A 72,089-nucleotide genomic window follows, 5' to 3' on the forward strand; every position below is an offset into this window, starting at 1 on the left:
ACTTTACCTTTGGATGCTGGATATTTTTTTAATTTTTATAAATTATTCCTTTCACTGTTTGCAAACACTCTTAATTTCTTGGAAACAATTGCATTTTTTGAAGGCTTGCGGTAAAGTTTTTTAAGCTGAGATGAAACCAGCCTTTAGACCAGGTTTACTCTTCCCCACTAGCAAGGCAATATTATCTTTAGGACCCTATTGATCTCATGGGAATTATGAGTAATTTCGGGGGCAGTCCTAAGATGGCAGAGGAATAGGACAGGGAAACTTTCTCCCCAACAAATTCATCAAAAGAACATTTGAACACTGAGTAAATTCCACAAAACAACTTCTGAATGCTGGCAGAGTACATCAGGCACCCAGAAAAGCAGCCCGTTGTCTTCAAAAGGAGGTAGGAAAAAAATGTAACAGATAAAAAGAGAGGCAAAAGAGGTAGGGACGGAGATCCGTCCCGGGAAGGGAGTCTTTAAAAAGAGAGAAGTTTCCAAACACCAGGAAACACTCTCACTGGCGAGTCTGTGGTGAGCCTTGGAACCTCAGACGGCAACATAAGTGAGAGGAAAAATAAATAAATAATTTAAATCTACAGATTACATGCTGACCGGTAACTCTCAGGGGAGAAGCAGCACAGACACCTGCATCCGCCACTAGCAAGAGGTGGCTGGGCAAGGAAGTGCGGGCTGCATTGCTTAGAGTTAAGGCCGGGCCGGAATGCCCCGAGGGCAATCTGAGGGAACTAACTTGAGATAGCAAACCAGACCCTGGGATAACTACCCCGGCGAAAAGCCCTAAACTAAGACACTGCCAGGCCTGCTCACAGAACAAAGGATTGAGCAGAGCTAGCCGGCTGCGGGCCGGCCCATCCCCTGCCAGAGACAGGGGAGCAAGGGCAGCCAGAGCCAGAGGTGGGCAACTGTGGCCCCAGAGAGGTGTCATCTACCAAACTGCAAGCAGGCTTCATTGTCAACCAAGATTTCTTGGGATTCTGGATGGTCAACATCCACCTGAGAAGGTGCGCCGGTAGTACACCCAGAAAACCGAGCGGCAGGGACGGGAGAGGCAATAAGTCACAGCCACCGCACTCACCAAACACCTGGTCTCCTGAGCGGCTCGGACCTGGAAAGAGCACAAAACGCAGGCCCAGCCGAGTCTGCACCTTTGAGGAGTACCCAAGTACCTGAACCTAAGCAGCTTAGACCTGGGAAGTGCATGCAACCCAGGGCCCACCTCCAAAAGATCCCAGAAAAGTAACCTAGAGCCTGAGCAGTACAGACAGGGAAAGTATGCACGCCATGAGATGGGGCAAACCCAGTGTGGGCGAATAACTGCGAGCACACAGCCAGTGTTATCTGTTGGCAACAACCCTCCTTCCCCACAACACGACTGAACAAGTGAGCCTAAAAAATTGTCCACCACCACCCCTTTGGGTCAGGGCAGAAATTAGACACTGAAGAAACCAGCAAACAGAAGAAGCTAAAACAAAGGGAACCACCCTGGAAGTGACAGGTGCAATAGATTAAAACCCTGCAGTTAGCACCAACTACATATGAAGGGGCCTATAGATCTTTAGAAGTATAAGCTGGATGAAGGAACTATCTGAAAGTAAACTGACCCACACTGTCCACAACACCACAGAAAGTCCTAGATATATTTTTACTATTTTCATTATTTAAATTTAATTTTTTTTTTATTTTTAAGTCCTCTACTACAGCTTTAATTTTCATTTTTATAACCTACTATTAGTTTGAAAAAAAGACCCGATTTCTTAAAGCAAAATTCATATATATATATATATATATATATATATATATATATATATTTTATAATTTTTGTGACTTTTTTTCCCCTTTAATATTGTATTTTTGAGAATCCAACCTCTACTCTAGATTTTTAATCTTTGCTTTTTGGTATTTGTTAGCAATTTTATACCTTTAAAAACCCAATCTTCAGCAACCATTTTTACTTGGGAGCGAGATCACTGCCTGATTGTTTTCTCCCCCTTTGGATCTCTTTTTTCTCCACCAGGTCGCCTCTATCTCCTCCATCCCCCTTCTCTTATCTACCCAACTCTGTGAATCTCTTTGTGTGTTCCAGACTGTGGAGAACACTTAGGGAACTGATTACTGGCTGAAACTGTCTCTCTTCTTTTGATTCCCCCCTTTATACCCCTGGCCACCTCTGTCTCCTTCCTCCCTCTTCTCTTCTCTGTGTAATTCTGTGAACATCTCTGAGGGATCCAGACTGTGGAGAGCACATAAGGAAGTTATTCCTGGCTAGCTGGCTCTCTCCCCTTTTGATTCCCCCTCTTCTCCTCCTCCTAGTAACCTCTATCTCCATCCTCCCTCTTCTCTTCTCTGTGTAACTCTGTGAACAACTCTGAGGGATCCAGACTGTGGAGAGCACATAAGGAAGTGATTACTGGCTAGTTTGCTCTCGCCTCTTTTGATTCTCCCTCTTCTACTCCTGGTCACCTCTATCTCCCTCTTCCCTATTCTCTTCTCCATGTAACTCTGTGAACCTCTCTGCATGTCCCTCACTGTGGAGAAACTTTTCACCTTTAACCTAGATGTTTTATATTTGGTGCTGTATAGATGGAGAAGTCTTGAGGCTACTATAAGAGTAAGACTGAAAACCAGAAGCCAGAAGCTTAAGTCCAAATCCTGAGAACACCAGAGAACTCCTGACTCCAGCGAACATTAATCAATAGGAGCTCATCAAATGCCTCCATGTCTACACTGAAATCAAGAACCACCCAAGGGCCAACAAGTTCCAGAGCAAGACATACCATGCAAATTCTCCAGCAAAACAGGAACAAAGCCCTGAGCTTCAATCTACAGGCTGCCCAAAGTCACTCCAAACCCTTTGAAATCTCATAACTCATTACTGGACACTTCATTGCACTTCAGAGAGAAGAAATCCAGCTCCACCCCCTGGAACACCAACACAAGCTTCCCTAACCAAGAAACCTTGACATGCCACATGTAGAACCCCACCCACAGCGAGGAAACTCCACAATAAAGAGAATTCCACAAACTGCCAGAATATGGAAAGGTGACACCAAACACCGCAATATAAACAAGATGCAGAGGCAGAGAAATACCCAGCAGGTAAAGGAACAGAATAAATGTCCACCGAACCAAACAAATGGGGAAGAAATAGGGAATCTACCTGATAAAGAATTCTGAATAATGATAATGAAAATGATCCAAAATCTTGAATACAAAAAGGAATTACAGATAAATAGCCTGGAGACAAGGATTGAGAAGATGCAAGAAAGGTTTAACAAGGACCTAGAAGAAATAAAAAAGAGAAAATACATAATGAATAATGCAATAAATGAGATCAAAAACCCTCTGGAGGGAACCAAGAGTAGAATAACAGAGGCAGAATATGGGATAAGTGAGGTAGAAGTTAGAATGGTAAAAATCAATGTAACAGAGAGGAAAAAAGAAAAATGAATTGAAAGAAATGAGAACAATTTCAGAGACCTCTGGGACAATGTTAAAAGCCCCAACATTCGAATCATAGGAGTCCCAGAAGAAGAAGACAAAAAGAAAGACCATGAGAAAATACTTGAGATAATAGTTGAAAACTTCCCTAATGTGGGGAAGGAAATAATCATGCAAGTCCAAGAAACCCAGAGAGTCCCAAAAAGGATAAACCCAAGGTGAAATTAACCAAATTAACAAAGATCAAAAACAAAGAACAAATATTAAAAGCAGCAAGGGAAAAACAACAAATAGAACACAAGGGGATTCCCATAAGGATAACAGTTGATCTTTCAATAGAAACTCTTCAGGCCAGGAGGGAATTGCAGGGCATACTTAAAGTGATGAAATAAAAAAACAAACAGCCCAGATTACTGTACCCAGGAAGGATCTCGTTCAAATATGAAGGAGAAATCAAAAGCTTTACAGACAAGCAAAACTGAGAGAATTCAGCATCACCAAACCAGCTCTCCAACAAATGCTAAAGGATCTTCTCTAGACAGGAAACACAGAAACGGTGTATAAACTCTAACGCAAAACAATAAAGTAAATGGCAATGGGATCATACTTATCAATAATTACCTTAAATGTAAATGGGTTGAATGCCCCAAACAAAACACAAAGACTGGCTGAATGGATACAAAAACAAGACCCCTATATGTGTTGTCTACAAGAGACCCACCTTGAAACAAGGGACACATTAAGACTGAAAGTGAAGGTCCGCAAAAAGATATTCCATGCAAATAGAGACCTAAAGAAAGAAGGAGTAGCAATATTCATATCAGACAAAATAGACTTTTAAAAAAGGACTGTGAAAAGAGACAAATAAGGACACTACATAATGACCGAACTGTCAATCCAAGAAGAAGATGTAACTATTATAAATATAAATGCATGCAACCTAGGAACACCGCAATATGTAAGACAAATGCTAACAAGTATGAAAGGGGAAATTAATAATAACACAATAACAGTGGGAGACTTTAATACCCGACTCACATCTATGGCTAGATAAACTAAACAGAAAATTAACAAGGAAACACAAACTTAAATGATACAATAGACCTGTTAAACCTTATCAGCATCTATAGGACATTTTACCCCAAAACAATGAATTTCACCTTTTTCTCAAGTGCACACGGAAACTTCTCCAGGATAGATCACATCCTGGGCCATAAATCTAGCCTTGGAAAATTCAAAAAAAATGAAATCATTCCAAGCATCTTTTCTGACCACAATGCAGTAAGATTAAATCTCAATTACAGGAGAAAAACCATTAAAAATTCCAACATATGGAGGCTGAAAAACAAGCTGATGAATAACCAACAAATCACAGAAGAAATAAAAAAAGAAATCAAAATATGCATAGAAACGAAGGAAAATAAAAACAAAACAACCCAAACCTGTGGGACACTGTAAAAGCAGTGCTAACAGGAAGGTTCATAGCAATACAGGCTTACCTTAAGAAACAACAAAAAAGGCAAATAAATAACCTAACTCTACACCTAAAGCAGCTAGAAAAGGAAGAAATGAAGAACCCCTGTGTTACTAGAAGGAAAGAAATCTTCAAAATTAAGGCACAAATAAATGCAAAAGAAACAAAAGAGACCATAGCAAAAATCAGCAAAGCCAAAAGATGGTACTTTCTGAGGATAAATAAAATTGACAAACCATTAGCCAGACTCATCAAAAAACAAAGGGAGAAAAATCAAATCAATAAAATTAGAAATGAAAATGGAGAGATCACAACAGACAACACACAAATACAAAGGATCATAAGGACTACTATCAGCAATTATATGCCAATAAAATAGACAACTTGGAAGAAATGGACAAATTCTTAGAAAACTACAACTTTCCAAAACTGAACCAGGAAGAAATAGAAACCCTTAACAGATACATCACAAGCATGGAAATTGAAACTGTAATCAGAAATTTTCCAGCAAACAAAAGCTCAGGACCAGACGGCTTCATAGCTGAATTCTACCAAAAATTTAGAGAAGAGCTAACACCTATCCTACTCAAACTCTTGCAGAAAATTGCATAGGAAGGTAAAGCTACAAACTCATTCTATGAGGCCACCATCACCCTAATACCAACACCTGACAAATATGCCACAAAAAAAGAAAACTATAGACCAATATCACTGATGACATAGATGCAAAAATCCTTAACAAAATTCTAGCAATCAGAATCCAACAACACATTAAAAAGTTCATAAACCATGACCAAATGGGCTTTATCCCAAGGATGCAAGGATTCTTCAATATCCGCAAATCAATCAATGTAATACACCACATTAACAAATTGAAAAATAAAAGCCATATGATTATCTCAATAGATGCAGAGAAAGCCTTTGACAAAATTCAACATCCATTTATAATAAAAAATTTCCAGAATGCGGAAGTAGAAGGAACATACCTCAACATAATCAAAGCTATATATGACAAACCCACAGCAAACATTATCCTCAATGGTGAAAAATTGAAATCATTTCCCCTAAAGTCAGGAACAAGACAAAGGTGCCCACTCTCACCACTACTATTCAACATAGTTTCAGAAGTATTGACCACAGCAATCAGAATAGAAAAAGAAATAAAAGGAATCCAAATTGGAAAAGAAGAAGTAAAACTCTCACCATTTGCAGATGACATGATGCTCTACATAGAAAACCCTAAAGACTCCACCAGAACATTACTAGATCTAATCAATGAATATAGTAAAGTTACAGGATATAAAACCAACACACAGAAATCTCTTTCATTCCTATACACTAATAATGAGAAAATAGAGAAATTAAGGAAACAATTCCATTCACCATTGCAACAAAAATAATAAAATACTTAGGAATATATCTACCTAAAGAAACTAAAGACCTATACATAGAAAACTATAAAAAGAAATCAAAGACGACACTAATAGATGGAGAAGTACACCGTGTTCATGGATTGGAGGAATCAATATAGTGAAAATGAGTATATTACCCAAAACAATCTATAGATTCAGTGCAATCCCTATCAAGCTACCAATGGTATTTTTCACAGAGCTAGAACAAATCATTTCAGAATTTGTATGGAGATACAAAAAACCTCGAATAGCCAAAATAATCTTGAGAAAGAAGAATGGAACTGGAGGAATCAACCTGCCTGACTTCAGGCTCTACTGCAAAGCCACAGTCATCAAGACAGTATGGTACTGGCACAAAGACAGAAATATAGATCAATGGAACAAAGTGGAAAGCCCAGAGATAAATCCACACACCTATGGACACCTTATCTTTGACAAAGGAGGCAAGAATATACAATGGAGAAAAGACAATCTCTTTAACAAGTGGTGCTGGGAAAACTGGTCAACCACTTGTAAAACAATGAAACTAGAACACTATGTAACACCATACACAAAAATAAACTCAAAATGGAATAAAGATCTAAATGTACAACCAGAAACTATAAAGCTCCTAGAGGAGAACATAGGCAAAACACTCTCCGACATAAACCACAGCAGGATCCTCTATGACCCACCTCCCAGAATATTGGAAATAAAAGCAAAAAGAAAACAAATGCGACCTAATTAAAATTAAAAGCTTCTACACAAAAAGGAAACTATAAGCAAGGTGAAAAGACAGCCTTCAGATTAAGAGAAAATAATAGCAAATGAAACAACTGACAAACAACTAATCTCAAAAATATTCAAGCTACTCCTGCAGCTTGATTCCAGAAAAATAAATGACCCAATCAAAAAATGGGCCAAAGAACTAAACAGACATTTCTCCAAAGACATACAGATAGCTAACAAACACATGAAAAGATGCTCAACATCACTCATTATCAGAGAAATACAAATCAAAACCACAATGAGGTACCATTTCACGCCAGACAGAATGGCTGCTATCCAAAAGTCTACAAACAGTAAATGCTGCAGAGGGTGTGGAGAAAAGGGAACCCTCTTACACTGTTGATGGAAATGCAAACTAGTACAGCCTCTCTGGCAAACAGTGTGGAGATTCCTTAAAAACTGGAAATTGAACTGCCATACGACCCAGCAATCCTACTGCTGGGCATACACACCAAGGAAACCAGAATTTAAAGAGACACGTGTACCGCAATGTTCATCGCAGCACTATTTATAATAGCCAGGACATGGAAACAACGCAGATGTCCATCAGCAGACGAATGGATAAGAAAGCTGTGGTACATATACACAATGGAGTATTACTCACCCATTAAAAAGAATACATTTGAATCAGAACTAATGAGGTGGTTGAAACTGGAGCCTATTATACAGAGTGAAGTAAGCCAGAAAGAAAAAGACCAATACAGTATACTAACAGCAAGAACAGATAAGAAAGCCATCCTCAGTGATCAATGCAAAGAAATAGAGAAAACAACAGAATGGGAAAGACTAGAGATCTCTTCAAGAAAACTAGAGATACCAAGGGAAGATTTCATGCAAAAATGGGCTCAAGAAAGGACAGAAGTGGCATGGACCTAACAGAAGCAGAAGATATTAAGAAGAGATGGCAAGAATACACAGAAGAACTGTACAAAAAAGATCTTCACAACCAAGATAATCACGATGGTATGATCACTGACCTAGAGCCAGACATCCTGGAATGTGAAGTCAAGTGGGCCTTAGAAAGCATCACTATGAACAAAGCTAGTGGAGGTGATGGAATTCCAGTGGAGCTATTTCAAATCCTGAAAGATGATGCTGTGAAAGTGCTGCACTCAATATGCCAGAAAATTTGGAAAACTCAGCAGTGGCCACAGGACTGGAAAATGTCAGTTTTCATTCCAATCCCAAAGAAAGGCAATGCCAAAGAATGTTCAAACTACCACACAATTGAACTCATCTCACATGCTAGCAAAGTAATGCTCAAAATTCTCCAAGCCAGTCTTCAGCAATATGTGAACCATAAACTTCCAGATGTTCAAGCTGGTTTTAGAAAAGGCAGAGGAACCAGAGATCAAATTGCCAACATCCACTGGATCATCGAAAAAGCAAGAGAGTTCCAGAAAAAACATCTATTTCTGCTTTATCAACTATGCCAAAGCCTTTGACTGTGTGGATCACAATAAACTGTGGAAAATTCTTCAAGAGATGGGAATACCAGACCACCTTATCTGCCTCTTGAGAAATCTGTATGCAGGTCAGGAAGCAACAGTTAGAACTGGACATGGAACAACAGACTGGTTCCAAATAGGAAAAGGAGTACATCAAGGCTGTATATTGTCACCCTGCTTGTTTAACTTCTATGCAGAGTACATCATGAGAAACGCTGGGCTGGAAGAAGCACAAGCTGGAATCAAGATTGCCGGGAGAAATATCAATAACTTCAGATATGTAGATGACACCACCCTTATGGCAGAAAGTGAAGAGGAACAAAAAAGCCTCTTGATGAAAGTGAAAGAGGAGAGTGAAAAAGTTGACTTAAAGCTCAACATTCAGAAAACAAAGATCATGGCATCTGGTCTCATCACTTCATGGGAAATAGATGGGGAAACAATGGAAACAGTGTCAGACTTTATTTTGGGGGGCTCCAAAATCACTGCAGATGGTGACTGCAGCCATGAAAATTAAAAGATGCTTAACTCCTTGGAAGGAAAGTTATGACCAACCTAGATAGCATATCAAAAAGCAGAGATATTGCTTTTCCAACAAAGATCTGATTAGTCAAGGCTATGGTTTTTCCAGTGGTCATGCATGGATGTGAGAGTTGGACTGTGTAGAAAGCTGAGCACTGAAGACTGATGCTTTTGAACTGTGGTGTTGGAAAAGACTCTTGAGAGTCCCTTGGACTTCAACAAGATCCAGCCAGTCCATTCTAAAGGAGATCAGCCCTGGATGTTCTTTGAAAGGAATGATGCTGAGGCTGAAACTCGAGTACTTTGGCCACCTCATGCGAAGATTTGACTCATTGGAAAGGACTCTGATGCAGGGAGGGATTGGGGGCAGGAGGAAAAGGGGACGACAGAGGATGAGATGGCTGGATTGCATCACTGACAAGATGGATGTGAGTTTGAGTGAACTCCAGGAGTTGGTGATGGACAGGGAGGCCTGGTGTGCTGCAATTCATGGGGTCGCAAAGAATCAGACATGACTGAGCGACTGAACTGAACTGAATGCATATATATGGAATTTAGAAAGATGGTAATAACCCTGTATGTGAGACAGCAAAAGAGACACGGACGTATACAACAGTCTTTGGACTCTGTGGGAGAGGGCGAGGGCGGGATGATTTGGAAGGATGGCATTGAAACATGTATATTATATGTGAAACAAATCACCAGTTCAGGTTCGATGCATGATACAGGATGCTCGAGGCTGGTGCACTGGGATGACCCAGAGGGATGGTATAGGGATGAAGGTGGGAGGGGGGTACAGGATGAGGAACACGTGTATATGCGTGGTGGATCATGTCAATGTATGTCAAAACCAATGCAATATTGTAAAGTTATTAGCCTCCAATTAAAAAATAAATTTATATTTTTAAAATGAGTAATTTCCATGCTGGTGGGTGGGGACACAATTAGACTTGGTGCAATTTGAGATGCAAGGATTGTTCCCTATAATTCAGACCGTACTATCAACTCTGCTGAAACCTGGAAGGGTATCACCTGTACCTTCCCACAGTTCTCTGTATGTAGCTTTCTCCTGTGAACTCTAACTATATAGAGTCATAAATCTGTCTTCTTGGGGAGACTCTTTGCCTCTGCCTAGGTACATCTTCCATGTATGTGTTGGAAACTATTTCTAGAGTTGGGGCAATTGTAGAACTCTGCTTGCTTGCTCACTGCCTCAGGAATCCATTCTCTGCTGCCAGAAGTTTGATGTAAAACAATGCTCTTTCATTTGTCTTTTCTACTTTGGAGTTATTTGAGACAGGAGGATAAATGTGTCCTTTACTCCTTTATGTCGACTAAAATGGAGGTCCCCCTGCAATCAGAACTCACTGAATACCTTGTGAATACTAGGCAGTGACTCCTTTGCATGGGTGCAAACTTGATTGTGCATCGAACCTGGACTGGCAACTCGTTTCTTACATGATATTTTACATGTTTCAATGCCATTCTCCAAAATCTTCCCACCCTCTCCCTCCCACAGAGTCCATAAGACTGTTCTATACATCAGTGTCTCTTTTGCTGTCTCGTACACAGGGTTATTGGTACCATCTTTCTAAATTCTATATATATGCGTTAATATACTGTATTGGTGTTTTTCCTTCTGGCTTACTTCACTCTTTATAATAGGCTCCAGTTTCATCCACCTCATTAGAACTGATTCAAATGTATTCTTTTTAATGGCTGAGTAATACTCCATTGTGTATATGTACCATAGCTTTCTCATCCATTCATCTGCTGATGGACATCTAGGTTGCTTCCATGTCCTGGCTATTATGAACAGTGCTGTGATGAACATTGGGGTACATGTGTCTCTTTCCTTTCTGGTTTCCTCAGTGTGTATGCCCAGCAGTGGGATTGCTGGATCATAAGGCAGTTCTATTTCCAGTTTTTTAAGGAATCTCCACACTGTTCTCCATAGTGGCTGTACTAGTTTGCATTCCCACCAACAGTGTAAGAGGGTTCCCTTTTCTCCACACCCTCTCCAGCAAATATCCAACATATGGAGGCTGAACAACACGCTGCTGAATAACCAACAAATCACAGAAGAAATCAAAAGAGAAATCAAAATTTGCATAGAAACGAATGAAAATGAAAACACAACAACCCAAAACCTGTGAGACACGATAAAAGCAGTCCTAAGGGGAAAGTTCATAGCAATACAGGCACACCTCAAGAAACAAGAAAAAAGTCAAATAAATAACCTAACTCTACACCTAAAGCAACTAGAAAAGGAAGAAATGAAGAACCCCAGGGTTAGTAGAAGGAAAGAAATCTTAAAAATTAGAGCAGAAAGAATTGATGCTTTTAAACTGTAGTGTTGGACAAGACTCTTGAGAGTCCCTTGGACTGCAAGGAGATTCAACCAGTCCATGCTAAAGGAAATAAGTCCTGAATATTCATTGGAAGGACTGATGCTGAAGCTGAACCTCCAATACTTTGGCCACCTGATGGGAAGAACTGACTCATTAGAAAAGACCCTGATGCAGGGAAAGATTAAAGGCAGAAGGCAAAGGGGAAGACAGAAGATGAAATTGTTGGGTGGCATCACCGACCTGTTGAACCTGAGTTTGAGCAATTTCCGGGAGTTGGTGATGGACAGGGGAACCTGCCATGCTGTACCCCATGATATAGCAAAAAGTTGGACATGACTGAGAGACTGAACTGAACTGATGTACAGAGGACATCAGGGAGCAGGCAGAAGTCTTTGGGGTCCAGTCAAGCCTGTGGCCCTGGTGGCAGTGGTGAAAGGTTTAGGTGGAAGGAGAGGCTTCCCAACCTCTGGTGTAGGCCATTGAATCCAAGGCAAGGAGCACAAGATTTTGAATGTGTTACCAAATATTATTTTCTAAAAAAACAAAAAACTGTTTTCTGCAGGAGTGAGAACTTTGACTGAGTCTGTTCTCTAGATTTTTCTGAAGCATGTGGAAGGGATCTGGATTGGACTGAGTCTGCAAAAATTAGGTGACCAACTGCTGGAGGGTCAGGCTTATGGTAGACATTCTTCACTAGATGGAAAACAAATTCAGAGAAAAACATGTTCCTTCTACAGTGTACATGTCAATGTATCACATTGTTTCAGCAGATCACTTCAATGTTTTGGGGCAAGCAAGAAATGCACGATGGGTGGTTTGCTTTTGTCAATTCCTGTGGGTAGTTAGATGACTAAATGCTTGGTTACTTATTTGCATGGTTGGAATTATGCTTGGGAAAAAAGAACTAGATGAGGTCCACACATATTTCGACATTAAACAGCAAGCATAGGAAGGTTACTAAGGCAACTGTAGGTAATTTAACCATGAGGGGCCAAATGGGGAAAGATTCACCTAACAGGCTGAGATTGGACTGTACAGGTTGCCATAGTTGTTGCTATGAAAAGTAGCCATAACAGCTACTTGTTGCTACACTGGAGATGTGGGGCACTGAGAAGACAGCAAGAGCCTTTATGACTTTCTTTGCAGTGTGATTTCAGGGGAGTAGTTGAGAAGGAAAGGCTGACTGGTAAGGCTGAGGAAGGGAGTAATCTGAGCCAGTAATCATTAGCTCTTGTGTAAGCCCAGAAAACAGAAGCATCGGCTCAGTCAGAGTTCTGGGTCAGAGTTCAGAAACAGATGTTATTTGGCTCGAATGAATATTTAGCCTTGGGGATGGCAGCCATAACCCCTAAACAGATTTCCTTCTCCCAGGTGGCAGAATAATTCATATTTGTTCCTGACTTAGGAACCCAGAAAGCCCTCTCAGGGCCACTTGTTCTTAGCAGGCACACATGCAATCTAGAAGGTGGAATTATCATCATGGTGCCCATTTTCCAGACGAGAAAACTGAGGTTAAGAGACTTGATCAAGCACACACAGCTAAGTAAGTGAAAAGCCAAGCACAGACCCAGGGTAACAGTCCTCAAATTCTGTGTTTTCGCTCCGCACCCACTGGGAGTGGTGGGTCGTGATTTGGAAGCAATGCTTAGGCAAAACCAAACAATATTCACGTTTAAATTGAAGAAAGTCAGGAAAACCACTAGAACATTCAGCTATGACCTAAATCAAATCCCTTGTGATTATATAGTGGAGATGAAAATTAGATTCAAGGGATTAGGTCTGTTAGCCTAAAGAACTATGGATGGAGGCTTGTAACATTGTATGGGAGGTGGTCATCAAAACCATCCTCAAGAAAAACAAATGTGAGAAGGCAAAGTGGTTGCCTGAGGAGGCCTTAAAAACAGCTGAGAAAATAAGAGAAGTGAAAGGCAAAGGAGAAAGGGAAAGATATACCCAATGGAATGCAGACTTCCAGAGAATAGCAAGGCGACATAAGAAAATCTTCATAAGTGAATAGTGCAAGAATTAGAGGAAAGCAATAGAATTGTAAAGAGTATAGATCTCTTCAAGAAAAGTGGAGATACCAGAGGAACACTTTATGCCAAGATGGGCACAATAAAGGACAGAAAAGTCAAAGACCTAACAGAAGCAGACGAGATTAAGAAGAGGTGGCAAGAATGCACAGAAGAACTATACAAAAATGGTCATAATGACCGGATAGGGATGATGGTGGGGTCACTCACATAAAGCCGGATTTACTGGAGTATGAAGCCAAGTGGGCTTTAGGAAGCATCACTATAAGAAAAGCTAGGGAAGGTGATGAAATTCCAGCTGAGCTGTTTAAAATTCCTAAAGAATGAGGCTGTAAAAGTGATGCATTCAATATGTCAGCAAATTTGGAAAACTCATCAATGGCCACAGTGCTGGAAAATGTCAGTTTTCATTCCAATCCAAAAGAAAGGCAATTCCATAGAATGTTCAACCCATCATGCCATTGTGCTCATCTCACTTGGTAGCAAGGTAATGCTCAATATCTTTCAAGCTAAGTTTCAACAGTACATGAACTAAGAACTTTCAGCTATACAAACTACTTTGAGGAAACAGAGATCAAATTGCCAACATACATTGCATCATAGAGAAAGCAAGGGAACCCCAGAAAAACATTTCCATCTGCTTCACTGACTGTGCCAAAGCCTTCCACTGTGTGGACCACAACAAGCTGTGGAAAATTCTTAAGGAAATGGGAATACCAGATCACCTTACCTTTCTCCTAACACGTCTATATGTAGGTCAAACAGCAGCAGTTAGAATCAGACATGGAACAACTGAAAGATTTAAAATTGGGAAAAGAGAATGACAAGGTATACATTGTCACTCTGGTTATTTAACTTATATGTAGGATACATCATCCAATATGCTGGTCTGGATAAATCCCAAGCTGCAATCAAGATTGCTGGGAGAAGTATCAACATCCACAAATATGAAGATGACACCACCATAATAGCAGAAAACAAAGAAGAACTAAAGAGCCTCTGGATGAGGTGAGGAGATGAAAAAACTAGCTTAAACTCAACATTCAAAAAACTATTCACAAAAAGATACTCAACAAGAAGATACTCATGGCATCCAGTCCCACCACTTCAAGTCATATAGATGAGGGAAACATGGAAATAGTGGCTGATTTTATTTTCTTGGGCCTCAAAATCACTATGGACCTTGACTGCAGCCACAAAATTAAAAGACACTTGCTCCTTAGAAGGAAGAAAGGCTATGGAAAACCTGCACAGTGTATTAAAAAGCAGAGACTCACTTTGCTACAGAGGTCTGTAGTGTCACAGCTATGGTTTTTCCAGTCATCAGGTACAGATGTGATATCTGAACCATAATAAACAGTGAATGCCAAAGAATTGAGCTTTTGAACTGTGGTGCTTGAGAAGATTCTTGAGAGTTCCTTATACAACAAGGAGATTAAACCAGTCAATCTGAAAGGAAATCAACCTCTGACCCCTGCTGTCTCAGCTGAGCCATCGAAAGAGGGCCTCCAGGTGGAAAGAACAGATGCTTCCACTGAAAAAGTACCTAACCATGGCAGCTCCAAGCAGACAGTTTGTAGCCCCACCCATGGAGAAGCTCAGAAAGCCTGAAGGCTCTGTGTACCCTCAGTCTCCCGATACATGCATTGCATTCTCCCCAGCAGCATTGGAGGCCAAGGAAGGGGCATTCTAGGCCCTGGAGGAGGGGGATGGCTTAAGGATCCACTGGGTCCATCACTTACCAAGTAGGACCGGAAAGGACAAAGCAGGCATATGTGGCAGAGACCTGGTGACTGGATGTGGGACAAAAGGGAACCAGCTCTCCATGAAGTACCTCACCTAAACTCTCCCGGAGGAGAAGCCCAGTGATAAGATCATCTGAGATGGGATGAAGAGAGTCTATTTCATTACCCCTTATTATTCCTCTGAATGAGGAGGTGGTGGAGTTGGTGGGTCATCACAAACTCTTCCATGGCCTAGACTATCTCCCAGTCTCTTTCTTTGGGGCTGCCTCTCCCCAGCTTCAGTCATGTAGTTCTGGAGGAAATTTACAATCATGTGTGCTGTTGGGTCAAGGCCACAAGACCATGTAAAGCCAATCATAGTGTCCCATGGCCCTGCCAGGATGGCTGATCTAGGACTATACTTGTGATCTGAGTTGTGTCATTCAGAGAACACCCTTAAACTCTGATGTCTTCAGTCTTTTCCTTCCTTATTGGACATGCCTTCAGGATATTTAACCCTAGGGCAGGTAGCTTGGACTCCCTCACTAGGTGTAGAAGCCTTAAGGAAGAAAGTTGTCAGGCTAAGACCATCAAAGAAGAGGGAATGAAAGAGTGAGGGTGTGAAATAGAGAATGATGACTTCTGATTTCTTGTGTCCAGTCACTGAGATCTTTGTATTTGCTCTGAGTCTTGTGTCCTGGATTCCCAGAATCACGTCAATGAGTCTCCCCTTTCCTTGAAGCCAGGTGGAGGTGGGCTCCTCTCAACTGTGATTCAGACTTTGTTCTAGATCCTTCCTGAACATTGTACACCTCCCAGACACAAACAGAGGCACCTGTTTGTTTCAGCACCATTATGAATGAAACCCTTTATTCTTTAATGAGAATAGGGTGTGCAGACCACCAAATACAATTCACAGTACAGGCAGGAGTACCCTAAGTGTGATTTAGTGTTTGCTCGGAGCAGCCTTACTGATTCCTGGAGCACTCCAAGCATTTATACTGCCTCTGCCAGGCCAATCCTGTCATTTCCTCGATCCAAGACTGAGAAATACAGCCTCAGGAAGACATCACCCAGCATCCAGGTCTCTCTAGATGTCCTCACTGTGTTTGTTCTCTTTAAAGGTGGTATAGCAGTGGCCTCTAGAATCCTGGGGGAGTCAGAGACACACACCAGTCAGCATGAGCCCTTATATGTGACTCCCACAAACATCCAGACCCAGCACAATTCTTGGTTTTATTTCCCTCTTTTGGTAAGTATCAAGGGGTTTTCTCATTAGCAGGGGATATGAGAGTTCATCCACAACCAAAAAGGGCCAAGACATGAGGTTGCCATGAGGAAGGGTGTGGGGGAGGGGAGGACAGGGAGTTGGGGATACAGAGGAATGATAAACAACAAAGTCCTACTGCAGAGCATAAGGAAATACATTAAATATCAAGTCATAAACCACATGAAAAAGAATAAGAAAAAGAATATATATTTCTGTATGTGTATAACTGAGTCACATTGCTGTGCAGCAGAACTTAATGCAATACTGAAGATTTGCCACACTTCAATAAAAATTTTATAAAAGAAAAAGAGTGTCCATAGTTCTCCTCTCTCCCTGTTTCTTTCCTCTGACTCCTGCTCCTTGTTTTCTTTGCAGAGAATGCTGGTTCTCCTCCTGCATCCCCACAATCCATACTTTGTTAAGAAACTTTATTTTGTATTGGAGTATAGCTGATTAACAATACTCTGAGATTCAGGTAGACAGTAAACGGACTCAACCGTATATATCCATGTATCCTGGTCGAAAAATACCCCTCACATCCAGGTTGTCATATAATTAATTGGAGTTCCCCGTGCTACACAGTAACTCGTTGTTGGTTATCCATCTTAAATAGAGCAGTGCCCACAACACGTTCTTGAAGACTTAACTCAGGAACTCTGGGAAGCTTCCTTCAGCCCACACTCACCCTCTTTGGCCACTCCAGGCTTGGCTGGGTAATGTACTCTGGTTCTCCATTTCCACTAGTCAGTCCGTAGCCCTCATCACCCCAAGTAAGTCCCTAGTGCCCCAACGCAGAGCACCCTGAGATGCTATTTGCATGGAATCCAGTGCAGTTTTGCCTAAAGCAAGCAACCCTCCACGTGGCTTCATGAGTTTACAGTTTTAGAATTCCTGAAATTCCCTCCCTTCCTCAAAGTCTTCTTTGAGCCCATCAGCCTGCTCTGAACTCCCCTAAGGAGCTGACATGAAGCCTCCACCCTGTGCCGGGGCTGAGCAGTCACTGTGTACCCTTTATTCACATTAGCATCCAGCCTCCCCACAGAGGGGTCGGGTAGCCTGACTCACAAAAGGGGCACATGGCCAGAGCTAGGGGAAGATGCACCTGAGAACTAGACTGACCATGTAATTTATCATCCAAACCAGGAAAATTGCGAGAAGGGAAGGGAGACTGTTAATCCCTATGGTGGGACAGCACACTGGGACTGTCCCCAGCCATTCTCCTGTTCACATGGCCTATTTCAGTGACCACTAGAGCTGACTTTCATGTTCATGCATCTGAGGTTTCAGATTGAATTGAAGCTCTTTGAGGACTGAGGACCATAGTGTTCCCCTCTCCTTGTGACTCCCACCATGCCAGCATGGTGTGGCGTCTCCACATTTATTTCAGGATGATCAGTGTCCCAGACGGCACTTTACTCTCAAGTGGTTCGTCTTGCGGGAGGCTCTGGCCCAGCAACAAGGCTCAGCAGCATCTGCAATAGTGCGAGATGGCCTGCAGAGGGCGCCTTCCTCCCAGCAGCAGCCCAAGGGTTCCTGCAAGTTCCTATTTGAGAACCACCCCTCAAGGTTCTCCCCTCACCTTGAGGATGTAGGCTCGAGCTGGCACTGGGTATTTGATGCCGTTGATAGTGAAGCTAATAGAGGGCAGGGTATTGACCGCAAAATATGAAACATAGTGCTGTTGGAGAGAGAGGGAGAGAGGTTGGCCCTGGAGATCCTTCTTGTGTATGGAGACTGGGAGTGACCCTGGGGCATGACCCTTCACCTCGGAACCCCGTGGCGTGGTGCCGATGCGCCTCTGGATGTTATTGACCAGTCTTCTTGGGCCAAGGATCAGTGATAACCCGGTATGCACAAGGGCCTCGCAGCCGCCAGAACAAGCAATAACCTTTCTTTTCATGGAGATGCTGAGAGACAGTGTGACAAAGCGGGCATCAAGGCTGCTCTGAGTCTCCCCAGAGCTGCCCCCTTCCTGACTGTCTCCTAAACAGCCCTCCATCTTTTTTGTGCTGACTCTTTTCCTTTGCTCTTGACACGGCACCTTCCTTGACATCCTTGAACGCAGTACTTGAATACACCAGGATCTTTGGTATCTTGACACAAGCTGGTATTCCTTCCTAGAAGAGTCCCCTCCCCTTTGACTAGCAAATTTCTTCTCATCTTCCAGATTCCAGCTTCATTGTCATTGATTTAGGGAGTCTTTCCCTTGGTGTTTATCAGTCTCCTGTATTGGTGGTCACTTTCTATAGACCCTATCTCATATCTGCTACTGCTGCTGCTAAGTCATTTCAGTTGTGCTGACTCTGTGTGACCCCATAGACGGCAGCCCACCAGGCTCCCCCATTCCTGGGACTCCAGGCAAGAACACTGGGGTGGGTTGCCATTTCTTTCTCCAATGCATAAAAGTGAAGTCGCTCAGTCATGTCCAACTCTTTGCAACCCCATGGATTGCAGCCTACCAGGCTCCTCCATTCATGGGATTTTCCAGGCAAGAGTACTGGAGTGGGGTGCCTCTCATGTCTAGCATGTAACAAAGTCACAATTCACTATGTGTGTGTGTCATTTCTTTTGCATCTGCCTTCTTAGATGTGAGGGCGAGTTTTATTCTCATTGCCTCCTTAAAGTGCCTGGCACACTGTGGATGCCCGATGCTTGTCTGTTCAGTGAGTGAATGAAGACTGTGAGAATAATTAATGAGAAACATCCAGAGAGCTGTATCTGGTGGGAAACTAATAATGGGTCAATCGCAGAGTGAAGATGGAGATTCTCAGGGGCAGCAGATTCTCACAGCGGTGGGAGAGAGGGGCTCCTCTGGGAGAGGGTGTCTGCCAGTACTGCTCCTACAACCAGCTCAGACCCTGAGATCCTGGCCAGGAAATACATGACTAGCCCACAGAAACTCCAAAGGATAGGTCAGATTTTGTCTGAGGTTATCACACAGAATCCTATCAATTATGCCTCTTGTCCTCAGGTCACTCCTGGATACCACCTTCTTGATTCTTTGTTCTAGCCCCTGCCCCACTGTGTGCCCAGGTACGTGGGGTGTCTTTTTTATTAGTTGCTTTCAAGTCTTAAGACTGCAGCCATCCTCTCTCCACTGCTGGGTAGCTGCTCCCTAAGGAGACCAGTTTTCCCCATTTGCTGAGGACTTTGCCTGTTTTTAAACTGACATTTATCTGTACTGAGAACTTCCTTGGTCCCAGCTAGCCCTGGACAGTTGGTCATCTTATAACTCTGTTCAGGCTGGTGTAATCCTCCCTGATCCTCTGTTTGCCACACTGTAGAGTCCTCTAACCATGCTCCACGCCTCACAGGGCAGTGGGTGCAGCCCTCTTCCAGCTGCACAGACCTCTCCGGACCCTTTTAGGATCCTGGTCAGAGCCCTGGTCCGAAGGCCTGGGGATTATGAACCCATGAGTTGTTTGTGTATATATGTGTTTATGTGTTTGTTTGTATATGTGTTTGTATGTGTCTCTAATTGTGCTTTCCTGTCTCTGACTAGCTATGCATGTTTATATGTGTCTCTGTTTATAAGTGTCTGCTAGTGTGTTTCCATGTGTCTGTGTGTCTGTGTCATTGTGGGTGGTGTATATGTCTGCATCACTATGTATCTGAGAATCCATTTGTGTGTGTCTGCTTGTGTCTGTGTACAGATGTGGAGCATCACTTGGGCTGACCTTCAGAAGGAGAGGCTTACCAGTCCATATGTACACACCAGTCTCCCGCTTGGATCAGTGGAACCCAGTTGAGCACTCCCTGGTAGTAGGCTTTGTCCACCCCACCAAACATCACCACACTGCCCTTCCCCTGCATCTGTAGAGAGAAAAGAAGGGGAGATCTTTGGAGGACAGTAACAACAGCACTGTCTGAGAGCTTGTGTTTGTGCTTGTCTACCCATCAAGGCCCTAATAAGGTCTCCATTTACAGATGCAGAAATCGAGGCTAGGAGCAATTGAGAACCAGACTGAGGTCAGTAACCGGCTAATGAGTGGCACAGAGGAGGTTAGAAGCTGAGTCACATGGCTGGGCTCCACCCACTATGTCTTCTGAAGAGGCCCAGAACCTACTGCTACCTGTGTGCTCAGAAACCCTCAGATGACACAGTGCTGAAGAGTTTTTGCTTTCCACTTGTCCACCTTGTCATTTTTCAGGAAAATCAAGGTGTGGGAGTTCTAAGGGTGTGGGTTCAGGTCACCCAGAGTTGGCTCTGCTGACCTGTGACCTCTACTGTCCAGAGGGTCCCACACTCAGAAGGGACCCCAACTCTGCTCTCCCTGTCTTGAAATGCCTAATATTTCTTGAACAAGGGGTCCCACACTTTTGTGTCCCACACTTTCATTTCTCACTGGCTCCACAAATTGGGTAGCTGGTCCTGGGCTCCCAGTGAAATGCTAATGAGAAAGGAAAGATATCCAGCATCCTTCTCCCTCCTTCCTTATCAAATTCATAAGCAAATCCTAATGCCTTTCCTTCAACTTGTTTCCTGTTGCCTTCCATTAGCCTTCCTCCTCATTCACCCCTCTAGACCAAGTTACTGCTCTTGAGCCCAGGAGCAGGAATGTGTTCCAATAAAACATTATTTATAAACACCAGTGGTGATGCCAGGTAGGGCCCTGGGGCCACAGTTATCCTGGGTTAGATTATCTCTCAGGATACTTCTTTATCAAGTGTTCTATAATTTTCATGCAACTGAAAGCATCTTACAGCTAATTTGGAGAAAGGGATTGTCCATCTCAGACTTACTTGCTCAAGTAGAAGGCAAAAACAGGCTCAGAAATGGCACCTTGATTCTTCAGGTTGTCAAAGATGGGAATGGCTCCAGTGAAGGATATGTTGGGGTAGTTCAAGCCCAAGACACCATCAAAAGGTATACCCTCAAACTCGGATTCCGCCATGCTTAGACTGAATGCCTGCTCAGTGCTTACAAGGTCCCCAGTCTGTGGGAGAGACGAGTGTTCCCACTTACAGATACGTGAAGTGGGACTAGAACTGGGCTGGGGTGCATTGCCATTAGATCCTCAGAGAAGAATTTAGGCTGGGCTCTGTCTTTGGTGGACCTCAGACGGTTAGACCAAGCTGGGAGGGGAATATGGGTTCCATTTTTGAGAGGCTGTGAATTTTAAAACATCTGCCCCTCTGAAAAACACCACCTGAGTAAGTCAAATTGGCCTTGTGGCTTCTGTCCAGGTGGGGCAACCAAGAGTCAGGCCAGGACCCACTGGTGCCACCTTGCGGACAAAACAATCGAGAGCAAAATAGCCTTCTCTTTGGCATCACTATCACCTAATGACAGGAATGGACTGAATTCTCTGTAATGTACTGTGGATTCTGCATCTGTCCAGGAAGACAGAAACCGAAAACACAGTCTTGCTTGCAGGGATCTATGAAATTACTGCCTGGGGAATTCACTTTTGGGGATGTGTGTGTTTGTGTGTGTGTATGAGAGAAAAGGAGAGAGATGGGAATTACTCAAGTACTTTGGGGTGGCAGGCCATAGGTTTATTAGACTCTCAAGAGTCCTCTAGAGTGAGAACTCATTTATCAGACCCCCTGACAATTCTCACCTCCAGTTTCCCACTCTGGATACCTGAAGCCCTCGACTGCCCCCCAGGGTCCCCAGATAAGTTTTATCTTGTCCCCAAACACCCCACAGCAACTTCAGTCCTGAAAAGCCAGCCTAGTTCCACCACTTACCACATGCGTGACATCAGCAAGGCCCTTGCTGTCTGCACCTCAGTTTCCTCATATGTCTCATGAGCTAATCAGACCACCTGCTGTGTGGTGTTGTTGCAGGATTAAACCAGTCATTACCTGAAAGTGCCTGGAACAGTCTGAGAATATAAAAGTGGGTGTTTTTTCCCCTCTTCTTGCTCCCAGCAAAATGAGCCTAGAACTGCTCATGGGCAGAGGAGCTACAAGTCCACACCTCAAGCTACTCTCTGGGTTAGCTAATCTGTTTGCTCATGTGTCACCATAGGCACTGCTTCCCCAGGGACAGGATTCTGTGTGTAAGATGGTCAATATCTATGGGAGTTAGGCTAGGAAGGGTCCTGCCCGATGGCCCTGTACCTGTTTTGCAAGCAGTGGTCACTCCTTAGAGAGTCCTGACTCAGCTTCTGTTTACACGTTACCCAAACGGTGCATTAAGCAAGAAATCCCTTCATCCTTCCAGAACCATAGGCGATGCCGAAGGTCTTTCAGGTAGGCCAGGAGGTGGAAGACTCAAGATGTCTGAACATAACGTGTGTAGCTACAGACACAAGAGATAAGTGTCATCAGGTCTCAAGGGTGGAAACCAAGGCAGCCGGGCATGTGAAGGATGGTCTGGGTACGAGGTATCTGGACTCACAACAGTTTGGACTGGGGCAAAAGATAGAGGGCACCCACAAGTCAGATGAGGCTGTGTCAAAGACAACCTGGAATTCCTGAGGGGTTGTTCCAATGGTGATGTTACCCACATAGAGCATCTATAGGAAGAAGGAGGGAGTGGGTTAGTGCAGAACGGGCTACCCTCTATTCCCACACTGATGCCTCCCTTTGGGTGTCACATATCTCTTGAGATCACTTTCTAACCACCATGCACCTCAAAGCCTTTTGTCACAGAGGTGCCTGCATTTGATTTTTTTTTTTTTTCTGTACTACATGGTATGCAGGATATTTAGTCTTACCAGGCATTGAAGTGGTACCTCCTGCATTGGAAGCCCAGAGTCACAACCCCTGGAACTCCAGGACCGCTGGGCACTCAAGGAAGTCCTGGTGCCTTCATTTGAGAAGCTCCATAGTCTCTTCAAACCCAGCCTTAGCACCCCCATCTCCAGGAGTCCTTCTTGATAAACCTCAGCTACTCCCTCTAAACTCAGACCACATCCAATCAACACCACACGTGACCCTTTCATGACATGTATTTACTCTTTGCCTATCTCTCAGGCTGGGATGGGCATTCTTGAAGACAAAATAAGCCCTTTTTCTAATCCAAAAACAGTAACCACTGTGTTAGATTCTGATGGCCTTACACGGAATAGGAGTTCTGTAACTTTTTACTGCTATGGTTCTTGTATCTGTGGAAACTGAATTCCTCTACCTGGGGATTCACAATTGCTTTGCAGTTAGTTCTACATTTTGACCAGTGATGGTTCACTCTTCATCTGTAACTGAGTGGCTCACTTTGTTCAGAAGGAACAATTGCCATCAAATTAAGACACATCTTGGACACAGAAATGTATATTTACCTGCCACCTGGTAATTGCTGGGCCCAGTCACCACAGACCAAGAGTTGAAGATGAGAGTGCCTTCTCCTCTGGTTGGGGTCCTTGTTTTCCAGTATGTCTGCCTCCTGCAGGAACCCCAACCCCAGCATCCCACCTGGCACCTCCAAATGAGCCCCGGTGCTAAGCTAAAGCACCAGGAGGTGCTGTGGAGCACCATCCTCCCAAAATACTCACATCCATGGTGTTCCTTAGGGTGTGAGTAGTTATATTTGAGCCACAAGAATAAATCTGGAACAGTCTATAAGTACGTTCCTTCAGAAAATTGTTCAGCAAGTTTTTTGTTTTTTTTTTTTACTGAGGGTTTTTCGCATGATCTTCACTTTTGTTAGAGGTATTCTTTCACCGAGCATTTGACAAAGAAAACAAAGAAGAAGCTACAATTAGCTGTCAGTTTTAAGGTATAACTGTCATTGTAATGGCTCTGTGTATTTTCCAATCATTTTTATGAATCACCTTGTTATCAGAATTTTATGCATATACCATCGCAAAGACATAGGTTTGGATACAGGTTCTGTTCTGTAATGTTGGGTAAGCCATATGCCCATGTGGGGTCTGTCTCCCCCTTGGTCAAATGGTGGAATGTAATAATTCCCACCCTCCAAATAGAATATCTTGTGGATAAGTTAAGTGATGGATATAATGTGCCTGATAAATAGGAAGTCTCAACAATGACAGCCACTAGCATTGCTGTTGCCATCCCACTGTATCCTTCTCATAGAAGCTCAGGGAAGGAGGTAGAAGGGGGATTATTATACTCTTTTCCCAGGGGAGGAATTTGAAATACAGGAAGTTTGTGAGTTGGCTGTAGTCACACTGCTTGTCAGATGTAAAACCACGTATAAGTAGCTCTCCCAATCTTTCTCCAAGTTGAAAAATAGAGGGTTGAAAGAAGAATCCAAGAGATGGGGAAAATATTAGGGACATTAAGAGGCTCAAGAGCAAGGAAGAGTTAAAATTGAAAAATTAAAAGTAAGGAAAAACAACAGAGTTATCTGCAGGCACAGAGACTTCCAAAGAGATGGGGAGACAAATGAGAGAGGTACAGAGATAAATACACACCAAAATAGAGAGAGAACAGAGAAGAGATCTAGAAAAAAACTGCAGAAAAGTGCTATTCCACAGGGCCACACCTACATCTGCATAGGCTGTGCACTGAACAATTGCAAGGAGTTCCATTTTCAATAGGTTACACGTCTGGGCCCCAAGAGTTGTGCAACCATGCAACTCTATGCCATGACCCTTGGGACCCACAGTCCCTATAGCAAGGTACTTATCAATAAGTAAGAGTTGAACTTTAAGACTGTCAGGGAAATATTCCTTTCCCATCTAACCCTGATGGGTGGAAGAATAATCAGATGAAAAGAAACATCCCAGAAAGGAAGATGATACCCCTTAGAGTCCCTATACTTACACAACTATGCACTCTGAGAGGGACACCAGTACTAGGAGCCCAAGCCACTTCATGTTTCTTTCCTAGCTCCAAGTACTCAGGGAAAGTTCGGTTCTTAGCATGTAGTGAAGACCAAAAATGTCTAGTTATATATGCTCTGAATGACCTAATCGTTCCCTAGGCCATTAATTGATCTGATAAAAATGAAAACCTCTCGAAAATGTTTACCTCCATCAGTGTCCTTGGGGAGTAGACGTTGAAAATTCTCAGAATACAGAGAATTCTACTGTAATCTCTTCCTTGAGGCTTGTCTGGAAAACCAAAGTGAATGGCACGGACATCTAAGAGCATGGGAAACTTGCCAAATTGGAGAAAAAACTGCTAATAACATCATAAAAATGAATATTAGGGACCATGCTAAACTTTCGTGATATCATGTGATCTTCCAGTCACTTCATGAGATGCGCATTGCTGTCCTCATTGGAGAGCTGATTGCTAGGAGGAAAGTAGTCAAATGGCAAAGTAAAGCCTTCAAGGGCAGACCAGGGACATACAACTGGCTTTAGGTAGTGGGTCAGATGGCAGATATTAGGTGCACCTATGATACCAGCCTGCATCAAAGCTTTAGGGCAGAGCAGTATTTCAATTGCATGGTTTCAGAATTGGAAGAAATATCAAATGTATCCACAAGATTTTTCATATCATTCAACAAACCTACAAGGAAGACCTGTGTGCTGGGATCTGGATTAGATGCTTCAAATTCAAAGTTGATCAAGACACAAGTGGTCTTTATCTTAGGCAAGCTAGCAGTCTAGTTCTCACAAACTCATGGCCACGGAGGCGAGAGAAATGATTCAAGAATTAGGCAGCCATGCTGGACCATGGGCAGAACTAGCCTTACCACAGGGAGCAGCCTTTCCTCCACTTCACGCATGCTGGAAAGCAGGCTAGTTGGCCATGTTTTCAAGAGAATCAGAAGTTTGGATATTTATGTACAATCTACTGGTTTTAATGTTAGCCACTATTCTTTTCTTCCAGAAAAAATATAATGGGAGCCAAATCGACACCACAGTGTGCTGGATTCAGCCTTCAGGCTATGCCTGTTTTTATTTCTGGCCTAGAGTTGGGAGTGAGTGGTGACGGAGAGGGATTTAATTCAAGTTGATTGATGTAAAGTGACTGAATGCATACTAAACATGTCATTTTTCTTTCTGTTTATAAAGGAAGATCACCAGGGACATATAAACCAACTAATTTAATAATGTCCATTTGCTGAAGATAAATGTATATATTTCTTATGTAATTCCCCAGTAGTGTCCATGCCTTAAAAATTTTTGTCCGCCAAACCAAACATACAAAAAATTAATTTTGAAGTATTTTTTTAATCAAAAAGACAAAACCACTCAAATCTCCTGCTCAGCCTGAGATTAATAGGGCTACCTTCAAACTGTTAGTGAAGCCAGAGTAAAGATGACAGTGTTTTATGACTCCTTCCATGACTCCCAGGGTCCATTCCTGCATGAGATCTATCCAGCCTGTCCCTTGGGTCCAACAAAAGGAGCCTGGCCTGATTGCCAGGTGTGTATAGATGAGGCACTGTGTCTTAATCCTCATTTTTGCATATTGTTTAAGTTTTGGTGTTAAATTACAACAGGGGAAATATAACAGCATTTAATAAATGACACACACTTATACCCTTTAACTCAGCAGTTTTACTTCTATGGATCTATAAAATGATACATTGATGAAAATATAAAAAGCCAACTACACAAGCTATCTACTGCACATTGTTTTTAAAAGTAGAATATCTTTAGGCCAATTTATTCCTAAGTAATTTACTCTTTTTGTTGCAATGGTGAATGGGTTTGTTTCTTTAATTTCTGTTTCTGATTTTTCATTGTTGGTGTATAGGAATGCAAGGGATTTTTGTTTATTCATTTTACATCCTACAACTTTACCATATTCATTGATTAGCTCTAGTAATTTTCTGGTGGTGTCTTTAGGGTTTTCTATGGAGAGGATCATGTCATCTGCAAACAGTCAGAGTTTTACTTCTTTTCAAATCTGGATTCCTTTTCTTTCTTTTTATTCTCTTATTGCTGTGGCTATGACTTCCAAAACTACACTGAATAGTAGTGGTGATGTGGGCACCCAAATATTTAGCAATAAATTTACCTAAAGAAACAAAAGACATATATAGAAAACCATGAAACATTGATGAAAGAAATCAAAGATGACACAAATAAATGGAGAAACATACCATGTTCATGGACTGGAAGAATCAGTATAGTGAAAATGAGTATACTACCCCAAGCAATCTATAGATTCAACACAATCCCTATCAAACTACCAGTGGTATTTCCCACAGAACTAGAAAAAACAATTTCACAATTTGTATGGAAATGCAAAAAAAAAAAAAAAAAAACCAAGTAGCCAAAGCAATCTTGAGAAAGAAGAATGTAACTGGAGGAATCAATCTGCCTGACTTCAGGCTCTACTACAAAGCTACAGTCATCTAGACAGTATGGTACTGCCACAAAGACAGAAATATAGACCAAGAGAACAAAATAGAAAGCCCAGAGATAAATCCATGCACCCACGGACACCTTATCTTTGACAAAGGAGGCAAGAATATACAATGGAGAAAAGACAATCTCTTCAACAAGTGGTCCTGGGAAAACTGGTCAACCACGAGTAAAAGAATGAAACTAGAACACTTTCTAACACCATACACAAAAATAAACTCAAAATGGATTAAAGATCTAAATGTAAGACCGGAACAATAAAACTCTTAGAGGAAAATATAGGCAGAACACTCTCCGACATAAATCACAGCAAGATCCTCTATAATCCACCTCCCAGAGTAATGGAAATAAAAACAAAGATAAACAAATGGGACCTAATTAAACTTAAAAGCTTTTGCACAATGAAGGAAACTATAAGCAAGATGAAAAGACAGCCTTCAGAATGGGAGAAAATAATAGCAACTTAACCAACTAACAAAGAATTAATCTCCAAAATATACAAGCAGCTCATGCAGCTCAATATCAGAGAAATGAACAACCCAATCAGAAAGTGGGCAAAAGAACTAAACAGACACTTCTTCAAAGAACTCATACAGATGGCTAATAAACACATGAAAAGTTGCTCAACATCATTCATTATTAGAGAAATGCAAATCAAAACCACAATGAAGTATCATCTCACTCCATTCAGCATGGCTGTCATCAAAAAGTCTACAAGCAATAAATGGTGGAGAGGGTGTGGAGAAAAGCTGGTACTGCCACTATGGAGAACAGGGTGGAGATTCCTTTAAAAAATGGAAATAGAACTGCCATACAATCCAGCAATCCCATTGTTAGGCAGAGACCCAAGGAAACCAGAATTGAAAGAGACACATGAACCTCAATGTTCACTGTGGCATTATTTACAATAGCTAGGATATAGACGCCACCTAGACTTTCATTAGCAGATGAATGGATAAGGAAGTTTTAGTATATATACACAATGGAATATGACTCAACTTAAAAAAATGGAATGCATTTGAGTCAGTTCTAATGAGGTGGATGAAACTGGAGCCTATTATACAGAGTGAAGTAAGTCAGAAAGAGAAACACAAATACTATTTGTTAATGCATATATATGGAATTTAGAATGATGGTAACAACCATCCTATATGCAGATCAGCAAAAGAGACACAGATGTAAAGAACAGACTTTTGGATTCTGTGAGAAAAGATGAAGGTGGGATGATTTGAGAGAATAGCACTGAAGCATGTGTATTACCATATGTAAAACAGATGACCAGTACAAGTCCAGTGCATGAAGCAGGGCACCCAAAGCAGTGCTCTGTGACAACCCAGAGGGAAAGACTGGAGAGGAAGGAGGGAGGGGGTTTCAGGGTGAGGGGACACATGTGTTCCTGTGGCAGATTCATGTCGATGTATGGCATAAACCATCACAATATTGTAAAGAAATTATCCTCAAATTAAAATAAATTAAATAATCAAAAAAAAAAAGAGCAAAATATCAGCAAGATACCAGAAGTGATCATCCACAGGGGTATGTGGAATAAGGCACAGGGCATCCCAACACCTGGGTATAATGTGGATGGAGGGAGGAATGGAATGGGTGACTTCGAGGTGCACTGTGTATTTATTTTTAAAAAGAAGAAGGTCCAAAAAATTTCTTATAGTTTGTTGCTTCTACATACATATCTATGTTTGTTTTCATTTTTTAAAAATACAAGAATAAGCCATAAACTACTGAAATATAATTTACAGATGAGGGGCAGGGAAATGAGATTTTTCTTGTTTTATACTTTGATTTTCAACCATGCAAATGTGTTGCAGAATCAAAAAAATAGGCAATTACATGTGTCAAAATTGAGAGCAAAGACTAATAAGTCTTAATTGTATAAAGTTGGTGACCAGTTGCACATAACAAAACATTACTTAAGTGGTTTTAAAGTTCAGAATTATGACTCTACATTCAGAGTGGAATATCTTCTAAGCACAAAGGCAAACAAAAATATTGCCCATCCAAAACAAAAGTGAAAGAAACCCAAAAGCAGAAAAGGAAAGAAATCTGAAACTATATTCAACAACTTGTGTTGCTGGTATTGCTTCTGTTACTGTGACAGTATCGTATGTATTTTACAGGTAAAAGCAAGTCAGTAACTAAAGCTAATATTGTTCTGAAGTAAAATTTTCAATGGTTAGAGAAGAGAGATTCACACATAAAATAAAAAAGCTTAAGTAAAACCCTGCTGTCTTAAATCTTGAACTGAAAGCATAAGTTTGTACAGCCAGTTATATTCCTTTTTTTTTTTTTTTTTAGGAAAATCTGTGTTTCCTGACTCTGACCACTGAAAAGCCTAGAAGCAATGGCAACTTGATTTTACAGTGACTATCCTGGAGCCTAACACATGGCCTTTAAATATATTTCACACCAGACAATCCATGAATTCTTAAAGAGATGACTGATTTTAGGACTGGTAAAGAAATGCAGCAAATAATCTTGGGAATCTTCAAAGAACAGAAAGTTGAGGAACTTCAAAGACCAGTGAGGACTGGACAGAAAGTTTAGGAATCCATTTGAAGAGGCCAAAATTGGGACAATTTTAGCATTGCATCAAATCCATTGAAACAAATTAAATGTATAAATGTCAGAAATTCCAAATACTATGCTGTTGTTCAGTCATGTAGTCATGTCTAACTCTGCAATCCCCATGGAATGCAGCATGCAAGGCCTCCCTGTTCCTCACCATCTCCCAGAGTTTGCTAAAGTTCATATCCATTGCATTGGTGATGCCATCCAGTCATCTCATCCTCTGACACCCTCTTCTCCTTCTGCCCTCAATCTTGCCCAACATCAGGGACTTTTCCTATGAGTCAATTGTTTGCCTCAGGTGACCAAAATACTGGAGCTTCAGCTTCAGCATCAGTCCTTTCAATGAGGATTCAGGGTTAATTTCCTTTCAGATTGACTGGTTTGATCTCCTTGCTGACCAAGGGACTCTAAGGAGCTTTCTCCAGCACCACAGTTCAAAGGCATCAATTCTTTGGCACTCCACCCTCTTTATGGTCCAGCCATCACAACCGTACATGACCACTGGGAAGGCCATAACCTTGACTATACAGACCTTTGTTGGCAGAGTGATGTCTCTGCTTTTCAACACTCTTTCTATGTTTGTCATAGCTTTCCTGTCAAGGAGCAAGCGTCTTCTGATTTCATGGCTGCAGTCCCCATCCACAGTGATTTTAGAGGCCAAGATGAGGAAATCTGTCACTACTTCCACCTTTTCCCCTTCTATTTGCCCTGAAGTAATGGGGGTGGATCCCATGATCTTAGTGTTTTAATATCTAGTTATAAGCCCACCAAAGGTGTCCAAATGTTAATAGGCAATATCTAATTTGTCACTGTGACAGATTGCTAAGGCATCAAGTCTCACCATTCTGAGCACTGAGAAAGGAAAATAATCAGCTATATTTATGCTATATTTGTTTGTATGAGGCATAGTTAATGTACTATAAACAGTAAAAGGAATCTTATTTTTATTGAAGAATTTCAAGAATTAAATTAGAAGGAATGGTAGAAACAAGAACCTCTATTTTGAAATATCCTCATACAATTATTCTAGGCAAGTGTCATTAATGAATGCTGAAACTGCAAGTGAAAAATAGAAGGGGAGGTATATAATGGATGCATGAGGATGACAACACCAGAATCCACTGCATTTCAGCATCTCTTAAAGTGAGGCAGAAGGAAATTATGACCCTCTTGAAGTGGAACCATAAGAAATATATATCTGCATATGAAATATTCCAATAAAAAATTTTGAACTCAAGTATAGATCTAACTACCAGTTTCCAGGAAAAAACACAAATAAAGGAATGGAGAAAAAATCCTCTAAACAGGTAGTCCCACAAATTTTTGGCACCCAGGGCTGGTTTCTTGGAAGAAAATTTTTCCACAAACCTGGGTGGGGGGATATTTTCTGGATAGTTATTTAATTTATTGTGCACTTTATTTCTATTACTATTACATTGTGATATAAAAAGAAATGATTATACAATTGTCCATAATGCAGAATCAGTGGGAGCCCAGAGCTGGATTTCCTGCAACTAGACTGTCCCATCTAGGGGTGATGGGACAGTGATGGGGAGGAGCTGTAAATACAGACAAAGCCTCATTCACTGGCCTGCTGCTCATCTCCTGCTATGCTGCCCGATTCCTAAAAGACCAAGGATGGGTACTGGTCCTGGTACCAGTGTTGTGGACCCCTGCTCTAAACCCAATATTGGGACATTCTATAAGACAAACCACCCTGGTTCCTATCAGTTTTTAAACAAATAAATGGCATTAAAATTTCAAGAGAAAAATTGTTTCATCTTAAAAGAGAATAACCAAGTACAACATATGAGTACATTCTTTCAATAAACTGTGAAAAAAACATCTGTCTTTAGAGAATCAGGGAAATTTGGACATGGACCAGACAGAAGATGTTTATTTTCCTTGGAACAAAATAGTATTTTTTTGGACATAATATCATTTTCTCCCAAATATTCATTATATGTAACTTGTGAAATGGTCATCTCTTCCCTAAAATACTTCAGAAAAATGAATAAAGAGTAAAAAGGGAAATTAAATGAGGGCCTGTCTTGATTTAAAAACAGATCTGCATAGCTGCTATGGATTGAATTGTTTGTGTCCACCCCCCAACTCTGATGTTGAATCCTTGACTCCGGATGTGATGGTATTAGGTGGTAGGGCCTTTGGGCAGTAATTAAGTTGATATGGGGTTTCAATGGTAGGGCCCATATGATGGGATTAGCCTCTCCCTCTTTTTCTCTTTTATTCTCCCTCTTCCTCCCTTCCTATCCCTACCACATATGAGAACACAGCAAGAAGAGAACTGAAGAAAGTCAAAAAGTGTCTTCACCAGGGATCCAGTTGTTCACCACCTTGATCTTGGCTTCCAGTCTCTGGTCTATGACAACCTGTGAGACTAATAGAGTAGTTTTGTAGTTATTGATGCCGAATGGCAAAATACAGCATTCACGATACTATTCTCTTACTTTTGTTATGTTTGAAATCACTTCATTATAAGAAGTTTACAAAATGTCCATTTTTAAGTTTCTGTCTTTAGTAATACCCTGCAGGGCCCAGGAAAGCAGATTCAGGAAGGCCCCCAGGGAGTGAGTGGTTGGAAACCCACCTGCTCTCTATCCCCCTCTTCTGTCATCTGATCACCATCCTCAACACCCAACAACCCCACCCCCAAATCTATCTGCATCTCCACTCCATTGCTAATCTGCTTGTTCATCCAGCTGGAGAATTTGATGAGCCAGATCAGGGCCTGGAAGTAGAAGGAATGTGGACATTATTAGAAAGAATGATTTGGACCACTCTCTCCCTGGTTTTCTCTTCTTTAGTGTCATCTGCAGGTGAAAGGCAGGGCCTGGGTAGGGAGGGAGCCACAAGTGGGGCTGCGAGGATATTTCCAAGGGAAGGGCGAAGTTCATATCCCAGTAACCAAGAGGTGGGCAGCTTGGTCAGGACCCAGGAGGGAAGGAAGAAGCACTAGGAAAAGAATGATGCCTACCAGAGGGCCAGACACAGCAGCGGTTTCCAGTTAACCTTGCTGGAGATCATGTTCTTCTGGCTGGACTTCCTCCTCTGGACATGGAATGCTAGAGTGGAACTCGCTGCTAATGATCCACGGAGAGAGGGACAGTCTCATCCAGGGGCCTTTTGTGTCCACTATAACTGTTGGCATCATCCCAAGCTCAACAACAATATGGCAGGTCATCAGAGAGATGACCTATTCAAAATACTACAAAATTTAACCAAGAGTCTTGGCATGTCTTGTACCCAAAGTTCTTTTCAGTTCAGTTCAGTTCAGTCACTCAATCGTGTCTGACTCTTTGAGACCCCATGAATTGCAGCACGCCAGGCTTCCCTGTCCATCACCAGCTCCCAGAGTTCACTCATACTCAGGTCCGTCGAGTCAGTGATGCCATCCAGCCATCTCATCCTCTGTCATCCCCTTCTCCTCCTGCCCCCAATCCCTCCCAGCATCAGAGTCTTTTCCAATGAGTCAACTCTTCGCATGAGGGGGCCAAAGTATTGGAGTTTCAGCTTTAGCATCAGTCCTTCCAATGAACACCCAGGACTGATCTCCTTTAGGATGGACTGATTGGATCTCCTTGCAGTTCAAGGGACTCTCAAGAGTCTTCTCCAACACCACAGTTCAAAAGCATCAATTCTTTGGCGCTCAGCTTTCTTCACAGTCCAACTCTCATATCCATACATGACCACTGGAAAAACCACAGCATTGACTAGATGGACCTTTGTTGGCAAAGTAATGTCTCTGCTTTTGAATATGCTATCTAGAATTCTTTTGGTAGAACTGGTTCATCAGCCCACCTTGGGTTTCTGCTGAGAAACCTACAACCTCCCAGTTAGTAACTTCTGACTTATTATTACCCGATCTCATCCCTCAGAAATCAAGTGGTGGAAAATTCCAGTGGGCAAGGCATCTAAGGTCCTCCATCTCACAGCAGCTGTTTGCCAACTGGTCTGCCCTCTCCACCCCATTCTGAGCCCAGGATCCATTACCAGGCAGTCACAGCTCCCTGCCTATCAGATGCAGTCTCAGCATTCTCAGCAACATGTGCCTCTGAGCCACTTGTCCATTGATTTACATTAAGCTTCAGTCTGGAGCAAATGCTCTGGAGCAAATCCAGTTTCCTTCATCCAAGACATGGGAAACTGAACCCTGGGGTGTATGACTCACTCTAAGGCTGCAGGTGGGGTGGGGAAGTGCTGAGTCCCAGGGTTCCTGGTTCTCAGGTTGGGAAAGCTCCAGAAAGGGAAATATCATAGAAAGCTCAATTGCATCCACTGCAGAGCAGCTCTCAGAGGTCTTCTGGTGACAGAGTTGAAGTATGTTTCCCTTGCTCCTTAGTCTGGCTCTGATTCTATCAGCAGACCTGCCTTCTTGTAGCAGCAGGAAAGCAATACTGGGAGCTGGGTCTTCTGGGTTCCAGGCACAGTGAAGGCAGCCCCCTCCTGGAGTGGTCCCAGGAGACATTGGTGCAAGTGGCGCCTGACTCACTCCCAGGTCAGCAGCCCCAGTGCTCCCTCTCCTCATCCACACAACACAGACCACTGGGAGGCTGGGTCACATGGACCTGCATTCACAGTAAGGAGTGTTTTCTGCTCAGCCTTCTGACAACTTCGATGCAGTGTCTTATTGTTTCATCAGGGAACCCCTGGCTGAGAAAGGTAGGGGGTGCTGAGACTAGCCTGGATTCAAGGGTTGTGTTCCCTCTTTGATGCTCAAAAAAGACCTTGGAACTTTTAAGGCCTTGAGAGGGGGTGAAATAGTCATGTTCTTTCAGGACTTTGCTTTATGGACCTGGTTGGAGATAAAGGACAGACAACAGAACAAGGCTGGATATCTCTGGGTCCCAGATGGTTGCAACTTGAGTTCCAGCTACCAGGCTTCAGAGTCAGGTGCTGATGTTAGTTACAAATCACCTTTGGAGAAGGAATAGAGAGGAAAGAGTTTTTTGCCCAGAGAGCAGTGTGGTCAGGGGACCACGGGATCACACAGGGAAAGATGAGACAAGGGCGATTGCTTGTTTCTTTGCTCTATCAGTTCCCTGGAAGTTCCACCCCTGAGAACAATCTCTCTGACAGAGATTGTCAGAGTCACTGGTGGTGCCCCTGGCACCTGATGCCATTGGTAATAACTGTTTGTGTACACAATCCTGAGCCCAGAGCTAACTCAGCCCTGTGACAGCCCCAGTCTCCGTTCTGAGGGGGATGAGATGGCTCATTTGTAACATTGTACAGGAGGCAGACACCTAAAACATCCCTAAGAAACAGAAATGTGAAAAGGTAAAGTGGTTGTGTGAGGAGGCCTTACAAAGAGCTGAGAAAAGAATAGAAGCCAAAGGCAAATGAGAAAGGTAAAGATATACCCAATGGAATGCAGACTTCCAGAGAATAGCAAAGAGAGATAAGAAAGTCTTCTTAAGTCAACAGTGCAAGAAATATAGGAAAACAATAGGATTGTGAAGGCTGGATATCTCTTCAAGAAAATTGGAGATACCATAGGAACATTTCATACAAAGATAGGCACAATAAAGGACAGAAAAGGCCAGGCCTAACAGAAGTAGAAGAGATTAAGAGGAGGTGGTAAAAATACACAGAACTATACAAAAAGTCTGAATGACCCAGATAGGCATGATGGTGGGGTCACTCATGTAAAGCCAGATTGTGGAGTATGAAGTCAAGTGGGGCTTAGGAAGCAGCACTCCGAACAAAGCTAGTGGAGGTGATAGAATTCCAGCTGAGCTGTTAAAAATCCTAAGAGATGATGCTGTGAAAGTGCTGTTTTCGATATGTCAGCAAATTTGGAAAACTCAGCAGTGGTCACGGGACTGGAAAAGGTCAGTTTTCATTCCAATCCAAAAGGAAGGCAATTCCAAAGAATATTCAAACTACCATACAATTGTGTTCATCTCACATGCTAGCAAGGTAATGCTCAAAATCCTTCAAGCTAAGCTTCAACAGTACATGAACTGAAAAATTGCAAATGTACAAGCCGGATTTAGAAAAGGCAGAGGAACCAGAGATCAAATTGCCAACGTTCATTGGATCATACAGAGAGCAAGGGGTTTCCAGAAAAACATCTGCATCTGCTTCACTGACTGTGCTAAAGCCTTTCACTGTGTGGACCAAAACAAACTATGGGATATTCTTAAATAAATGCAAGTACCAGATCACTGTACCTGTCTCCTGATAAATCTGTATGCAGGCCAGAAAGTGATGGTTAGAACCAGACATGGGACAGTTGAATGATTCAAAATGGGAAAGGAGCATGACAAGCACTCTGGCTATTTAACTTATGTGTAGGGTACATCATTCGAAATTCTGGGCTGCATAAATCTCAAGCTGGAATCAAGACTGCTGGGAGAAATATCAACAACCACAGATATGAAGGTGTTACCACCCTTATGGTAGGAAAGGAAAAGTAACTAAAGAGCCTCTTGATGAGGGTGAAAGAGGAGAGTGAAAAAGCTGGCTTAAAACTCAACATTCAAAAAACTAAGATCATGACATCCAGTCCCATCACTTCATGGCAGATAGATGGGAGGCAAGTGGAAACAGTGGCAGATTTTATTTTCTTGGGCTCCAAAGTCAATATGGACCTTAACTGCAGCCACGAAATTAAAAGACACTTGCTCCCTGGATGGAAGAAAAACTATGACATACCTGGACAGTGTATGAAAAAGCAGAGAATCACTCTGCTGACAGAGGTTTGTAGTATCAAAACTATGGTTTTTCCAGTAGTCATGTACAGATGTGAGATTTGGACCATAAAGAAGGGTAAGTGCCAAAGAATTGATGCTTTCAAATTGCAGTGCTTGAGAAGATTCTTGAGAGTCCCCTTATACAGCAAGGAGATCAAACCAGTCAATCTGAAAGGAAATCAACCTCTGACCCCTGCTGTCCCAGCTTTGGCCTCTACCAAGGGTATCCAGGTGGAAAGAACTGATGCTTCCACTCCAAAAGTGCCTAACCATGGCAGCTCCAACCAAATGTTTTGCAGTTCTTCCCCTGGAGGAAGCTCAGAAAGGCTGAAGACTTTATGTATCCTGGGTACCCCATTACACGAATGTCAACCTCCCCAGCAGCACTGGAGGCCAAGAAAGGGGTGTGCTGGGCCCTGGAGGATGGGGATGGATCAGGCATCCACAGGGGCCGTCATTGCCAAGTGGGACAGGAAAGGACCCAGCAGGCATGTGTGGCAGAGAGCTGGTGACTGGATTGGGGTGGGAAATGGACATAAGGGAACCAGCCCAGTATAAAGGACCTCACCCAGAACACCCTGGAGCATAAATCCACTGACAAAGTTCATCTGAGATGGGACAAATAGAGTCTAGTTTCATTACCCCTTATAATCCCTCAGAATGAGGAGGCTGTGGAGTTTGTGGTGCCATCATAAACTCTTTCATGGACTAAACCATCCACCAGTCACTATCTTTGGGGCTCCCTCTCTCCAGCTCCAGTCATGTGGTTTTTTTAAGAAACTGACAATCATGTTTGCTACAGGAACAGGGTCATGTGACCTTGTAAAGCCAGTCACAGGACCCCATGGCTCTGCCAGGATAGTTGGTCCAGGGCTGGACTTGTGATCTGAGATGGGCCATTCAGAGCACTCCCTTGAACCTTGATAGCTCTAAGCTTCTTCCTTCCTGGTTAGATGTCTTCAGGATATAAAACCCTAGGGCAGGTAGCTTTGGATTCCCTCACTAGGTGTAGAAGCCTTAAGAAAGAAAGCTGTCAGACTAAGACAATCAAAGAAGAGAGAGGGGAAAGAGTGAGGATGAGAGAGAACTGATGACTTCTGATTTCGTGGGTCCAGCCACTGAGATCTTTGAATCTGCTCTAGTTCCTGTGTCCTGGATCCCCAGAATTCTTCCAATGAGTTCTCCCTTTCCTGAAAGCCATTTGGAGTTGGGCTTCTCTCACTTGTGATTCAGAACTGTTCCTAGATTCTCCCCGATCATTATGTACCTCCCAGATACAAACAGAGGCATCCATTTGTTTTAGAACGGTTAAGAGTGAAACCTTTTATTTTTCAGTGAGAATATGACTTTCAGAGCACCAAACACAGTTTACCAGCATCCTGGGCAGGAGTGCCCTAAGTGTGAGCAAGTGTGTGTTAGGACTGGCCTGAATGATTCCTGAACAAGTCCAAGCATTTACACAGCAGGAGCCAGGCCAATCCTGTTATTTCCTCGGTCATAAACTGAGAAATACAGCCTCAGGAAGACGTCACCCAGGATCCATTGGTCTGTGTCGTCCCCATGAAAGGTGCTAAGGCATAAGCTATTAGAAATCTGAGGGAGACAGAAATATACACCAGTTAGCCTGAGCCCTTGTCTGCAACCCTCCTCAATATCCAGACCTGCCACACTTCTTGTTTTTATTTCCTTCTTTTGATAAGTATCAAGTGGTTTCCTTAGAAGCTGGGGAATGTGAGAGTTCATGCAAAAAGTTAAAGGGCCAAGACATATGGTTGCCATGAGGAAGGGTGTGGGGGAGGCGAGGATTGGGAGTTTGGGATTATCAAGTGAAACTAATATATACAGGATGAATAAATAGCATAATCCTACTACATAGCACAGGGAACTATATTCAATATCCAGCAATATACTGTAAGGGAAAAGAGTAAGAAAAAGAATATATATACTTGTTTTTGTGTAACTGAGTCACTGTGCTGTATAGGACAACTTAATGCAACACTGAAGATCAGCTACACTAAAACAAATCTTTTTAAAAAATGAACAAGAGTGGTCATAGTTTCCCTCAGTCTCTGTTTCTTTCAGTCCACTGTTCACTGCTTTCTCTACAGAGAATGCCTTTTCTTTTTCCCACTTTTCCACGACCTATTTTTTGTTTAAAAAAAAAACTGTTAATTTTGTATTGAAGTATAGCTGATTAACAATATTGTGAGTTTTAGGTAGACAGTTAAGGAACTCAGTCATATATATACACACATCCATTCTCCCCCAAACTCTCTTCCCATCCAGACTGCCACATAGCATTGAGCAGAGTTCCCTGTGCTACACAGTAGGTCCTTGTTAGTTATCCATTCTAAATAGATTAATAGCAGTGCCCACAATGCATTCTTTAAGACTGCTCTCAAGCTCTCTAGGCAGCCTTCCTGGACCCACAGTTACCATCCCTGAAGACTTCAGACTGGGTCAATGACTTACCCTGGTTCTGCCATAGTCTGTGGCCCTCATCACTCCTAATCTGTTCCCAGCACACCTTTGCACAGCTACCGGGGTACCATTTGCATGGAATCCAGTATAGATTTGCCTCAACCCAAGCATCTCCTCTTTCCTCCATGAGGCTGCGTTTTAGAATTACTGAAATTCCCTCTCTTCCTCAAAGCCTTCTTTGAGCCCATCAACCTGCTCTGAACTCCCACAGGGAGCTGATAGGAAGCCTCCACCCTATACCGGGGCTTTGCAGTCACTGTGCACCCTTTATTCACCTTAGCATCCAACCTCCCCACAGAGGGGACTAGTATCCCAACTCAGAGAGAGAGCACTGAGGCTTAGCAAGGGGAAGTTGCAGCCAAGTATTAAGGTAATTGTGTTATTTATCACCCCAATCTGGACATTTCTGAGATGGAATGGGAGACTGCTAATCACTACGGTGGGACAGCACACTGCCAACCCCGCTTGTCACATGGTCTATTTGAGGGGTTGCTAGAGCTGACTTTCCGTGTTCGTACACCTGAGGGCTCTGGTTGAACTGAAGCTCTGTGAGGACTGAGGCCCTTAGTGTTCCCCTCTCCTTGTGACTCCCACCATGCCAGCACAGAGTAGTGTCTCAACATTTATTTCTGGATGACGGATGTCCCAGACTGCCCTTTACTCTCAAGTGGTTGGTTTTGTGGGAGGCACTGGCCCAGCCACAGGGGCTCAGCAGCATCTGCAATGGTGTGACCTGGCCTGCAGAGGGACTCCTCCTCCCAGCAGCAACCCAAGAGTTCTTGCCTATGCGCGTGCTAAGTCACTTTAGTCGTGTCTGACTCTGTGCAGCCCTATAGACTGCAGCCTGCCAGTCTCCTCTATCCATGGGATTCTCCAGGCACGTCTACTGGAGTCGATTGCCATGCCCTTCTCTAGGGGATTTCCTAATCCAGGGATCAAACCCGTGTCTCTTACATCTCCTGCATTTGCAGGCAGGTTCTTTACCACTAACTCCATCTGGGAGTCCCAGAACTGAGAAGCAGCTCTCTGGATTGGCCCCTCACCTTTTGGATGTAGGCTTCAGCAGGCACTGAGTAATCGATGCCATTGATGGTGAAGATGACAGGAGGCAGGATACTGATGACAGGACACAAAACCATGTACTGTTGGGGAAAGAGGGAGAGAGGTTGGCCCAGGAGATCCTTGTGTAGGGGAACTGGGAGAGACCTGTGTCATGACCCTTCACCTCGGAACCGTAGGGCATAGCGTGGATGAACTTTTGGATGTTGGTGACTGGTCTTGCTGGGCCATGGATCAGTGATGTCCCGGTATCCACAAGAGCCTCGCAGCCATGTTCACAGCCAATCACTCTCCCATTCATGGAGATGCTGAGAAACAGTGGGACAAAGTGGGCATCAAGATTACTCAGAAGTCTCCCTCACAGCTGCCCTCTCCACGACTGACTCCCAAACAGTCCTTCAGCTCTTGCCCTGACTCTGTTTTTCTTTGCTCTCATCATGTCACCTTCTTTGATATCCTTAAATGCAGTACTTGAGAAGCAGTCCTAAAGTGAGGAATAGGACAGGGAGATCACTTTCTCCCTCACAAATTCACCAAAAGAACATTTGAATGCTGAGCAAATTCCACAAAACAACTTCTGAATGCCAGCAGAGCACATCAGGCACCCAGAAAAGCAGCCCATTGTCTTTGCAAGGAGGTAGGAAACAATATAAAAGACAAAAAGAGACAAAAGAGGTAGGGACAGAGCTCCATCCCAGGAAGGGAGTCTTAAAAACGAGAGAAGTTTCCAAACACCAGGAAACACTCTCACTGCCGAGTCTGTGGCGAGCCTTGGAACCACAGAGGGCAACATAACCGGGAGGAAAAATAAATAATTCAAACCCACAGATTATGTGCCCAATGGTAACTCCCCCAGCGGAGAAGCAGCGCAGGTGTCTGCATCCGCGACTAGCAACCGGGGTCTGGGCGGGGAGGCACAGGCTGCATTGCTTAGAGTAAGGACTGGGCCTCAATGCCCCAAGGGCAATCTGAAGGAACTAACTTGGGGTAGCAAACCAGACTGTGGGATAGCTACCATGCGAAAAGCCCTAACCTAAGACACCACCAGGCTCACTCACAGAACAAAGGACTGACTAGAGCTACACGAAAAGCCCTAAGCTAAGACACAGTTGGTGATGGACAAGAAGGCCTGGCGTGCTGTGGTTCATGGGGTCGCAAAGAGTCGGACATGACTGAGCAACTGATCTGATCTGATCTGAAGACACCATCAGGCCCACTCATAGAACAAAGGACTGAGCAGAACTTTCCAGCTGCAGACCATCCCCCTCCGGTGACAGGCAGCCAGAGCCGGAAGGGGGCAATCGCGGCCCCAGAGAGGCATTATCTACCAAACTGCAAGCAGGCTTTGTTGTTAACTAAGACTTCTTGGGATTCTGGATGGTCAACATCCACCTGAGAAGGTGCACCAGTTTACACCCAGAAAACCAAGAGGCAGGGACGGGGGAGGCGATAAGTCACAGCGACTTGCCAAACACCTGGTCACCTGAGCTGCTCAGACCTGGGAAGGGCACAAAATGCAGGCCCAACCCAGTCTGTGCCACTGAGGACTACCCAAGTACCTAAACCTGAGCGTCTTAGACCTGGAAAGTGCATACAACCCAGGGCCGGCCTCAGACAGTTCCCAGCAGAGCAACCTAGAGCCTAAGCAGTATAGACAGGGAAAGCACACACGCCATGAGCGGGAGCAAACCCAGTGTGGCCGAGTTACTGCAAGCACACGCCAGTGTTATCTGTTGGCAGCGTCCCTCCCTCCCCACAGCACGACTGAACAAGTGAGCCTAAAAACGTGTCCACCACCTCCCCCTTGTGTCAGGGTGGAAATTAGACACTGGAGAGACCAGCAAACATAAGAAGCTAAAACAGAGGGAACCACCTTGAAAGTGACAGGTGCAATAAATTAAAACCCTGTAGTTAGTACCGACTACATAGGAAGGGACCTATAGATCTACAGACATATAAGCAGAACAAGGAACTATCTGAAAATGAACTGGCCCCATACTGCCCACAACAACACCAGAGAAAGTCCTAGATATGTTTTTACTATATTTACTATCATTCTTTATTTTTTTAATTTTTTTTAAATTTTAAGTCCTCTATTACTCCTTTAATTTTCATTTTTATAACCTACTATTACTTTGCAAAAATAAAAAGAGAGAGACCCTATTTTTTTAAAGCAAACTTCACTATATATATTTTATAAATTTTGTGACTTTATTTTTTTTCTTTAATATTGTATTTTTGAAAATCCAACCTCTACTCTATATTTTTAATCTTTGCTTTTTGGTATTTGTTATCAATTTTGTACCTTTAAGAACCCAATCTTCAGTACCCATTTTTACTTGGGAGCAAGATTACTGGCTTGACTGCTCTCTCCCTCTTTGGACTCTCCTTTTTCTCCACCAGGTCACCTCTATCTCCTCCCTCCTCCTTGTCTTCTCTACCCAACTCTGTGAATCTCTTTGTGTGTTCTGGGCTGTGGAAAACACTTAGGGAAATGATTACTGGCTGGATCTGTCTCTCTCCTTTTGATTCCCCCCTTTTTCCTCCTGGCCACTTCTATCTCCTTCCTCCCCCTTCTCTTCTCTGTGTAATTCCATGAACATCTCTGAGGAGTCCAGACTGTGGAGCACACATAAGGAAGTGATTACTGGCTACCTTGCTCTCACTTCTTTTGATTCCACCTCATCTCATTTGGGTCACCTCTAACTCCCTCCTCCCTCTTCTCTTCTCCATGTAACTCTGTGAACCTCTCTGGGTGTCCTTCACTGAGGAGAAACTTTTCATCATTAACCTAGATGTTTTTTCAATGGTGCTGTATAGATGGAGAAGTCTTGAGGCTACTGTAAGAATAAGACTGAAAACCAGAAGCAGGAGGCTTAAGTCCAAATCCTCAGAACACCAGAGAACTGCCTCTAGGGAACATTAATCGATAGGAGCTAATCAAATGCCTCCATACCTACACTGAAACCAAGCACCACCCAAGGGCCAACAAGTTCCAGAGAAAGACATAACATGCAAATTCTCCAGCAACAGAGGAACACAGCCCTGAGCTTCAATATGCAGGCTACCCAAAGTCACTCCAAACCCACTGACATCTCATAACTCATTACTGGACACTTCATTGCACTTCAGAGAGAAGAAATCCAGCTCCACCCACCAGAACACCGACACAAGCTTCCCTAACCACGAAACATTGACAAGCCACCTGTACAACCCCACCCACAGCAAGGAAACTCCACAATAAAGAGAACTCCACAAACGCAAAATACAGAAAGGCCACCCCAAACACAGCAATATAAACAAGATGAAGAGACAGAGGAATATCCAGCAGGTAAAGGAATAGGATAAATGCCCGCCAAACCAAACAAAAGAGGAAGAGATAGGGAATCTACCTGATAAAGAATTCCAAATAATGATAGTGAAAATGATCCAAAATCTTGAAAACAAAATGGAGTTACAGATAAGTAGCCTGGAGACAAGGATTGAGAAGATGCAAGAAAGGTTTAACAAGGACATAGAAGAAATAAAAAAGAGTCAATATATAATGAATAATGCAATAAATGAGATCAAAAACACTGGAGGGAACCAAGAGTAGAATGACAGAGGCAGAAGATAAGATAAGTGAGGTAGAAGATAGAATGGTAGAAATAAATGAAACAAAGTGGGGGGAACAAATTAAAAGAAATGAGGACAATCTCAGAGATGTCTGGGAAAATGTTAAACACACCAACATTTGAATCACAGGAATCCCAAAGAAGATGAAAAGAAAGACCATGAGAAAATACTTGAGAAGATAATAGTTGAAAACTTCCCTAAAATGGGGAAGGAAATAATTACCCAAGTCCAAGAAACCCAGAGAGTCCCAAACAGGATAAACCCAAGGTGAAACACCCCAAGACAGATATTAATCAAATTAACAAAGATCAAACACAAAGAACAAATATTAAAAGCAGCAAGGGAAAAACAAAAAATAACACACAAGGGGATTCCCATAAGGATAACAGCTGATCTTTCAATAGAAACTCTTCAGGCCAGAAGGGAATGGCAGGGGATACTTAAAGTGATGAAAGAAAATAATCTACAGCCCAGATTACTATACCCAGCAAGGATCTCACTCAAATATTAAGGAGAAATCAAAAGCTTTACAGACAAGCAAAAGCTGAGAGAATTCAGCACCACCAAACCAGCTCTCCAACAAATGCTAAAGGATCTTCTCTAGACAGGAAACACAAAAAGGGTGTATAAACTCGAACCCAAAACAATAAAGTAAATGGCAATGGGATAATACTTATCAATAATTACCTTAAACATAACTGGGTTGAATGCCCCAATCAAAAGACAAAGACTGGCTGAATAGATACAAAAACAAGACCCCTATATATGTTGTCTACAAGAGACCCACCTCAAAACAAAGAACACATACAGACTGAAAGTGAAGGGCTGGAAAAAGATATTCCATGAAAATAGAGACCAAAAGAAAGCAGGAGTAGCAATACTCATATCAGATAAAATAGATGTTAAAACAAAGGCTGTGAAAAGAGACAAAGAAGGACACTACATAATGATCAAAGGATCAATCGAAGAAGATATAACAATTATAAATATATATGCACCCAACATAAGAGCACCGCAATATGTAAGACAAATGCTAATAAGTATGAAAGGGGAAATTAACAATAACACAATAATAGTAGGAGACTTTAATACCCCACTCACACCTATGGATAGATCAACTAAACAGAAAATTCACAAGGAAACACAAACTTTAAATGATACAATAGATCAGTTAGACCTAATTGATATCTATAGGACATTTCACCCCAAAACAACTTTATCTTTTTCTCAAGTGCACACAGGACCATCTCCAGGATAGATCACATCCTGGGCCATAAATCTAGCCTTGGTAAATTCAAAAAAAGTGAAATCATCCCAAGCATCTATTCTGAGCACAATGCAGTAAGATTAGATCTCAATTATAGGAGAAAAACTATTAAAAATTCCAACATATGGAGGCTGAACAACACGCTGCTGAATAATGAACAAATCACAGAAGAAATCAAAAAAGAAATCAAAATATGCATAGAAATGAATGAAAATGAAAACACAACAACCCAAAACCTATGGGACACTTTAATAGCAGTACTAAGATGAAGGTTCATAGCAATACAGGCATACCTCAAGAAACAAGAAAACGGTCAAATAAATAACCTAACTCTACACTTAAAGCAACTAAAAAAGGAAGAAGTGAAGAACCCCATGGTTAGTAGAAGGAAAGAAATCTTCAAAATTAGGGCACAAATAAATGCAAAAGAAACAAAAGAGACCATAGCAAAAATCAACAAAGCCAAAAGCTGCCTCTTTGAAAGGATAAATAAAATTGACAAACCATTAGCCAAACTCATCAAGAAACAAAGGGAGAAAAATCAAATCAATAAAATTAGAAATGAAAATGGAGAGATCACAACAGACAACACAGAAATGCAAAGGATTGTAAGAGACTATCAGCAATTATATGCCAATAAAATGGAAAACTTGGAAGAAATGGACAAATCCTTAGAAAAGTACAACTTTCCAAAACTGAACCAGGAAGAAATAGAAAATCTTAACAGACCCATCACAAGCACGGAAATTCAAACTGTAGTCAGAAATCTTCCAGTAAACGAAAGCCCAGGTCCAGACGGCTTCACAGCTGAATTCTACCAAAAATTTAGAGAAGAGCTAACACCTATAATACCCAAACTCTCCCAGAAAATTGCAGAGGAAGGTAAACTTCCAAACTCATTCTATGAGGCCACAATCACCCTAATACCAAAACCTGACAAAGATGCCACAAAACAAGAAAACTACAGGCCAATATCACTGATGAACATAGATGCAAAAATCCCTAACAAAATTCTAGTAATCAGAATCCAACAACACATTAAAAAGATCATACATCATGACCAAGTGGGCTTTATCCCAGGGGTGCAAGTATTCTTCAATATCCTCAAATCAATCAATGTAATACACCACATTAGCAAATTGAAAAATAAAAGCCATATGATTATCTCAATAGATGCAGAGAAAGCCTTTGACAAAATTCAACATCCATTTATGATAAGAAAAAAAGAACCGTCCAGAAAGCAGGAATAGAAGGAACATACTTCAACATAATAAAAGCTATATATGACAAACCCACAGCAAACATTATCCTCAATGGTGAAAAATTGAAAGCATTTCCCCTAAAGTCAGGAACAAGACAAGGGTGCCCACTCTCACCACTACTATTCAACATAGTTTTGGAAGTTTTGGCCACAGCAATCAGAGCAAAAAAAGAAATAAAAGGAATCCAAATTGGAAAAGAAGAAGTAAAACTCACTGTTTGCAGATGATGACATGATCCTCTACATAGAAAACCCTAAAGACTCCAGAAGAAAATTACTAGAGCTAATTAATGAATATAGTAAAGTTGCAGGATATAAAATCAACACACAAAAATCCCTTGCATTCCTATACACTAACAATGAGAAAATAGAAAGAGAAATTAAGGAAACAATTCCATTCACCATTGCAATGAAAAGAATAAAATACTTAGGAATATATCTACCTAAAGAAACTAAATACCTACATATAGAAAACTATAAGACACTGGTGAAAGAAATCAAAGAGGACACTAATAGATGGAGAAATATATCATGTTCATGGATCAGAAGAATCAATATAGTGAAAATGAATATACTACCCAAAGCAATCTATAGATTCAATGCAATCCCTATCAAGCTACCAACAGTATTTTCCACAGAGCTAGAACAAATATTTTCACAATTTGTATGGAAATACAAAAAACCTCGAATAGCCAAAACAATCATAAGAAAGAAGAATAGAACTGGAGGAATCAACCTGCCTGACTTCAGGCTCTACTACAAAGTCACAGTCATCAAGACAGTATGGTACTGGCACAAAGACAGAAATATAAATCAATGGAACAAAATAGAAAGCCCAGAGATAAATCCATGCACATATGGACACCTTATCTTTGACAAAGGAGGCAAGAATATACAATGGAGAAAAGACAATCTCTTTAACAAGTAGTGCTGGAAAAACTGGTCAACCATGAGTAAAAGAATGAAACTAGAACACTTTCTAATACCATACACAAAAATAAACTCAAAATAGGTTAAAGACCTAAACGTACAACCAGAAGCTATAAAACTCCTAAAGGAGAACATAGGCAAAACACTCTCCGACATAAATCACAACAGGATCCTCTATGACCCACCTCCCAGAATATTGGAAATAAAAGCAAAAAGAAAACATATGGGACCTAATTAAAATTGAAAGCTTCTGCACAAAAAGGAAACTATAAGCAAGGTGAAAAAACAGCCTTCAGAATGGGATAAAATAATAACAAATGAAGCAACTGACAAACAACTAATCTCAAAAATATACAAGCAACTCCTTCAGCTCAACTCCAGAAAAATAAATGACCCAATCAAAAAATGGGCCAAAGAACTAAACAGACATTTCTCCAAAGAAGTCATACAGATGGCTAACAAACACATAAAAAGATGCTCAACATCACTCATTATGAGAGAAATGCAAATCAAAACTACAATGAGGTACCATCTCACGCCAGTCAGAATGGCTGCTATCCTAAAGTCTACAAGCAATAAATGCTGAAGACGGTGCACAGAAAAGGGAATCCTCTTACACTGTTGGTGGGAGTGCATACTAGTACAGCCACTATGGAGAACAGTGTGGAGATTTTTTTAAAAACTGGAAATTGAACTGCCATATAACCCAGCAATCCCACTGCTGGGCATACACATCGAGGAAACCAGAATTGAAAAAGACACATGTACCCCAGTGTTCATCGCAGCACAGTTTATCATAGCCAGGACATGGAAGCAACCCAGATGTCCATCAGCAGACTAATGGATAAGAAAGCTTTGGCACATATACACAATGAGTATTACTCAGCCATTAAAAAGAATACATTTGAATCAGTTCTAATGAAGTGGATGAAACTGGAGCCTATTATACAGAGTGAAGTAAGCCAGTAAGAAAAATACCAATACAGTATACTAATGCATATATACGGAATTTAGAAAGACGGTAATGATAACCCTGTATGCGAGACCGCAAAAGAGACACAGCCTTTTGGACTCTGGGAGAGAGTGAGGGTGCGATGATTTGGGAAAATGGCATTGAAACATGTATAATATCATATGTGAAACGAATCGCTAGTCCAGGTTTGATGCATGATACAGGATGCTCAGGGCTGGTGTACTGGGATGACCCAGAGGGATGGTATGGGGAGGGAGGTGGGAAGGGGGCTCAGGATGGGGAACACGTGTACACCCATGGCAGATTCATGTTGATGTATGGCAAAACCAATACAATAATGTAAAGTTAAATAAATAAATTAATTAAATTAAATGTAAAAAAAAAATAAAATAAAATGCAGTACTTGAATAGGTTCTTTCCTACCTCAGGACCATGACACAAGCTGGTCTTCCTTCCTAGAAGACCCCACTCCCCTTTGACTAGCTAATTTCTCCTCATCTTTCAAATTCCAGCTTAACTGTCATGGTTTCAGTGAAGTCTTTCCCCCAGTGTATATCAAACTCCTGTCTTGGTCATTTTCTGTAGACCCTTCCTCATGTCTAGCATTTACCAAAGTAACAATTCACTATGTGTGTGAGTCATTTCATGTACATCTTCTTAGGTGTGAGGGCAAGTTTTATTCTCATTGCCTCGCTAAAGTGCCTGACACACAGTGGATGCACAGTGAGTGAATGAATGAATGTGAAAATAATAAATCAGGAACATCCAAAGAGCTATATCCAGTGTCTCAACGATAACGGGTCAAACACACAGTGAAGATGGAGGTTCCCTGGGGCAGCAGATTCTCATAGTGGGAGACAAGCTGCCCTGGGAGAGGGTGTCTACCATTACTGCTCATTCACCAAGCTCAGACACTGAGGCCCTGGCCAGATGATACCTGATAGCCCACGGAATCTCCAAAGGACAGGGCAACTTTTGTCTGAGGGTATCACAGAGATTCCCATCAATTACTATGCTAGTTATCAGGCCACTCCTGGATCCCACCTTCCTGATTCTATCAATCACAGAGCCTCGTCCACTGTGTGCTCAGGATGGGGGTCAGGGGTGGGTAGCTATGGTTATGTGGAGTGTCTCTTTTTATGAGTTGCTTTCAGGTCTCAAGACTGCAGCCAACCTCTCTACATAGCTGGGTAGCTTCTCCCTAAGGAGACCAGATTGTCCCGTTTGTTCAGGACTTTCTCTGTTTTTAAACTGACATTTATATGTACTGAGAACTTCCTCAGTCCTGGGTTCAGTTCAGTTCAGTCACTCAGTCATGTCCAGTTCTTTGTGACCCCATGAACTGCGGCACGTCAGGCCTCCCTGTCCATCACCAAGTCCCAGAGCCTACCCAAACTCATGTCCATTGAGTCAGTGATACCATCCAACCATCTCATACTCTATCATCCCATTCTCCTCCCTCAATCTTTCCCTGCATCAGGGTCTTTTCAAATGAGTCAGCTCTTTGCATCAGGTGGCCAAAGTATTGCAATTTCAGCTTCAACATTAGTCATTTCATTTTCCATTCATTTTCCAATGAAAACCTAGGACTGATCTCCTGGGTGGACTGGAGAGGATGGACTGGTTGGATCTCCTTGCAGTCCAAGGGACTCTCAAGAGTCTTCTCCAACACTACAGTTCAAAAGCATCAATTCTTCGGCCTTCAGCTTTCTTTATAGTCCAACTCACATCCATACATGACTACTGGGAGAACTATACCCTTGACTAGACGGACCTTTGTTGGCAAAGTAATGTCTTTGCTTTTTAGTATGCTGTCTAGGTTGGTCATAACTCTCCTTAACCTAGACAATTGGTCATCTTATCACAACTCTGTTCAGGCTGAGGAAATTCTCCCTGATCCTCTGTTCACCACACTGTAGGGTCCTCTAACCATGCTCCCCACATCACAGAGCAGTGGGTGCAGCCCTCCCCCAGCTGCACAGACCTCTCTGGACCCTGTGAAGGACCCTAGTCTGAGCCCTGGTCAGAAGGCCTGGGATGATTATGAACCCATGGGTGATTTGTGTATCTATGTGTTTGTGTGTTTGTGTATGTATTTATGTGGCTCTGTGTGTCTGTCTCTCTGTGTGCTTGTGTGTATCTGTCTGCCTAAGTGTGTTTATATGTGTGCCTATATGTGTGTTTATATGTGTCTGTGTGTGCTTATATGTGTGGCTTTATGGGTGGAGCATATCTCTGTGTGTGACCATGTATCTGTGCATGTGTTTGTGTGCTTGCATGTGTCTATGTATAGATGTGGGAGCATCACTTGGGGTGGCATTCAGAGGAAGAGGCTTACCGGTCCACAGTTATTAGCCAGCTTTTGGTTTGGGACACTGGTATCCAGTTGAGCTTTCCCTTGTGGTAGGAGTGGTCCACCCCACCTAACATCAACACACTGCCATTCTCCTTGCGGCTGTCGAGAGAATAAAAGAGGGGGATTCCTTGGAGGACTGTTATGCTGGGCAGTCTGAGGGCTGTGCTTGTCCACCCAACAAGGCCCTAATAGGGTCCCCATTTTACAGATGCAGAAATTGAGGGATTGAGATCCAGACCAAGATTAGTCACTGGCTAGAGTGGCACAGAGCAGGTTAGAAGCTGAGTCACTTGGCCAGGTTCCACCCACCTAGGCTTCTGAAGAGGCCCTGTACCTCCTGCAACCTGAATACCCTCAAAGGACAGTGTGCTGAAGGGCTTGGGCTTCCCCCTTGTCCAGCCTGTAATTTTTTCAGAAAAATCAAGGCCTGAGAGTGCTAAAGGTGTGGCTTCAGGTCACCCAGGGTTGGTTTCATCTGCCTGTGACCTGTGCTGTCCATGGGGCCCCACATTCAGCAGGGCCCCCCACCTCTGTTATCTCTGTCTGGAGATTCCTAAGACTTGTTGGATAAGGTGTCCCACACTTCCATTTTGCACTGTCTCCTGAAAATTATGTAGTTGGTCCCAGTGAAATGTTAGTGAGGAAGGAAAGATTTCCACCATCGCTCACTTTCATTCCATTTCAAATTCGTCAGCAAACTGTGTTACTTTTTCCTCCAACTTTTATCCTGACACCTTCCATTGCTGTCCCACTCCCCTCACCCCCGAGACCAAGCCACTGCCCTTGAGCCCATGAGCTAGGCTGTGTTCCAATAAAACTTCATTTACAAAAGCCAGTAGTGAAGCCAGGTGAAGCCCTGGGGCCATAGTTATCCTGGGCTACACAGTCTTTCAGGATACTTCTGTAACAAGTGTTCTATAATATTCATCCAACTGAAAGCATCTCACAGCTAATTTGGAGAGAGGGCTTGTCCAGCTCAGACTTACGTGCTCAAGTAGAAGGCAAAGATAGGCTCAGAAATGGCACCTTGTTGCTTCAGCTTGTCAAAGATGGGGATGGTTCCTGGGACAGCGAGGCTGGGGTAGGACAAGCCCAGGACACCATCAAAGGGTGCGTTATCAAACCCGAATTGCTGCAGGCTTAGGCCAAACGGCTGGTCAGTGCTGACAAGTTTCCCGATCTGTGGGAGAGAAGAGTGTTCGCACATAAAGGATTGGAAGTAGGACTGGTCTCGGGGGTGCAGATGACATTAGAACCTCAGAGAAGAACTGAGTCCTGGCTGTGCCCTGGGTGGACTTCAGATGGTTAAAACAAGCTGGGACAGAAATTCAGGTTCCATTGGTGTGCGGACGTGAATTTTAATCAACACCAGCCATTTCTGCAAACACCATCTGAGTCAAATTGGCCTCATGCCTTCTGCACAGGTAGGGAAACCAAGAGTCAGGACTGGACCCAATGGTGCCCTCTTGAGGACAAAATGAGTAGAGAGCAGGGTAGTCCTCTCTTTGGCATCACTATGATCTGATGACAGAAATGGACTGAATTTATTGCAATGTATTATGGATTCTGCGTTTGCCAAGGAAGGCAGGAGCCCATTTTACAATGTCACTGGTAGGGTTCTTATGAATATGCCACCTGGGAAATATACATTTAGGGGTGTGTGTGAGAGAGAGAGAGAGAAATAGAGAGACAGGGAAAATCCTCAGGCACTTTGGGGAGGGAGGCCATAGATTTTACTAGACTTTCAGTGGCCCCCTAGAGTGAGAACCCATTTATCAAGTCCCTCCCGTATGTGTGGGCCCCTGCTTTTGCTGCCTGGATATCTGAAGCCCTAGGCTGCCCCCAGGGTTGCCCAATCAGTTTTATTCTCTCTCAAATAACCCCACACCTGCTTGAGTCCTGACAAGCCAGCCCAGCTACCACTTCCCAGATGTGTGACTTTGGCAAGGCCCTTGCTCTCTATACCTCAGTTCCCTCATGTGTATCATGGAACTAATCATAGTAACTTCTGTGTGGGGTTGTTGCAGGATTAAACAAGTTATTACCATGAAAGTACCCAGCACAGTTTGAGAATATAAAAGTGGGTGCTTTTTTCCCTGTCCCTGTTCCCCGCCAAATGAACCTTGAGCTTCTCACGGGCAAAGGAGCTGCAAGTCCACATCCCAAGCCACTCTCTGGGTTAGCCACTCTGGGAGTTTGAGTGTCAGCAGGGGCCCTGTCTCCCCAGGGACAGGATTCTGCAGGTAAGGCGGCTAGTCACAAGGGGAGTTAGGGAAGGACGGGCCCTGCCAGCTGGTCCTGCATCTGTTGTGTAAGCAATGGTCACTCCATAGCCAGTTCTGACCTAACATAGGCCATCTATGGGGACCACGAGGGGGTTGGTTAGTGCAGATCTGATTCAGCTTCTGTTTCCATGTTACCCGAACAGTGTCATAGGCAAGAACTCCGTTCATCATCCCAGATCCGTAGAGGATGTGGAAGGGCCTGCGCGTAAGCCGGAAGGTGGAAGATTTGTGATGGTCGAAGGTAATATGTGTATCTGCAGACATGAGAGATGAGTGTCAGTCAGGTCATAGGGTGGAGGGGATGAGTCAAGATGGGGAAGGTGGTACTCACGACAGGCAGGACTGATGCACTTGATGGAGGGCACCCACAAGTCAGATGAGCCTGTGTCAAAGACAACCCGGAACTCCTTAGGGGGTGTTCCAATGGTGATGTTGCCCACATAGGCCATCTAGAGGGGCCAGGAAGAAGTGGATTAGTGCAGATAGGGCTCCCCTCGCTTCCCAGACTGCTGCCTTCCTCTGGGTGTCACATGTCTCTTGAAATCACTTTCCAACCACCATTCAGCTCACAACCTTTGCTCAGAGTGCCTGCATTTGATATTTTTTCCTGTGCTATGTGGTATGCAGGATTTTAACTCTATGACCAGGCATTGAAGCAGTACCTTCTGTATTCGAAGCCCAGAGTCATAATCACTGAACCCCCAAGGAAGTCCGGTGACCTCATCTGAGAAGCTCTCTAGTCTCCTCTTCAAACCCATCCTGAGCACCTCCTTTTCCAGGAAATCCTCCTTAATCAACCCCAGCCACTCCTTCTAAACTCAGACCATGTTTGATCAACACCACACAATTGGCCCTTTCACTAAACATGTATTTACTCTTTGCACATCTCTCAGGGTAGCTTGGCCATTCTTGAATAAGAGATGAGACCTTTTTCAAGTCAATAATAATTATAGTGTTAGATTCTTATGGCATCATGTGCTATAGGGTTTCAGTAAATTTTTGCTGTTTTGATTCTTGGATCTCTGGAAGCTGAATTCCTCTACCTGGGGATTCACACTTGATTTCCAGTTGGCTTTATTTTTTATTAGAGATGGCTTACCACTTCACCTGTAACTGAGTGGCTCACTTAGTTCAGAAAGAACAATCTCCCTCAAACTAATGCCACATCTTTGGCACAGAAATAGATGTTTACCTGTCACCTGGTCATTGCTGGGCCGTTACCACAGACCAAGAGTTAAGGATGAGAATGTCTTCTCCTCTGGGAATGGGGCCCCTGTTCCCCACTGTTTCTGCCTCCTGCAGGAGCCCCAGATCCAATATCCCACCTGGAACCTCTAGATGAGCCCCACTGCTAGGCCAGAGCACAAGGGGGCGCTGTGGAGCACCAGCCTCCCAACCCACTCACATCCAGAGCATTCCTCAGGGGGTGAGTAGATAATTTGGGGTCACTAGCAGAATCATCGGACATTCTATTGGCTTGTTCCTCCAGGAAACTGTTCAGCAAGTTTTTTTCCCTCAGGATTTCTCGCATTGTCTTCGTTTTAGTTAGAGGCATTCTTTCACCAAGCATGAGGAAAAGGAAACAAAGAAGGAACAGTAGTCAACTGTCAGTGTTATAGTATAACAGTCATACCTGGCATTGTAATAGCACTGTATATTTTCCAAGCATTTTTTTTTTTGACTGCCATCTATTATCAGAATGCTGTGCAAACACAGGGCAAAGACATAGGTTTGAATACAGATTCTGTTGTGTTATCTTGGGTCAGCCAATTGAACATTTGGAGTCTCAGTTTCCCTATCGGAAAAAAGGTGGAAGGGATAACCCCCACCCACCCCCCATATAGAATGCTTTGGCTGTTAAATAACATTTTGGATATAATGTACCTGATATATAGGGAGTCTCAACAAAGACAGCCATTACCGTTGCTGTTGCCACCCCACTATATCTTTCTCATAGAAGGTTAGGGAGGGAGGAAGAAGGGGGATTCTGATTCTCTCTTTACAGGGAAGAAATTTGAAATGCAAGGTGTTTGTGAAGTGACTGTGATCACATGGCTTGTTCGAGGTAAAAACAGTCTAGATGTAGCCTAATCGTTCTCCAGAGTTGAAGCAAAAGAGAGGGGTGAGAGAAGAATCCAGGAGAAGGAGAACAAATTAGAGAAATTAAGAGGCTAGAGAAACAAGAAAGAGTCAAAATTGAAAAGAGAAAAGAAAAGGAAAAAAAAAAAAACAGAGAGATCTACATGAACAGAGACATCAAAGAGATGGAGAAATAAATAGATTAAGAGATAAATGAGAGAGATATAGAGATGCAGACGTGAACACATACACACAGAAGTAGAGAGAGAACAGAGAGGACACCTAGAATAAAATGTAGAAAATGCTACTCAGCAGGACCACACGTACATTTGCATAGGATGAGCAATGAACAATTGCAAGGTGTTCCATTTTCATATAGGTCATGACCGCACGCCCAAAGTTGTACAACCCTGCAGGTCTACCTCAAGACCCTTGGAACCCACATTTCCCATGGCAAAGTACTTGCCAATAAGTGAGAGTTGAACTTTAAGACCATCTTGGAATGATTATATTCCCTTCTAACCTTGACAGGTAGAAGAATATGAGGAAAATAAGGAAAAAAAAAAAAAAAAACAGAAAGGAAGTTGATGCCACTTACAGTCCCTGTACTTACATGACTATGCACTCTGAGAGGGCCACCAGCCCAAGGAGCACAAGCCACTTCATGCTTCTTTCCCGGCTCCAAGTGCTCACAGAAGATCCGGTTCTGGTCTGCAGTGGTGATCAGGCCCTTCCAGTTATATATGTTCAGAACTACCTTAATTGTTCCCTTTAGGCCATTATTAGATTTGATAAAAATAGAAACCTCTCGATAAAATCTTTACCTCAATCAGTGCCCTTGGGGAGTGGACTTTGAAGATTCTCAGAATACAAAGAGTCTACTATAATCTCTTCCTTGAGGCTTGGCTAGAAAACTAAACTGAAGTGCATGCATTATCTGAGAGTGTGGAAAAATTTGCCGACCTAGAGACAAAACACTGCTATTAACGTGATAAAAGTGAACATTAGGGGCCAGGCTAGACATTTGTGATCTCATGTGGTCTTCCTAGCCACTTCGTGAGATATGCATTGATGTCCTCAGTTGGAGAGGAGATTGCAAGAAGGAAAAGCCATCAAAAAGACTTTAGGGGCAGCCCAGGGACATACGAGTCACTTTAGGTAGTGGGAGAGATGGCACAGATCAGGGGCACCTGTGATGCCAGTCTGCATCAAAGAGCTAGACTAGAGCAATATTTCAATTGCACGGTTTCAATATTGGAATAAACGTCATGCATCCACAAGATACTTTATATAATCCAACAAGCTTATACAGAAAACCCTGTGTGCTGGTGTCTGGGTTAGATGCTGGAAAGAGTCAAAGAGGATCAAGACACAAGTGGTCCATATCTTCAGCAAGCTAGCAGTCTGGGGCAGTTCTCACAAATTCATGGCCCAGGAGGCAAGAAAATGAATACAAGGACTAGGTGGCTATGCTAAACACTGGGCAGCACAAGCCTTACCACTGAGGGCAGCCTCTCCTCCGCTCCAATCATGCTGGAAAGCGGGCCAGTAGGCCAAGTTTTCAAGAGAAGTCAGAAGTCTGGATACTTGTGTACAATCTCCTGATTTTAATGTTAGCAACATTTTTTTCTTTTTTCAGAAAAAAATAGTGAGAATAAAATCTCCACAACAGAGTGCTGGATTCGGCCTTCAGTCTATGTAGGTTTTTATTTCTGGCCTAGAGGTGAGAGTGCAGTGGGGACAGAGAGGGATTTAATTCAAGTTGGTTGATGTAAAGTGATTGAATCCATATTAAACATATTAGTTTTCTTTCTATTTATAAACTAAGTCACCAGGCACATATAAACCAATGAATTTAATACTGTCCATTTGCTCAAGATGAATGGATATATCTCTGATATAATTTCCCAGTAGGGCCCATGCCATGAAAAATTTTGTCTGCCCAACCAAACATATAAAGAAATAATTTTGGAATGTCTTATCAGTCAAAGAAGACAAAGAAAACCACTCAGAGCTCCTGCCCAGCCTGAGATGAACAGCAAAAGTCGTTCCGTCGTGTCCGACTCTTTGCAACCCCATGAACTATACAGTCCATGGAATTCTCCAGGCCAGAATACTGGAGTGGGTAGCCTTCCCCTTTGCCAGGGGATCTTCCCAACCCAGGCATCGAACCCAGGTCTCCCACACTGCAGGCGGATTCTTTACCAGCTGAGCCACAAGGGAAGCCCAAGAATACTGGAGTGGGTAGCCTATCCCTTCTCCAGAGGATCTTCCTGACCCAGGAATCAAACAGGGGTCTCCTGCATTGCAGGCAGATTCTTTACCAAATGAGCTATCAAGGAAGCCTGAGATGAACAGGGCTACCTGTTAAATTCTTACTTCAGCCAAAGTAAAGGCAATAGTGTTTTATGGTTGCTTGCAGGTGTCCTAGGGCCTATTTCCAAATGAGGTCTATCCCGGCCTATCCCTTGGATACAACAATGGGAACCTGGCATGCTCACCAGGTGTGGATAGATGGGACGTTGTGTCTTAACCTTCATTTTTACACATTGTTTAAATTCAATTTCACTGGTTCAATACCGACAGAGGGAATATCTAACAAATGACACACACATACACCATTTAACTCAGCAGTTCTACTTCTAGGGATCAATCCCAACTGTACACACTGCCAAGAATATAAAAAACCACCTGCACAAGCTGTCTACTGCACATTGTTTTTAAAAGCAAAATATCAGCAAGATACCAGAAGTGACCATCCACAGGAGTGTGTGGAATAAGGCACAGAGCATCCCAACAACTGGGTAAAATGTGGATGGAATAAGGAGTGGAGTGGGTGAGATGTTCAGGGTGTACTGTGTATTTATTTTTTAAAAGAAAATCCAAAAAATTCTTATAGTTTGCTGCTTCTGTATACACATATATGTCTATTTTCATTTAGAAACAGTAGAATCAGACAAAAACAACTAAAATATAATTTATGGGTGAGGGACAGGAAAGTGAGATCTTTCTTGTTTATACCTTGATATGCAATGCAAATGTGTTACAGAATCAAAAAACAGATAATCACACCTGTCAAATTGAGAACAAAGACTAATATACCTAATTGTATCAAGCTGATTACTAGCTGCACATAACAAAGCATTACTTAAGTGGCTTTAAATTTCAGCCTTATGACTCAACATTCAGACTAGAGTGTCTTCTAAAGACAAAGACAAACAAATATAACCCCCTCATTCAAAACAAAAACAAAAAATATTCAACAACTTATTGTTACTAATATAGCTTCTGTTATTGTGACAGTATCATATGTATGTTACAGGTTAAAGCAAGTCAGTAATAAATGCTAAAATTCTTCTAAAGTAAAGCTTACAGTGGTTAGAGAAAAGACGTTCACACATAAAATAAAAAAAGCTTAAGTAAACCCTGCTATCTTAAAATTTCTATTGAAAGCATAAGTCTGTACCAATCAAATTTTTCATTTTTTTATTTTTTAAAGAATATCTGACTTCCTAGCTCTGACCACTGAAAAGCCTAGAAGCAAAGATAAGTCGATAACAGTAGCTATCCTGAGGTCTAACTTGTGATTACTAAATGCATTTCCCACCAGAGGATCCATGGATTCTTAAAGAGATGACTGATTTCAGAATTGGGTAAAGAAATGCACAAAATAATCTTAGCAATCTTGAAGAACCAGAAAGTTGAGGGACGTCAAAGACCAGAGGGGACTAGACATAAAGTTTAGAAATCCACATAAAGAGGCCAAACTTGGGGCTAGTTTAGCATAACATCCAATCAATTGGAACAAATTAAATGCATAAAAAGTCAGATGTTCTACATGCTAATAGACAACATCTAATTTGTCACTCTGACAATTGCTAGAGCACCAACTCACCATTCTGAGCCCTGAGAAAGGAAAATAATCATCAATATATATGCTTTTTCTTTCTATGAGGCATATTTCATGTAATTACAAACAGTCAAAGGAATTTTCTTTTTAATTGAAAATTTTCAGTATTTAAATCCAAAAGAGTGGTGGAAACAGGAAACCACTGTTTTGCACTATCTTTGTGAAAAAAACGGATCTAGGCAAAGGGTGTCAATGGATGCTAAAACAGTGAATGAAAGCTAGAGAGGGAGTACATAATGCATGTGTGAGGTTGGCAACATCAGGACCTAGTGCATATGAGCATCTATCAGAGTGAAGCAACTAGAAATTATGAGCCTCTTGAAGTGGTGCCGTTAGAAATACGTATCTGTATATGAAATTTTCCAACAAAAAAGTTTGAACTCAAGTGTAGATCTAACTACCAGTTTTCAGGGAAACTGAAACACATAGAAAGGAAGAGAGAAGCAATCCTCTAAACCAGCGGTCTCTAGCCTTTTCAGCACCAGGGGCTGCTTTCCTTGAAGACAATTTTCCATAGACCAGGGTTGGGGGATGGTTTCGGGGTGATTCAAGGGCATTACATTTATTGTGCACTTTATTCCTATTATTATTACATTGTGATATACAATGAAATGATTATACAACTGTCCATAATGCGGAATCAGTGGGAGCCCTGAGCTTGTTTTCCTGGAACTAGACTGTTCCATCTGGGGGTGATGGCAGAGGGATGTGGAGCAGCTGTAAATACAGATGAAGCCTCACTCACTGGTCTGCTGCTCACCTCCTGCTGTGCTGCCTGGCTCCTAATAGACCAAGGACTGGTACTGGTCCTGGTACCAGCGTTGTGGACCCCTGTTCTAAATCCAATATTTGGGATATTCGACAAGCCAGCCTAACTCCTCCCACTTTTTGAACAAATAAATGGCATAAAAATTGGGAGAGAGACAGTTAATTTAGTTTTAAAAGAAATGATTTGGGAGAATGGCATTGAAACATGTATAATATCATATGAGAAACGAACCACCAGTCCAGGTTCGACACAGGATACAGGATGCTTGGGGCTGGTGCACTGGGATGACCCAGAGGGATGGTATGGGGAGGGAGGTGGGAGAGGGGTTCAGGATGGGGAACACGTGTACACCCATGGCAGATTCATGTTGATGTATGGCAAAATCAATACAATATTGTAAAGTTAAAAAAAAAAGAGAGAGAACAATCAAGTGCAACATATGAACACATTCTCTAAATAAACTGTGAAAACACATCTGTTTTTTGAGAATCAGGGAAATTTGAACATGGGCTGGATATTAAATGTTAATTGTTTTGAAACAAAACACATTGTGGTTATGTACATTTTGTGAAATGGTCATTTCTTCCTTAATATATTTCAGGAAATTTAATAAATAGTAAAAACTAACTAAGTGAGGATCTGTCTTGATTTAAAAACAGATCTGCATAGCTGCTATGGATTGAATTGTGTCCATCCCCCAATTCTGATGTTGAATCCTTAAATCCTGATGTGATGGTATTAGGGGGTAGGGCCTTTGCAAGGTAATTAAGTTGACATGGGGTTATGATAGTAGGGTCTTCGTGATGGCATTCAGTTCAGCTCAGTTCAATCGCTCGGCCTCTCCCTTTTTTTCTCTCTTATTCTCCCTCTTCTTCCGTCCCCTCTCCTACCACATATGAGAACACAGCCAGACGAGAACTGATGCAAGTCAAGAAGAGTGTCTTCACCAGGAACCCAATTGTTCCCTCCTTGATTTTGTACTTCTAGTCTCCAGTCTATGACAACCTCTGGGACTAAGAGAGTAGTTTTGCAGTTATTGATGCCGAATGATGAAATACAGGGTTCATGGCACTATTCTTTATTATTTTTGTTATGTTTGAAGTCATTTTGTAGTAAGAAGTTTAAAAAATGTCTATTTTGAAGTCTCGGTCTTAGTGGTACCCTGAGGGGCCCAAGAAAAGCAGATTTGGGCAGGCCCCCCAAAGACTGAGTGATTGGAGACCCATGTGCTCTCTATCCAGCTCTTCTGTCATCTGATCACCATCACCCACAGCCAACAACCCCACCCTCACCCCCATCTGCACCCTCCTGCTAACTTGCTTGTTCATCCAGCTGGAGATTTTGATGAATCAGGTCGGGGCCTGGAGGTGGAAGGAATGGGAACATATTTTTTAAAAATGAACTGGACAGCCCCCTTCCTGATTTTCTCTTCTTAATGCCATCTGCAAGTGAGGGAGAGGGCTTGGGTAGGGAGGGAACCACTAGAGGGGCTGTGGGGACATTTGGAAGGGAAGAGAAGAGGAGTTCATAACCCAGTTACCAAAAGGTGGGCAGATTGCTCAGGATCCAGGAAGGAATAAGCACTGGGAAAAGAATGGTGCCTGCCAGGGGACCAGGCCTACTGTCTTTTGGTTAACCTTACTGGAGGTCACTTCCTTCCTGCTGGAATTCCTGCTCTGGACATGAAGGGATAGAGCCGTACTCACTGCTAATGAGCCACAGGGAGAGGGACAGCCTCCCCCAGGGGCCCTTTGATTCCACTCTAACTGTGGGCATCATCCCAAGCTGGACAGCAAAATGGCAGGTCATCTAAAGCATTTAAAATACTTCCTAATTTATCTAAGAATCCTGGCATGTCCTGTCCAAAATTCCTTTAGGAGAGCTAATTCATTAGCCCAACTCAGGTTTCTGCAGAGGAATCTACAGCCCTCCAGTTGGTAACTTCTGATTTATAACTACCTGATTTCATCGCACAGAACCTCATCGTACAGAACCCAAGTGATGGAAAGTGTCAGTGGGCAAGGCCTCACACAACTGTGTGTCAAGTGGTCTACAACTCCCAGTCCTGAGCTCAGGATCCATGAGCATCACCAGGCAGTCATGGCCCCTTCCCACCACATGCAGCCTCAGCATCCTTGGCAACATGCACCTCTGAGCCACTTGTCCACTGATTGACATTGAGCTTCAGTCTGGAACAAGTATTCTGGAGCAAGTCCAGTCTCCCTCATCCAAGAGATGGGAAACTGAACCCTGGGGTGTATGACTCACTCTAAGGCTGCAGGTAAATTAGTGAAGACTTGGGACCCAAGACCTCTGGTTTTTGGGCTGGGAGACCTCTGAGAAAGGAAAGATCTGAGGAAACTCAATTGCATCCAATGCTGGGCAGCCCTCAGAGGTCTGCATGCGTGAGGGTGAAAGGACTTTCCCCTTGTGCCTCCAGTCTGGCTGCAATTCTATCAGCTGACTTGCCTTCCAGTAGCAGCAGAAAAGCAATACTGGGAGCTGATTCTGCTGGGTTCCAGACACAGTGGGGGCAGCCCCAGCTGGAGTGGCCCCAGGAAGCTGTCATGCAGGTGGTAACTGACTCACTCCCAGCTCAGCAGGCCCAGAGCTCTCGCTCCTCATTCACACAACACAGACCATTGGGAGACTGGGTGACATGGACCTGTGTTCACAGTGAGGAGCATTTTCTGTTCAACACTCTGGCAAATTTGATGCAGTATATTACTATTTCCTCAGGAAACCCCTGGTGGAGTGAGGTTGGAGGCTGAGACTAGCCTAAATTCAAGGGATATGTTCCCTTTTTGATGCTCAAAATAGACCTTGGAACTGTGAAGGCCTTGAGAGGGAGTAAACCAGTCATGTTCTCTGAGGATTTGGTTTATGCATCTGGTTGGAGAAAAAGGACAGATGCACAGGACAAGGCTAGGCATCCCTGAGTCACAGCTGATTGTGAGTTAAGTTCCAGACACCAGTCTTCAGGGTCAGGTGCTGACGTTATTCACAAGCCACCTCCAGAGAAGGAATAGAGGAAACAGATTGTGTCCAGAGAGCAGTATGATCAGGGGATCACGGGACCATCAGACAGGGGAAGATGAGTCAGGAGCTATTACTTGTCTCTTAGCTCAATCAGTTCCCTGGGGATTTAGGGGAAAGGACAAGCACATGGAGAAGTTAAGAGTCACTTGTGGTGCCCCTGGCAATAACCGCCTTGTGTACTGGACCCCGGGCTCAGAGCTGACTCAGCCCTGTGACAGCCCCAGGGTTTCCCTTCTGGAAGGTTGAGATGGTTCCCTGCTGGTATCTCATGAGTGAAGTATTTGATGAAGTCTTGGTGGGTGACCTGTAGCCAAGTTCCAAGAGTGGAAGGAAGATTGGAGGTGAAAAAGTAATGATTTATTAAGCTTGGCTACCTTGGGCCTTTGCAATGGCTATTTCTCACATGTAGAATGTTCTTCTCCCAGCTTTTTGCATAGCTGGTTCCTTCTCCACATTCAGCATCATCTCAAATGTGTCTTCCTCAGGCAGGTCTTCTCTGCCCACTCCAGTATCACAAGCACAGAGCCTGATCCTTTTGAAAAGCCCATAGACACTGACTTCATTTTCCTGTGTGCTTTTCATGGGCATCTTGAAAGCTTGAAATTGTCATTAATTTACAGAGGAGGAAACTGAGGTTGAGAGGCATTAAGCATCTTCCTGAAGGATATAGGGCCTTAAGTAGTACAGCCAAGATTTAAATTCATATCTGTCTAATGGTTAATCCAGTTGCTCCTTAGTCCTGGGCTTAGGGAACTTGGAGGTAATGCAGAGAAGACAAGAGGGTGGGGCATGGAGGGAGACACTGAGAAAGGATCTCACTATTGTCTGGGGCTCTGACCTGGGACATTGTCTTCCTGGGATACAGACTGATGAATGCTTCACCATCTGCAGTGTCACCAGTTGCCATGGCAGGGGGAAGATCACGTGCTAATTCATAGACTGACTAATGTGAATGAAAAGTGTTGCCTGCCATTTGTTGTTCTTGTTCTTTAGTTTCTCAGTTGTGTCTGAATTTTTTGTGACCACCATGGACCTCCAGGCTCCTCTGTTCATGGAATTTCCCAGGCAAGAATACTGGAGTTGAACGCCACTTCCTCCTCCAGGGGATCTGCACATAACAAAACATTACTTAATTGGCTTTAAAATTCAGAATTTTGACTCTACACTCAGACTGGCATGCTACCTTGCTGTTGGGGAAGCTGGATATAAGTTCTCTCCACCTGGAGTGGAGACAGTATTGAGGACAGGACCCCAGTGGTATTAATCTTTCCCGAAGTTGACTATTTGTCACGTGATTGAAAGCATGTGTTTTGTTTTGGGAAGTAGTAGAACATGATGGCAATGGCAACCCACTCCAGTACCCTTGCCTGGAAAATCCCATGGATGGAGGAGCCTGGTAGGGTGCAGTCCATGGGGTCGCTAAGAGTCAGACGTGACTGAGCGACTTCACTTTCACTTTTCACTTTCATACATTGGAGAAGGAAATGGCAACCCACTCCAGTGTTCTTGCCTGGAGAATCCCAGGGATGGGGGAGCCTGGTGGGCTGCTGCCCATGGGGTTGCACAGAGTCGGACATGACTAAAGCGACTTAGCATCAGCAGCAGAACAATATTCATTTGATGCCAAAGCTGAAGATCCAATACAGAGTGCCTGAAGAACTATGGATGGTACCAACTATGGTTGGTAACATTGTACAGGGATGGTGACCAAAACCATCCCAGAGGGGAAAAAAAATGCAAGAAGGCAAAGTGGTTGTCTGAGAAGGTTTACAAATAGCTGAAAAAAAAGAAAAGAGAAAGGCAAATGAGAAAGAACAAGATATGCTCAACCTGAATGCAGAATTTCAAAGAATAGCAAGGAGAAATAAGAAAGCCTCCTTAAGTGAACAGTGCAAGAAATAGAGGGAAAAATAGCATGAGAAAGACTGGAGATATTTTCAAGAAAACTGAAGATACCAAAGTAATGTTTCATTCAAAGCTGGGCACAATAAAGGACAGAAAAGTCAAGGACCTAACAGAAGCAGAAGAGATTAAGAGGAGATGGAAAGAATACATAGAAGAACTAGATTAAAAAGGTCTTAATGACCTGGGTGAGCTTGGTGCTGGGGACACTCACATAGAGCCAGACATCCTGGAGTATAAAGTCAAATGGCTCTTTGGAAGCATTACGAGGAACAATGCTAGTGGAGGTGAGTTATTAAAAATCCTAAAAGATGATGCTGTTAAAGTGCTGCCAACATCCAGTAGATCATAAAGAAAGCAAGTGGATGTTTTTCTAAAATTCCCTCTCATCAATAAGTACAAAACTGCTCTCTTAGTCCCACAAGTTGTCATAGACCAGAAACTAGAAGTGCAAGATCAAAGTGGTGGACAATTGGGTTCCTGGTGAGGACCCTTCTTGACTTGCATCAATTCCCTTCTTGCTATGTTCTCACATGTCATAGGGAGGGGGAGGGAAGAAGAGAAAGAATAAGAGATAGAAAGAGGGAGAGGCTAGTCCCCTCATGAGGGACAACCATTAAGACCCGATATCAACTTAATTACTTCCCAATGGCCTACCCCTTAACCATCACATCAGAATTTAAGGGTTCAACATCTGAATTAGGGGGTGGACACAATTCAATCCATAGTGGCCATGCAGACCTGTTTTCAAATTAAGATACCCTCATTTATTTCTTTTTTTTTTTTAACTATTTATTAATTTTTCCTGAAATATTTTAAGAAAGAGATTACATTTCACAAAATATACATAACCACAATGTATTTTGTTTCCAAAATATTAACATCTAATAACCAGTCCATATTCAAATTTCCCTGATTCTCAAAAAACTGATGTCTTTTCACAGTTTCTTTAGAGAATGTGTTCATACGTTGCACTTGATTGTTCTCTTTTAAAACTAAATTAACTGTCTCTCTCCCAATTTTTATGCCATTTATTTGCTCAAAAAGTGGGAGGAGTTTTATAGTTTTATAGTTCAGGATGGGGAGCACATGTATACCTGTGATGGATTCATTTTGATATTTGGCAAAACTAATACAATTATGTAAAGTTTAAAAATAAAATAAAATTAAAAAAATAAAAAAAAAAGTGGGAGGAGGTAGGCTGGTTTGTCGAATGTCCCAAATATTGGATTTAGAACAAGTGTCCACAACACTGGTACCAGGACCAGTACCAGTCCTTGGCTTATTAGGAACCAGGCAGCACAGCAGGAGGTGAGCAGCAGGCCAGTGAGTGAAGCTTCATCTGTATTTACAGCTGCTCCACATCCCTCTGCCATCACCCCCAGATGGAAAAGTCTAGTTCCAGGAAAACAAGCTCAGGGCTCCCACTGATTCCGCATTATGGACAGTTGTATAATCATTTCATTGTATATCACAATGTAATAATAATAGGAATAAAGTGCACAATAAATGTAATGCCCTTGAATCATCCCGAAACCATCCCCCAACCCTGGTCTATGGAAAATTGTCTTCAAGGAAAGCAGCCCCTGGTGCTGAAAAGGCTAGAGACCGCTGGCTTAGAGGATTGCTTCTCTCTTCCTTTCTATGTGTTATTTCCCTGAAAACTGGTAGTTAGATCTACACTTGAGTTCAAACTTTTTTGTTGGAAAATTTCATATACAGATACGTATTTCTAACAGTACCACTTCAAAAGGCTCATAATTTCCAGTTGCTTCACTCTGATAGATGCTCATATGCACTAGGTCCTGATGTTGCCAACCTCATACATGCATTATGTACTCCCTCTCTAGCTTTCATTCACTGTTTTAGCATCCACTGATACCTTTGCCTAGATCTGTTTTTTCACAAAGATGTTGCAAAACAGTGGTTTCCTGTTTCTACCACTCTTTCTGAATTTAATTACTGAAATTCTTCAGTTAAAAAGAATATTCTGTGGAGAGATTGGCCAATGCACTCCAATATTCTTGGCTGGACATGGGGAGAGGGGAGGAGAGGGTGAGATGTATGGAAAGAGTAACATGGAAACTTACATTACCATATGTAAAATAGATAGCCAACGGGAATTGCTGTATGGCTCAAGAAACTCAAAAAGAGGCTCTGTATCAACCTAGAGGAGTGGGATGGGGAGGGATATGGAAGGGAGCTTCAAAAAGGAAGGGATATATGTATACCTATGGCTGATTCATGTTGAGATTTGACAGAAAACAGCAAAATTCTGTAAAGCAATTATCCTTCAATAAAAAATAAATTAATTTTTTTTAAAAAGGTTTCTTTACCTGCAGTTACATGAAATATTCTTCATAGAAACAAAAGCAGCGTAAATATTGATAATTATTTTCCTTTCTCAGTGCTCAGAATGGTGAGTTGATGCCCTAACAATCTGTCACAGTAACCGATTAGATGTTGTCTCTTAGCTTTTAAAATATCTGACTTTTTAACCCATTTAATTTTTTCCAAAATATTGGATATTATGGCAATGGCCAAAAGTTTCTCACTTTTGGCTTCTTAAGATAAAATTCTAAACTTTCTGTCCAGTCCCCTCTGGTCTTTGACGTCCCTCAACTTTCTGGACCTTCAAGATTCCCAAGATTATTTAGTGCATTTCTTTACCCAATTCTGAAATCAGTCATCTCCTTAAGAATTCATGGATCCTCTGGTGGGAAATGCATTTAGAAAGCACAAGTTAGACCTAGGATAGCTACAGTTATCAAGTTGTCATTGCTTCTAGGCTTTTCAATGTTGAGAGCCATATTTTCCTTAAATAAATAAAAAGGAATGTAATTGGTTGCTACAAACTTATGCTTTCAACAGAAGTTTTAAGATAGCAGGGTTTTACTTAAGCTCCTTTATGTTATGTGTGAACCTCTTTTCTCTAACCACTGAAAGTCTTATTTCAGAACAACATTAGCTTTAATTACTGAATTGCTTTAACCTGTAAAATACATAGAATACTGTCACAATAACAGAAGCGATATCAGCAACAATAAGTTGTTGAATATAGTTTCAGACTTCTTTCCTTTTCTGCTTTTGGGTTTCTTTTACTTTTGTTATGGATGGGCAGTATTTTTGTTTGTCTTTGTCCTTAGAAGATATTCCACTCTGAATGTTGAGTCATAATTCTGAATTTTAAAGCCAATTAAGTAATGTTTTGTTATGTGTAGCTAGTCACCTACTTGATGCAATTAGACTTTTGTTCTCAATTTTGACAGATGTGATTTATCTATTTTTTGGTGCTGTAACACATTTGCATGGTTGCAAATCAAAGTATAAAACAAAAAAAATCTCACTTCCCTGCCCCTCACCCATAAATTACATTTTAGTAGTTTTTGGCTTATTCTTCTACTCTTTCTTAATGAAAATAGACATATATGCTTACATAGAAACAACAAAATATAATAACTATTTTGGACCCTCCTTTTTAAAAGAACTAAATACACAGTGCACCCTGAAGATGTCACCCATTCCACTTCTCCCTCATCCAAATAATGCCCAGGTGCCTGGATGCCCTGTGCCTTATTCCACACTCTCTTGTGGATGTCACTTCAGGTTAGTTTCTGACCTTTTGCTTTAAAAGCAATATGCAGTAAATAGCTTGTACAGATGGCATTTTATATTCTCACCAGAGTGTCAGTTGGGTAGATCCCTGGAAGCAGAATGGCTGAGTTAAAGGGCATATGTATGTGTCATTTATTAGATGCTGTCATAGTCCCACTGTTGGGATTGAACCACCAAAACTGAATCTAAACAAAGTGCACAAATGAGGGTTAAGGCACGGAGCACCATCTTATACACATCTGGTGACCAGGCCAGGCTCCTCTTGTTGTACCCAAGGGACAGGCCTGGATAGATCTAATGCAGTAATAGGCCCTGGGAGTCCTGGAAGGAGTCATAAAATACTATCATCTTTACTTTGACTGAAGTAAGAGTTTAACAGGTAGCCCTGTTCATCTCAAGCTGGGTTGGAGCTTTGAGTGGTTTCTTTGTCTTCTTTGATTAATAAGATACTTCAAAATAATTCCTTTGTAGTTTGGTTTGGCAGGCAAAATGTTTCAAGACAATGACACTACTGGGAAATTGTATCAGAAATATATCCATTTATCTTCAGCAAATGGACCTCATTAAATACCCTCCAAGAGGGCAGGACGAGCATTGACTGGACTCCGGGGACTGTCAGTCACTTGAAAAGCTTAGCCATAAGAATATGTCAGTCAGTCTGGCCAGTGTGGGCAATACAAGCCCTAATGAATATCAAAATATGAGCCTTCAGACTTCCCTGGTGGTCCAGTGGTTAAGATTTTGTACTTCCACTGCAAGGGGCAGAGCTTCAAACCCTGGAGGGGGAACTAAGATCCTACATGCCATGTGGTTGGAACAAAAAAAAAAAGTCTCTGTCCATCACAAGTTGTCAGGAGCTCTGATTAAAGAAATCATCTCCTGGGGATGCAGACTGATGGAGGCGTCACCGTCTGCAGTGCCATTCGTTGTTGTGGCAGGGGGAAGGGCATGTACTAATTCATGCACTAACTATTGTGAATGAAAAATGTTGCCTGACATATCAGTAAACAAAGGATGTTACAGCCATCCAGCTATCACACTATATCCGCCCCCAATGGTCCACCCAGAAGGAATTCAGAATGGCAAAGGATGCCCTCCAAAAAACCCTCAGCTACTGAAGTCACTTATTCCTCAAATTGTGTACCTAGAAGGGACTCAGGATGAGAAGAAAGTGGGTACTTCCCCTAGATTGCTATGGTTCATATCAGAATAATGATTTCAATAAGCCCAGACACTTGCATCTCCCCAAACATTTAAAAAATACCTAAAATTTACTTTAGATATATTTAACCTGTCTTTAATGAAGTTATCTTTTGATGCTTTGATATCTGGTTTTTGTTGCAAAAACTCCTATATACCCTGCCTCCTCCTTTACCTCTTCAGGGCGGTCCCTTAGAGCTATGAGAGGCTGTCCCCAGGCTTGAAGTTCTCAGAAAGTTTGCCAGATAAAACATAATTGTCAACCTAGGTTGTGCTTTTTTTTTTTTCAGTCAACACTATTAAAGCATTTGCAGGGAGTGAGCCATGTCACTGGTCCCTGCATTATGTTGATGTAAACAAGCCGTAGGACCACAGTGAAATATGAGGGAGTATGGAAGTATAATCCAGGGTGAGTTTAGGATGAAGACTTGAAAACTTGAACAACAGCACCAATGATACAGAGGACAGTGTAGAAAAGGGGAACCAAGACCAGGTCCCAGAGTTGGGGGTGGAAGACTTGCTTTTCAAGCCAACATTCAAGATCATGGGATTTATCCTGTGGGCAGTGGATATCTTTGAGTAGGTGTGTAAGATGTTAAAACTATGGATAATGGAGGAGAAAAATGGAAAGAAAGGATAAAACATAAGGAGATTAAAGATGTTAAACAGAAGGAGGTACATTAAGACAACCCAGAAGCTGTAGAAACAAGGTGGGGAAGCCTTTGGACACTTAGAGAAGGTCATGGCCACTAGCTTCCATTTCATTGAAAAGTGGGAGTGTGGACAGATATTTTGGAGGGTTGTTTACATTGCAGAATCAAGACTTTGGTGGAAGCATAATGACCAACTTCAAGTCTCTAAGAGTTTTTCACACATACGAAATAAGCTTCATTTATATTCTCCATGAAACTTCAGAGTAGAACAATGAAAAGGTTAAATGGAATATAGGCAGATTACACTTAATTTGATAACAGCTTCTGTTATTAACTTACCCTTGTTCTTTGCTATTTGCCAGCACCTTGCACAGACTGAGGTAGGTGTGTGATATTTGGGAATGTTAATTTCTTTCCAGTTCTCAGAGCCTAGGGAAGAAAGAATGAAAAGGTAATACTCAAGGCTAGGAGGGGGGTCATAGTCAAAAGCTTTGTGGCATTCTAAAACTACACTGAAGAAAGCTCCCATCTCCCTGATTATGTTTTGAAGGCAAAATTAAATGAAGTTAAAAGGGGAAGTGGGCAAAGGAGTAAGAGCCTGAATGGAAAGGAGGAAGCTCTCTCTAGGTTAAGATAGGTGGTCCACACTGAGGCTGGCTCTCCTTCTGTCATGTCTGCAGGAAGGGGCAGAACTTCTGACCAGAGACTGGCAGGTGTTATAATCTGATTACTGAGCACATGGCCTTTATAGGAGCTGGTGTGGCCCCCTAGAACTGTCCCTTGTTCCACCCGGGCCTTGGGAGGGGAACCTCTGTGACTTGCCCAGAGACAGAGAGCAATGGCATGTCACCATGTGACTGGGGGAGCTGGAATATGATGGTGACACCACAGTGTCTGCACAGACATCACCTCCCTTCATTTTCCTTTTGACACCACAAGAGTCTGGAAATCTCAAAAGATTCTACAGAGGAGGGAAAAGAGTAAGGTATATGTACTGTCTGGCCTGGAGAGGAGAGACTGAACTTGAGTTAAAGATAAATGTATATGACACTACTTATAAAATGTGAGTGGGCCTAGAGCACAGCATGTGAAAACACAGTGCTAGAGCCAGATAGCCTGGGTTCAAATCCTAGCTTGGCCATCCACTAGTTGTGTGACCTGAGACAAGTTACTTCCTCTGTCTGTGCCTCACATTCCCCACCTTTAAATAGGGGATAATAACAGAACCCAATGAGTTAATATGTGTAGGGTGTTTTGATTCATTGTAAGTGCTATATGAGTTTTATATATAAAGTTGTCAAATTTTAAAAAAAAAAGCACAATGTGAGTGTTCTGAGTTAAGTTTTGTTTGGGACAAAATGTGGTATATAGGAGACAGCCTGTCACATAGATCTGAGGAACATTGCCTAAGAGGTGTGTGGGGGGAGGTCGGTAAGCATGTGATTTGGGGAAAGGGGTATGTGAGTCAAGCATACATTTAGAAGAGGCTTGCTGCTAGTCATGAGGAGTGGATATCTCTGTTCATGATGTCAGTGCTTTTCTAGATATGCAAAGGTACAAGATATTAGGCTCATAAAGTTTTCTTTTGAAAATATTTCTTTGAAGGAATGTTCTGTTAGTTTTTCCAGAGTGCAGCATGACTCACTCCTGACCTCTGCATTGACCTCCTTGGGTCATATGTTGAAAGTCAGTGACATCAGTGGGTAGTGACTCCATCCTGGTAGTGTCAGGTGGTGAGGGACAGTGTGTAGATGGCAAA

The 72,089-nt window shown here is 42.5% G+C and overlaps 1 protein-coding gene and 1 pseudogene across 1 annotated transcript; both read right to left on the reverse strand.

Moving 5' to 3' along the window:
• Nucleotides 1–16,177: 16,177 nt before the first annotated feature.
• Nucleotides 16,178–25,183, reverse strand: LOC109554653 (pregnancy-associated glycoprotein 1-like; annotated as a pseudogene).
• Nucleotides 25,184–38,391: 13,208 nt separating this feature from the next.
• Nucleotides 38,392–55,908, reverse strand: LOC109554099 (pregnancy-associated glycoprotein 2-like). Its single transcript, XM_019954411.2, has 9 exons — nucleotides 55,856–55,908; nucleotides 54,569–54,719; nucleotides 53,495–53,612; nucleotides 53,299–53,417; nucleotides 51,865–52,058; nucleotides 50,861–50,977; nucleotides 40,643–40,784; nucleotides 40,461–40,559; nucleotides 38,392–38,529 (listed from the first exon to the last, which is right to left on the reverse strand). The coding sequence occupies exons 1-9, from the start codon at nucleotides 55,906–55,908 to the stop codon at nucleotides 38,392–38,394; spliced, it is 1,131 nt and encodes a 376-aa protein (XP_019809970.2).
• Between the last annotated feature and the right edge of the window lie 16,181 nt (nucleotides 55,909–72,089).

The sequence above is a fragment of the Bos indicus genome, chromosome 29 (assembly GCF_029378745.1).
Source record: "Bos indicus isolate NIAB-ARS_2022 breed Sahiwal x Tharparkar chromosome 29, NIAB-ARS_B.indTharparkar_mat_pri_1.0, whole genome shotgun sequence".
NCBI lineage: Eukaryota > Metazoa > Chordata > Mammalia > Artiodactyla > Bovidae > Bos > Bos indicus.

Excerpts from the sequence above, each read along its gene's own strand:
- LOC109554099 (XM_019954411.2), bottom strand. The coding sequence starts at position 55,908 with ATGAAGTGGCTTGTGCTCCTTGGGCTGGTGGCCCTCTCAGAGTGCATA. Across the intron at positions 53,613-54,568 it reads CCCTGAGGAATGCTCTGGAT|ATGGCCTATGTGGGCAACAT; the intron begins GTGAGTGGGTTG and ends TGGCCCCTCTAG. Across the intron at positions 40,560-40,642 it reads CTATGCCCTACGGTTCCGAG|TACATGGTTTTGTGTCCTGT; the intron begins GTGAAGGGTCAT and ends TTTCCCCAACAG.